The sequence below is a fragment of the Protomyctophum parallelum genome, assembly GCF_964188405.1.
Source record: "Protomyctophum parallelum genome assembly, chromosome: 14".
Lineage (NCBI taxonomy): Eukaryota > Metazoa > Chordata > Actinopteri > Myctophiformes > Myctophidae > Protomyctophum > Protomyctophum parallelum.
Genome location: NC_139709.1, coordinates 41543278 through 41603440, shown reverse-complemented (window position 1 = coordinate 41603440; position 60163 = coordinate 41543278). Strand labels below are relative to the sequence as shown.

The following is a 60163-nucleotide window of genomic DNA, read 5'->3' as shown; positions in this document are numbered from 1 at the left end:
TCCTCTCTCCCACACTTGGCTGTGCATTTCCCGTTTCCTCCCTCCCCTCCCCTCCCCTCCCTTCCCCTGCGCTCTGCTCTCCTCTGTTTCTCCACCTCTTACTCTCTTGCGTCTCTCCCTGTCTGTCTGTCTGTCTCTCTCTCTCGCTCGCACACACGCACAGGCACACACGCACACACGCACAGGCACGCGCGCGCACACACACACACACACACACACACACAGACTGTACCTGAAAATGTCTGAAAATCAAATCTTAAAATCCAAATGCCTTGTGTGTCCGCTTCGGCTCTAGTTGCCAGCTTGTGGTTTCTGTGTGTGTGTGTGTGTGTGTGTGTGTGTGTGTGTGTGTGTGTGTGTCTGCGCGCGCGTGTGAGAGAGAGAGAGAGAGAGAGGGGGAGGGAGGGAGGGAGAGAGAAAGAAAGATAGAAAAGAGAGAGAGAGTGAGTGTGAGTGAGTCTCAGCTCCAGTGCTGAGCTCATTAGACACAACTAAAGCCCTTGCACTCTACAATTAAACGCTGCCTGGGATTCCTCAGCCATAGACGTAGACGGAGAGGGGAGGGAGAGGAGGTGGGGTTTCTAACATATACAGACCAAGGAGCAGATGGCACACACAGGAAGACAGAGTTTGTACAGAGCAACACTTTTCTCAGTAGGTCTCTCTTTCTCCTTTTCTTTTTGCTCGTCCTCTTGCTCCACCGCTTCCCTTCCTCTTTTCTCCTTCCCCCATTCTCTCTGTATTCACTCTCCTTCTTGCCGTCCCGTCCCCCCCTCTCTCTCTTTCATTCTTTCTCTCTCCGTTTCATCCTTTGCAGTCAGTCATCCTCACTCTATCACTGTCTGCTGAAGTGATCGCAGTTCAACAGTTCAGTCATAACTATCCCCCTGTTGAGGCATGCACAGACAGCCACTCTGCGTAGGAAAGTATGCATTTAACTTCTCCGTACCATACGAACTCCTATCTGTTTCAGCTGCAGTCGCACAGGGAACTGATGTCTGAAGGGCAAATGTGCGGCTCCAGCTACGCAGTAGAATTCATCACATGGTATTCTCAACAGCTACCTCCTTCTCACAGAGAGTTCACCTACAGTATAGTATTATATTATACGCAGTGAATGATCAATATAGTCCATTGCAAGTATAGTTGAACTTTGAACCTGGTGTAGCCATGGACCAAGCTTCCTTTCTAGCACAATTGGTCTGCATACCTTCACAAAAAGAGAGAGAGAGAGGGAGAGGGAGAGGGAGAGAGGGAGCAGGGAGGCAATATCTGGCATCCTCTGCTAACAGAAATAGCTGAGGCAAGTCTGCACTCTGGCTCTTTGTCCACAATGGCTGCGTCCAGGCGTTTATTTTCAAAGAGAATAACTGGAGCTTTGAAGACAATGGATTGTAAAAAAGATGGCTAACAGACTGAGGCTGACAGGCTCTCGTCTGCGCCGTGGTGTTATTGTGAGTTTCATGTGATTCTTTTAGGAATCATTCCCAAGGGAACAGGAATAGACATTAAGGGAACAGGTGTGTTTCCCAACAGAGAGGAACCAAACATTTTAGACTATATTTGGAAGCCAAGGGAAAAGCTTGCGTACGCATGAGGCACAAATAAAAACAGTCCCACAACAATGCACGCACACATCGACACACATGCACATACGAGATGTTGTTTTTTATCCCTCTTACTCTCGCAAGCACACATACACACACACACGTGACACATTCACTTGTAGGATGTTTAATACATGCAGTCGCTGCCTCTCTCTTTCTCTCTCTGTCTTACACACACACACCCTCACACACACACACACACACACACACACACACACACACACACACACACACACACACACACACACACACACACACACACACACACACACACACACACACACACACATCCCATCAGAATCAGGTGTGAGGAGAAAGGATGAGATGAGGATGAAAGATTGTGTGTGTGCGTGTGTGCGTGTGTGTGTGTGTGAGAGACAGAGTGAGAATTCTGCAGTGAATGCAAAACATTGATCAAAAAACAGTCAGGCAAATGTGTTGCTAATGCTAAAGCCTTGACATAATGAGCAAAGTCATCCAATAATAAATGTATTTTATTTGTTTACATTAAAGTTCAAATGTACTGCAAATAATGCTCTGTATATATAATATATCAGATATTTGACCAACACTCCAGTATCTGTACTAAACCACATTGATTAATTATAGCAGCTGCGTAAGCACATCATAGACAATATGGCTGTGGTGCAGGTTAAAGCCTATTTGTACGGTATATGTCCATGTATGGAATTGCATGCAGTGTGTGAAAAAACATGCTTATTTTATTGTGCATGTGTGTCTAGAGGTCTGTGCTGTGTTGTTGCATCATACTGCATTGTGTCCGTCTGCAAGGACTCCCGCTTCAATGCACTGCTGAAGGCCATCGGTGAGTTGGACAATGGCAGCTCAACCACTTAAGCCCTATATTTTATACTTTTCGAAAATAGTTGATCTACAAGATAAGATAAGATCTTTATTGTCACTGTATGAGACATACAACGAAATTCTGTTTAGTGCAGCACAACATATAACAGTATCAAAAGAGGACGCAAAGACAACGGAAAAAAAAAAAAACACTGAAGGGGCTAAAACTTCATGGCATAAAACTGTTAGTCCGTCATAGTCCAGTCCAGTCAAGTCATCTCAATCCATTAATAAATATTAAATATTCTAATGCACTGTTAAAAACAAGCTCGCAATGCTCACAATGCAACACATTCCTATTGCTGAAATAGGAATGCCAGGGTTAGCTCAGAGCAATTGCACCAAGTTATATGGATAATAATAACCCTGAGAATTTCACTGTGTGGGATGACCTCATAAAAAATAAAAAAGGATGACCTCAGAAGAACATGTATACTTTAGTTAACTTTAATTAAGCTCTCAACTCTTACACTGTTTGTCCTACTTACGGCACATTACGTGCTTAGGGCCAGGCCCAGATAATTATTAGACCACATAGCCTAATAATGGCCCTAGAATTGACCTACACAGAATCACAGACTATAATACACCACATATCACCACGGTGGTGCAGCATAGCGGAGCAATACTTTTAGTCACAGATTATCTGAGAGCCATACTGTTTGGAAGCACGGGCACTTGCGCATCATATTTATAAATATCGCAGAGCAGATTCACATGGTTTTTGTTATTTGCAGTGGCATTTACAGTGGCATGTGACAAGTTGTTTTCAAGCCATTTGAAACGGCTCCATAGTGTACTCTATAATTATAACTGTACATAATGGAGCTGGATAAGAGAAAGAAGAAAAAACTTGAGTCAAGTGGGCATCAAGTGTACCCCAGTACATCATCACACTCTCAAATTACTCTCTATGGTAAATGGTGAGAATGTATCGCGGATTTCACAAAGCAGCAAAGTTAAACTTCTGTTAAACGTAAAGTTTGAATTGAGAGTGTAAAACTGACTTGCATTTACATTTATCCAAACAAAATCTGACGTTAGAGGTAGAAATGTCAGTGTTTTCCAATTCCCACCAAAAGTTATAGTAATTTTGACTCTTTGAGAGAATCTACCTGCAAAAAACTTTAAATAATGCTGTCTCTCTCTATTTCTCTATCCCTTATTTGCTTTTCTAAAGCAGTGTGTTGCGTCAGTCTCAGACCTATTTTTACTGACGAGTCGATCACCTAATACCCGATGGGGTCATTGCTCATTTCAGAGCCTATAGTACAGTACTGTATTGACTGTATTTAGGAATACAATGGATGTTTTGTTCCAAAGAGGATTCTCACTTTCAGGCCAAAGAACACTGCATCATGACTAATTTGCTCCAAACATGTTGCTTCAATAAAATCACAGTTCGAAGGCTTTCTTATGCTGTACATTAAAGAGATTTTTTTTAGGTTAAAAATGGTCACACTGTTAAAATATGTGTGTGAGAGCACAATCTGCTCTCCCAAAATAACACTTGGGAGGCTTAAAGCTTGTTTAAATGCATAACATTGAAGTGTTGAGAGAAACCAATGTTTTAGTTATAGGAAAGCCCAGTCCACAGTCCACAGTGCCTATACGGCTTGGCCAGGCGCTCCAGCGAACACAATTGGCCGTGTTCACAGGTGGGAACTTCTGGGAAGCCAGCAATGGACGGAGTTCTGTAGCTGCACTAGCGACTCTACAGGTTGGTCGGTGTGCCTGTTAAAACCCATTCTGACCTGAGATCAGATTCATATGAGGTTTCCGCTGGACACACACTGGGTCTGATGAACCCATTCTGACCTGAGATCAGATTCTAAAAAATGTCAGTCGTTCTTTGATTTTTCAAAAAATAGCAGACCTACAAGCTCGTATCGCGCCACTCGGTGGCGCGATATGAGCTTGTAGATCTGCTATTTTTAAATAGCTAAAGCATAACATGATGCTGACACCAAAATGGGTGCCCGTTCAGAATGGGTTAAGCAGGGAGTGGAACTGGGAGGGATAGTGTGTTCCTCTGCACGTTGCAAAACTTGTGTAGGTTATGTCAGGTGAGAAGAAGTGCCTGGTGACTCCATGTGTATCGGAGGACATGATTTTCTACAATAGGGGTTCGGCAGTGACCGGGACTATTCGCACTTAATTGCCACCGTGAATTTGCACATACATACTATATAGAGGTATGATATCATCCATGCAAGAGCCTATGGCAGCTGTGAAAATCACTTGGCTCTTAAATCCATATGAAAATGGAAGAGAGCACTATTGGATGACATGACGTCGGGTCATAGCGAACGTTGACTTGACAAGCTGAGCTCCGGGTGCTCGCAGGAAGCCCAGAATGGTTGACTAAGAAAATAGGTGTGAAACGGTTCATTCTCCCCTGTTGGTCTGAGATTGCACTCACAGGGGAAGGCGGGAAGATTGGTAGCATTAAGAGGAGACGTTGATTTATCAGCTCTAGACTGCGGCAGATTACACTGAATGGATGCAAGATAATATGACAACTAAAATAGGCAGTTATAATGCCGTGGCTTTTGCTTCTTCAGGGAATGGGGAATCATGCAGTAAGGCACGAGTGAACACATTGTTCTGGGACAGCATTGCCTGCCCAGCAGTCCTCTTCTCCCAGACCAGGACTATGACTGTGAGCTGACCTGCATCTGTACCAAACAATGAGCCAGTATTTTAATTAGTTCAATTATAATTTTGGCTCAGTAGTGTTAAAAGTATAATTATACCGGTATATTAAAAAAATCACACCTGTGTGAAGTGAGGGGCGCTCTTATCATCTTACAACATCGAGGAGGGAATTCATTATTAAGGGCACATTATGGTATCATTTTTCTTCGACTCAAACTTAATACATACAGGTATGTTTTACGTGTAACCTCTATTAATCTAACTCTAATATATTAAAGTCTAACTCATGCTGCTATGATTAGGTGATGTAATGATGATGTAAAACAAACTGTGTCAAAGAAAACATTAAATTATCTTTATTGTTAATGGAATTTAATGTTTACTAGTCAATCTTCCATCCAGACAGATGGATAAAGAAAATAGTTACGAGAATGAGAAATCCATTTGAATCCATTTGAAAAATGAGTCACCTAATGTGATGAAGAATTGAAGTCGCAGCTAATCTCACGAATGGCCACGGGTCCTACTGTAGGACAAGGAAGACACTCTGAGCATTACTGCAGACTTACTGATAATACTGAATATGTGATCAGTATTGCTTGCTTCATTCATCTACCTGGTGCTTGCTGTTATAATGTACTACTTACATACCGGTAAACGCAAAGTTTCGTCTGCGTTTTTAAGTAACTAGATATGAAGAAAGTATGCCTAGACTGTGCAGATTGTGAATTGACCTGGATATGAAGCATCCGTAGCGCAACAATAATATGACATTCGTTTTTAAATAGATACGAGAGACAGTCTCGCAATAAAATAATAATAATACAATTTAAAAATACTTTAAAAGTTGAAATGAAAATAACTTCAGCTGAGGTGGTCATATTTCAGCAGCAGTGCCACTGCTAAAAGCATACAGGGGACACAAGGTGAACTACAGCTGCACATGCCAGGGGTTTTACACCTCTGTCTGCAGCCTACTAAAATAGAGTGTCCTGCTATAGACGCCCATTCCAACAAGAAGTTCAAGCACTCAGTCAAGTCAGTAGCCTAAGGACACAATTTACAAGATTACATATTTCACTACCTTTGCATACAAAGTACAAACTTTTTTATATTTTTCAAGATAATTATTTCTCATCTAGTTTTTTTGGGGGAAAACCCTTAATTTCTGCTACAGTATGTTGGATATTAGGTACTGAAAGTCAGAATCTATTCAAGAGGCATCCAGTTGTTTTTCCAAACTGATCATGTAGGCATACGTTAACAGGCAATGTACATGTCCAATGAACTCAGATTTGTTCATTATTTCATGAAGTTGACGTATAAATATTGCAAAACTAAATATCAAGGAGATAACCATGTCCACGTTCTTATTTTATTACTACTTTGTAGTTTGTTCTAGCTTGATTCCAACCAGCCATGGGGGCAGAGGGAAACACCTGTTCTGCAGTAACACCCTGTGCTATGACTTGAATTCTGAGTTTGATTCCCATCGGAACGGACAGAGGTGTTTCTTTATCTTTTAACCACTAGCAACTGCTGAATCATTCATTCTGCAACATTGAATTGACCCTGGAAGTGTGCAGTGGTGGAAAAAGTATCAAAATAATCAATACTGCACTATAGAAATACTCAGTTACAAGTAAAAGTTTGGAATTATTGAGTAAAAGTACAAAGGTATTGGCATGTATTTGATGCGACGCATTGTGAGCTTGTAGGCATTGTGAGCTTGTAGGCATTGTGAGCTTGTAGATCGGCTATTTTCAAATGGTCGAAATGTAATAGGGGTTAATGTATGTTTTGTAATAATAATCAAAATCTACAAAGTAACTACTAACTAAACGTTTTCAAATACTTGTAGTGTAGTAAAAGTACAATATTTTCCTCTGAGATTTAGTGGAGTAGAAGTAAAGGTATTGAAAATTGGAAATACTCAAGTAAAGTACAAATACCTCAAAATTGTACTTAAGTACATTACTTAAGTAAATGTACTTAAGTAAAATGTTACTTTCCACCACTGGTAGTGTGATTTTGAAAGAATACAGATGGCGGAATAAGAATGGCGGAACTTAAACTTATACTCTCCGAGTTTGAGAGATAAATAGAAAAAGACGAATGGCACGGAAGTTAAACATGCACTACGAGGGGGTTGGCGAAAGGGCCTTTCTGTGTGGAGTTTGCATGTTCTCCCCGTGTCCCCTAGGGTAGGTACCCTCACAAAAACATGCAGTAATCCTGGTCACTAAACTGCCTCCCCCTGGCTAGCCGGGGCGCCTGATGGAGGGGAAAGGAACTGGTCGGAATAACGTGTCCCTTCCACGCGCTACGTCCGGCCGGGGAAATTCCCCTCTGTCAGGTGAAAAGAAGCAGCTTGGACTCCTCATGCATAGAAGGAGGCATGAGGTCAGTCCGCTGCCCCCCCAGATTGGCAGAGGAAGTGTAGCGCCCAGGATTACATTCGATAATTGGCACTGGGTGAAAAGAAAACTGGGTTACAAAATCGTGGGATAAAAAATAAAAATAAAAAACATGCACTACGAGGAGAAATCATAGCTGTATCCTTCTATCATTGTGCATGATTCTAGTGCTGTATATTCTGTATATCTTTTGTGACAGGGGACACAGTTAAAAAAATCACACCCGTGTGTGTGGGGGGGGGGGGGGGGGAACGCACCCAGGGTGCCGGCGAGCTGCCCTGCGTCCGAAACGGTTGAGAAATGACAGAGTTACCGTGTGGGGGTCCCTCCCGTACTGTAGTACTGTACTGTACTGTCACTGTACTATACTGGCACACCCAAAATCACCATATATACAGTTAATATGTGCGTGTGTGTTTGTGTGTGTGTTAGGTTGCGCACAGGTGGTGAAAAACAACCATGCTGTTTTCGTGCTCGGACGCACCCAGCCAGCCAGCCACCCAGGCAGGCAGGCACCCTGCACACACATACTCACTTAAGGAAGTGGTTGCACCACTTAAAAATAGTACAGAATCTGCCATATTACTGTCTCGTGAGTCGTGACACTCGACAGTTTTAATTGATACTGACAATGACAATGAGTAAGATTTGTGTGTATTTTCTTCCTAAAGTGCTATGTAGTGAAGTTCTCATGTGAACGCAAACACAGTTGCTTGTAAGTCATAATGCAGGCTTTCTTCTTTATCCACATGCACCCTAGCATCACTATTCTGGGGTGAATGTATGGTGATGCATTATTTTCTGTAAAGACATTTTTTGTAGAGGGACAAAAGGAAGAGGCCTAGTGTAAACCCCTGGGAGAGTCCGGTTAAATAAGTATATCAGGGTTAAGTGGTTTTTGAGCACATCACTCGGTTCACAACTGTTCCGAGGGGAGAGGAAGTGCCAAATGCTATTAAACATTACAAAAAGAGCCTCACCTGGGCCTATCAGAACTATAGGCTATTAATGCTCACATGCGGTGTTGAGTGCCCTTAGTTTTATGCTGAGTAAACAGACATTTAAAAGAAATGGGCAGCTACGGTATGCATGACCTTAGTTGCACTTCGTCCAGGAACTGCTTGAGCATGGGAGCGTGGTTTAACACTGTGCTGACACAACATCTGCAAGCCTTGGCTCCAACCATACAACCTCTCTCTTATTTTCCAAAGTGGCAGTGTTTTATATAGTACTGACATGTGTAGCAGTGTCAGCTGCTACACATGTCTTTCTTGACGTCTTCAATCTAGCAGTTTGTTTGTAAGGCTCAGGTTTCAAAGTTTATTGTGGATGATCCCGGTCAGCTCGTGGAGATACTCTATGTATATTGCGCAACTTGCGGCATCAAGCAGCCTTGTGTGTGTGCGTGCGTGCGTGCGTTGTGTGGTTACACAGTCAAACCCAGAGTGTTAATTTAGCTCTGACTGGAACCCATAAACCATAGGAACGGAAGAGAGAAAAGTACAAAACAAACATCTCCCCAGCTCTGTACTTTCAACAATAAACAAAAGCCTGGCAATGCACATGAAAAGCAGAATGAGCTATGCTCTCTTTGTTGAAAGAATCCTAAAAAGGAACGCTGATTCCACTGACACACTGTTTTTGTTATTGGGAGCCGATAAGAGGAATTACATTTTCTCCCACTCTGTTGCTAATAGAAATATTTCTAATGCTAGTCGTCACCTATCCAGTGTCATTGACCATTCTGTTCCTAAAAAGTTACTTTAGGTCAGGAACATCTTGCTTATCTGCTCAAGGCCAATGATGTATTCAGATAAAAGCAGCTATTGGTTAAAAGCAGCTGTGCTCTGCTAGTGTGAATGAACAATAGCTGAAGAATCAGAATCTTCTCTGATGAACAGATTATGACTCAGAGCTATTGGTCACAGTAAAATCCTCACCTTCGTTTTACACTGTTGGAGAATAAAATGTCCTGTTACGGTATCACATTTGCAGTCTTTTAGTACGTTTTCAGCTGTTGACACCTTACTTTAGTGCAAGAGTGGGTAAGCACCTCTTTTTAAACTATCAGGAGATCAGATTTTGAGGTCTTAGTTTATCATTACATTTTTGACTAATTATATACATGCATTATTCTAATTAGCAGCCTAATATAAGAAGATTGAAAAGCATTGGTGTTTTCACATTATGTCAGCTGGTGGACTTTTACAGTAACCTTCCAGTGTCCTTGGATTGTGAATAGGCTTTTCATTAACCTCTGAATAAAATATAGCCTCACATCACGCATCCCACAAAATGAAGCAAAATTGTATTTTTCTCTCTTTCTCTACTGTATACATACACAGCATGTGAGATAAGCAGTTAAACACTTATTTATTACACTCTTTTTTTACTATTAGTTTATTTTCTATAAAACAATTTGGAATAAAAGCTCTCTTTCCCACAGTCCCGATGCACTATAACAGATTTCACAGTTGTAGGCCTACCACAGAAGCCATGAGACTCATGAGAGTGATATACCCGACAGCTTGGAATGCACCAGTGACTCCCACTAACCACTAAGCTGGTCAAGGGTCACTGACTCATTTTCACAGTTGCCGTTTTGCTGTTCAAAAGGCAACTGGATATCTACTGGTCCCACTGGGAGAGCTGGACTTCGACTAGCTAGAACAAGACGGTGTCCCCATCTAACTTTCATGGTTGAGAGGAGACATGATAGGAGTGAATATTCTTACTGTGACCACGGGGTGGTGCTAAAGAACCTAACACGAATCAGTGACGTCTGCTAATTAGAAAGTCATTTTGACAATAACTTAACTTTACATAAATGAAATAACTAGCAAACAATGTGTCAAAGTTGTGGCCCATCAAACTGATTATTTCAACTGTCTGCAGCTTTTGTTTTTGTTTTGTAACTACTCTCAATCTCACCTACCGTATATATAGTATATTCTTCAGTAAGAAAACTGTATTTAGGATTTTGTTTGTTCCACTGTAATTGTTCTTTATATTTATTTATTTATTACCACACACTGTTCATTAGTGTATTGCTGAATTTAAGACAAGCATTGACAAATTATGTTTTTGATTTATGCAGAATAATTGTACGTGTGTACGTCTGTAATGCATGTAACTCGAGAACTGTTCGCCTCACCGACTTCAAATTTCGACACACGCATTCCACACCCACGGTTGCCCAGAACCGCCACAAAAGGCCTCTGCCCGGGCTCTGGACAGGGCCACTGCCCAGTCTCCATATATGGAGCTGGCATGTTCTGGCATCACAACACTCCATATTTGGGCATGCCTGACACAAAACTCCATATATAGTAATAAAGGGACACAGAGAGACAGATACAGAAATCTCCATATATGGGCATAAAAGATAGACGGGTGGAACGGGTACTCTGACACGGGTACAACCAACGGGTATTGCGTTCCCCGGGTGGGACATGGATCTCCAACTTCCATCGTTACCGCCTCAGTGTAGACATATTTGTCTACATTTGACCCATATGCTACTATTGCGAGGAGACTGCTACTAGACTGTTGCTGTTCTGTAACAATCTTTCTTCTTCTGCAGCAAACTAAAAGCCTTGAGCTACACATATTGCTATCGTTATTAGTTTATTTGTTCTCGTTGTTGTCGTCATTATTATGAAAGCACACTGCACTAATCAAATAATAGGTTATACGTAAGTACCTCATTCACTTCAAATGGCCCAGGGCGATCAGGGCGATCAGGCCTTTATGCGTAGAAGCCTCCCTTTAGACGGTTCCAGACGTAGCCACAGATAATGGACAGCAAGGTCTTCTGGAGCCAGCTAGCCCATTAGCTCAGGCTAATGCATCCAACACACCCCACCGGGCAGTGCCCATCACTCTAGACAGGATCCAGTTTCACACAGAAGAGTAAATGGTGCATTTATATAAATGTGAAACGATGGCCCTAAGAAACTGGACAAATCAAATGCTCATGAGATTTGATGTGTTTTCATCACTATCGGGGATGTAAGGGTTTATGATGGTTGATTAACAATACTATAAATACTGTAGTGTAAGACATGAGAAAAGGCAAAAGAAATCAGTATTTGTCAAAGGTTGTATGACCAGGAAGCACTTGTGTTGTTGATGTTATAAAACAACAACAACCACACATAGCAGCTGTGTAATACAAATGTACAGTAACCCCATATCACATTTCTGTTTCGCCTCAAAATGTAAAGTGGCTATCCAAGGGTGAAATTGTTTTTGACCATGCCTGTGATCTTGGGTTTCACAGCTCTGCCTTGCTAAATGGACCGGGTGCATTAGGGTCGAGAGAGGAGCATACAGCAGAGTGCTCTTAAAAGGCAACGGGAAAACGCACGAGACAGCCTCCCTTTTGTCAGCTCGTTGCCCTGGAATAGAGGGACAGTGACACGTACCAGCCATGTATGGAAGTGTTGGAGATCTGGTTACGGACAACAACAACCGTCCTGACTGAGAGAAGGGGCTCAGATTTGGGGGGTGCAGTGACTGACATGAAGGCACTCGGCAGATGTAGGACTAGGGAGCAAGCCGTGTCATGCTAAATCTAAACCTACCTATAGTGAAATAGTGTTTTACAAATAGCATTTTACATACATTTTGGGCTTGCTTTTCTATGAAGCACAAGAACTTAGATAAAGAGATGGAAAGAACATCTTTGCATCACTAAGTTTTGCATTGTTTCGCCTCGATGCTGTAAACCCCACCCAGCTGGATCTCGCAGCTTCAAACAAACTGGGTTATTTTCCAGAGATGATTTGATGCAGGAGTGATTACAATAATGTACACGCACACAGGTCCACACTTTCTCTCAAATCTTGCTGTGGTGGACGAGTGAGTCATCTTACCGAAGCAAAGATGTCAAGAAGAGTGTGTTACCACCAGCGGGGTGTGTAAATTCCACACCTGTCTCATCATCCTTACCCCCCCTTCCACTTCTTCCCTCAACTCTCCCCTCCCCTTTGTGGCTTCCCTTTTATTTCTTTCACACTATACTCTCACTCTCTCACCCACGGCTCACACCGAACAGCTTGCATGAGGAGCAGGGAACACTGTAATGCAAACAGCAGAACGAGGAGGCACGTGTGAAGTTTTCAGCAATGTGCGTCTTGAGCAGTAGTTCTCTACGTATGACATCGCCCACTGTCCCTTCCCTACAAGCTGGTGAGTTGTTTCTTTTCGTACGCATGTTTCCGATCCACGTCTTTCTATTTTCGTTCAGGAAATCAGTAGTTTGTAATAATGCACATTAATATCGTTGGCCTTTAATACCAAATGTATGTGCATCTTTGTGTGCAGCAGCTGTTTCAGGAGTTCTCCACAGTATATCTCGCACAACGCTGAGATGTCGTATTACTCATTACTTGTGATTCTATTGTATTATAATTTACACTTTGTTTTTTCTGTAGATTAATATGACCAGATACACCTGCATAAAGGTCAAATGTATACAGAGTGCAGTGATGGTAGTACCTTTCAGGTGTTGTAGTGCTAACATAGTACACTATGTTATAATAACAGGCTGTATAGGTGCTGATGTTGTGTTCAGGTGGGGACCTGGGGTCTTTGTCCTGTTGTTTATTCAATCCCAGGATGGATCTTCATGCTTCTTCTCCACCAGAGACGAGGCAGCGGGCTGACAAAGGGAGAAGCAGCTGCCTTTTCTTCTCCTGAAGGATGGTAAAAAATGACATAATGACAGACGGTCTCAGGTGACTACACTCCGACATTGATATCCTTGAAATAATCCAGCTCCTGGCTCATGTTTACAAAGTTTTTGCCGCTACAATTTAGGCATTTTGCATACACTCGTAACCAGAGCGACTTATAAGTGAAAGATCGGAATACATGAACCCCAAAGTAAACAAATTATTTAGTGCTTCAAAGAAAGTAGGATGCCAGGTAAAGATGAAACTATAACAACTAAATAACCTGATGCGTAAAACAACAAAATACAGCAAGCCCCGTTATCTTTGTGTCTCCATGTCTAAGCCTTGTCAGTTCTGTCAGATTTTACCTAATGACTTCAAACTGCACTAAATAAGTATACAAAAGTGGACTAAAATACACCAATGTAATGAAACTTTCCCGTGGACAGTCAAATCAAAGTTGGCATACATTTATGTGTGTATCTCGCATGCATGAGTGTGCTTGTGCATTTGTGTGAGTGCATGTGTATGCTTGTGGGCGTGTGTGCATGCATGCATGTGTGTGCCACAACCTGTATAATGCACGTGTGAACTTTCACTGGTGTGTGCGTGACAAGCTTGCCGGTACGCCTCAGACTCTAAAGGTTTCTGAACATGAGACTTTTAGTTTGTTTTCCACTGAGCAGTGATGTCATGACACCTCTGCTTGGGCGGACTATAACACTTTACGCTGAAAACTGAGCCCATGTCCTGGGGCTCATGCAAACTATCTGAGTACAAACGATGAGTCGGGAGAGACTCTTCACAGCCAGAGGGGGATATATTGACCAAGAGAAAAGCGTAAGATGAGAGCAACTAATGTGTAGAATTCATAAAACAACTTTCTAGTAAGAGGGATGCCCAAAGTGGGTCCCCGCTGCACCAAAGCGGGCGTTGTACACACAGTAAACTCCCTACGGGTCCATTTGGGTCATTGTTTACACACTGATTTACACTTGGTCGCGTGGTGAAAATAGACGATCTATGACTATAAGATCAAAAAGCTTTTTAACATTCTGGCCCTCCCTATCAAATATGTTGTGCTATGATCATATATTCTACTTGATACAGACTGCTTTGATGAGTTGCTTTGTAGATTGAAGCTTTAAAGCTACAATATGGAAATCATTTTAATGAATAAATCTGTTCAATTGTCTCCAGAGTCAAATACAACAGGATTGTCATTTGAGGTTCCCACTGAATTACAGAGTCGAGGGTGTAAGAAGATATTCAAATCATCACAGTGTATGAGTGATGTTTGGGCATGATGACTAATTAAATCCTACGCTATTTCTGTTGATATTAAGCATTTTACAGTACCAATTATCAAGAAAGGGGTATCTTTAGAGTGTACCAACATGTCACTGTGTGCAAATGTCATATTTCAGCTCGACTACAGTAGCTGGATGCTATACTGATCTAAGTGCTGCTGAAGTGACTTTTCTGAAGATGCAGGACTTAGCTCATTAGTGAGCATTGAACCAAAACATAAATTGTTCACAGTGGCTAAGTTCAGTGTCTGTTATGAAAGAATGAGTTCTTGCGTACCAGGACATCCAGCTGCTCCCAGTCAGCGGCAAGGGAAGAAGATGGAAGAGGAGGAAAAAGCCAGGCCACCTGTAAAAGTTAAACAGGAATGTTGTAAAATTCATACATGTTCAGACACACTGTACAATATTCCGCTGCTCCAAGTTCCTAAAATGTGACTGATGTTTTGTTTGGCAGTGAGAAGAAGACATGGATGGGGAAGAAGGCATTCACTTAAATGCTGAGAATTACGAATTCTGGAAAAATAATTACCATCATTTATTTTAATCTTATGCCATGACTCATCGTGCTGTCAATCATTTGTTACTTTGACAAATACCACCACTTCTTTTTTTGGTGGTGGTCGATTGTTTATACAAAAGGTAATTTTGTAAATAATGTACGGAAAAGGTGCGAGTTGATAAACTGGGGCTTAATGACGTGGAACTTGGGGTTGTTTACTCCTGTGCCTACTGAACTGGATTCAGTGTGTCTTTAAAGAACTGGCTCAGTCCAGCAGGAACAGGAGTGATACCTATTGTGAGGTCATCAACGTGTGATTACCATTATCATCGTCGACTATGCAAACATATCCATAAACCATGTTAACTTACAATAATGTGTTACGGTGATCATCAGCATCACCATGCGTTCAATAATTTCAACCCTAGTTAATGCTGAGAAAGTGTGTGTACGTGTGTGTGTGTGTGTGTGTGTGTGCGTGTGCGTGTGCGTGTGTGTGTGTGTGTGTGTGTGTGTGTGTGCTTTGTGTAATTTGACTTGATTTGTTTGCAGAATTTTAAAAGCATGCATACATTAAAATACTCAAGGATGACCCAATAAAGTCAGCGACTTGTTTCCTCATGGTGTTCAGAACTGGTTCACTAACTTGCAATCCTAGACACTTTGCATCTTTGTGTGTATATGCGGTGTGTGTGTGTGTGTGTGTGTGTGTGTGTAGGGGGGGTGTACTGTATGTATTTACTTGCATAAATGAGTGTATGTGCCCCATGAGAACCTGTATGTCTCTGTACTTGTTATAAAGTGTGCCTGGTTTCTGCTGAGTAACAGTTTACAGTGAATCCCTTCATTCTTCACAGTATAATAAGCTGTCACTGTGTCTACAGTATATAGTTTACGACTAAACTCGGACACAGCGCTCGGTCGTCACACATGCAGTCCTCATCTACCCACATGCACAGGCGCAGGTTTCACGTGTACACAATTGATATATGACTTGACACACCATTGATTCTGAATGGCCTTAGTTGTCAGGTTTCCATGATCACAATTATTTTTCACCTTGGGCCGTGTTCCCCAGGAATGATGTGCTAAGAATTCTGCAGACGTGTGCAAGAGGCAATTAGGAGTTTATGCACTCAAAGTTATTGACTTTCTTTTTTATACATATATTTAAACTGTACATACACATCTAACAAAATACACTTTGCAGTATCTTAAATTGCAACATTGGCTTTTCTTTATTCAAGAATATGGATTATTGATATTTTAGGGGTAAAAAGCATACCAGGTTATTTTTCAATGATCAATGACTCAATGATTCTATGATCAGTATCTTTGTTGAAACATTAGATATGATATGTTGCTTTTTGTTGTTGCTGACTGTATAGCTCATTTGAATGACATACCTCTTTTTTTCTCTAGTTACAGCACCTTTCAACCATTTTCATGTTGGCCTATAATTCATTCAGAAGTTACCTGGATCCAATTGTAAAAGCTATTAATTGTTAATTGATATGATATGAGGCCACATATGTGGAATATAAGATTCCCTGGGGAAAGAGTATGATGAATAAATCAACAAACAGAAACACAAATACTGAATACAGTAATTGTACTGTAAATCAGCAAAATAGGAAAATCTAAAGTAAAAAACCTATATAGGCCTATAACTTCAACTCAATCACAGTGGAGTCCGGGCTGCTGTATGGGGCTGAGACATGGAAGCTCAAAGCACAGCAGGAAAAGGTCCTGGACAGCGTCTACACAAGAATGCTATGAAATTACAAATGGCATGTGGTATCACATGGGCAGACCACATAAAAAACAGATAAGGCCAGAGAGATTAGGATGAGGCTGGCTGGGCATTGTGTCAAACGCCCGGAACTGGTGGCAAACACACTGACACTGTGGGAACCAACACAAGGCAGCTAGGAAGGGAAAGAGGCACACCACCTATGCAGACCAGACACAGTGCGACACACAACAGCAGAGCTAACGACACTGCAGAGCTCAAGCCTGATTATGAGACTGACATTTATCTGCTTGACCCAGAACATACATGTTGACACTCATATGTGTACTCATATTGTTGATAATAACATGACCATCAACTTTATTATCACTTGCAGTGATACGAGATGCATGTTCTATTCCTATTATTTCTGTTCTTTTCCTTGACTCATATCTTCTGGTCACGTCATATTTATGTCCAATAACATACATTACATTCTCTATGTGTGTAATACATCTCAGAACTTGTTGTGTGATACTGCCTGGTGTCATCTTGTTCTCTGAGCTAGTCAGTCGAGTCAAATGAACCATCACTAACCACCCTTGGTAGACGGATACCCTTAGGACCACATGGATCATGGTACAGTGATAACACTGATTTATATAAAAGTAGTAAACTATTATAGCTTAGGATAGGTAGATTTAAAAGTTTCTGCAGGCCCTGAATAGTGTAGTGTAGATAATCCTGTCTACTATAAGTTACATGAAACTTTACATTACTTCACATGTATTCAATGCATTTTCCTGGGTTTGCTGCCTGTGTCATCATTGCCATAATTTTAGAAGTGCAGTAAGTGATTTGCTTTTGTTAAAATAAGTGTTCAGTAGCTCTATATTCTGAGTGCAATCATTGTCCAAGAAATATACTACTAGAGAATAAGGTCTGGGGAGTGGGGAGTCGGGGACCCCCTGGAACCCTTTCAAGGACCCTGAAAGTTAAAAGGCCTATAGCTTCACAATCAGTTTAAGTTAACCCTATGTTATACTTAATTACTAAATGTAACCGATCTACAATCAGATCTGCTATTTTCTTCTTTTTTTGAGCTGAACAACCGCAATTCAATGTGTATAGAAGTACCACAATACGGACATTACAATGCACAGACAAAAAACAAAATACAAACTACAAACAAAAAAAACAAAACAAGACAAAACGAGTACACCACAGTCTTGACATGAGTGTACATTACAGGTCACCAGAGTCTTTGTTATTCACTACCGTTCAATAAGGTACATTGAAGCACAGTCTAGAATGGTCCATTGTATCTAAGACTGGTTCCCATACCTTCGTGAACCCTTCCATGTTTAATATCGCGGAGGAGATAAGTCCGTTTCTCCAGAGGAACCAGTCTTACCTCCTTGTACCATTCATCCAGTGTAGGAACGTCTCTATGAATCCAAAGCTTGAGTAGGCCTATAGTCTTTCTCGCTATGTATAAGAGTATTCCAACCAATTTGGCGTTGTGTCTGGTCCTTGCACTGGATACCTTAGTTGCTAGTACCCACTGGAGAGGTGACAAGTTCAAATTATATCCAATCAAGGTGTCCAGCTCATTCTTCACCTCATTCCAAAACACCTGTATCTTGTACATTTCCAAAGCATATGTGCATATGTACCAACTTCTGTGTCACATTTATTACAGTTAGGAGAGCTGAGACCAAGCTTGCTTCTCAGTAGGTGTATAATGGAGTCTGTGTAAAAATTTGAATTGTCTTTCTCTATCATTATTGCAACTCAAAATAGTAAGTGTATTTCCTTTGTTGTCCAAGTTTGTCTTAATTCTATCTGACATTCCAAGTCAATCTGCCACTGCCTTCGAATATGATCAGTGGAGTGGTTTGAACTTACATCAAAACATTCATACAGATAAGGAAATAAATCTTTCTGGCACAGGTTGTGTAAGAATATTTTCTAGGATGTCCTAGGGGCTTGCATGTTCTTTGTTACATAATGACGGATTTGTAAAAATCTAACGAAATGTGACTGTATGTGAATGAATATTTATTCCTTAGATTCTCAAATGACCCTATTATGCCTCTGTCTGTTATATAGTTTAGATCTGCTATTTTTGACAATTTCGAAATATCTTGGGGAAAAATAAAATCATAAATTAAGACACATCTTATCTTATGGGGGTCCCTGGAAAAACTATTTTCAGATGGTGTCGGCTACCAAATACATAGTTGGTAAGTTTAACCCAACCTCGCCTCACCAGGCTTTCCACCACCTCACATAGTTGGTGGTCCTTACTCTTAATTGGCAACAAACAAAAAGTGTGGTAATATCTCAAAATCCCACAAGGGGTCGGTCAAAGCTCACTAGATCCTCATTCAAATAAAGTGTCAAATAGTTCACACTCGTTGAATTAAAATCAAAACGCTAAGTATACAGACTATTTTTTATTTATTTTTTCAATTAAGCCCTGTGAAAGTGAAAGAGTTTGTTCTCCACGATAGAGAGTAATCTCCCTCCATTATAAAGTGCGTTTAGGTGTTAGCTCAGCAGTTCTAGGGCTCATCATCTGTGTGATCAGTGAAGGGTCACATTATCCACCTCGTCAGTCGACGGGTGCGTGTGGAGAGAAATCTAGGAAGTAAAACCATTCGACCAGGACCCGAGGATTGAGAAATCTCATTAAGGTTCTTCTTACTGTGATTTATAGTATAATACCGGTAACACAGGATATAGACAATCCGCTGGCGAATTGCGTTTTACATGAGGAATATAAACTTCACAGTGCTCACGCTCACCTTTTCGGGAAGCACCAGCGCACAGGTGAACTTGTTTTCCAAGTTGTATCCTACTGCATGAACACAGCGAGGAGTAGCCTACATACAAGTCTTCCTTGTTGTTGTGAAGAAAGTTTTAATGTTGTGAAGTGAAATGAATTCTCTACGTTGGAAGGTGAGTGACGTTATTACTTTGGCTGTCTTAGTGTCTTGTCCTGTTTGTTAAGTTATGTCATACGATGTCTCGTGGGAAATTATTGGGAAATAGTGGGATAATTGCGGAAAGGCAAACTACGGTATGGTATGTATGGTTATGGTTATGTATTAATGCCAATCACCCAAAATAGAAGTTAAACGTTTATTTAGCTTAATTTTGTATTTGTTCCTCCTTTAATTTTCCCTTTTTCTGGTAAATTAGCTTTTTGTTTCACTTTAACAGTACATACTTTTCATAACTCGCCCTTATTTTAAAAGTAGGCGACATCATATAGCATGTACTGTAGCCTATGCCATATGGAAATGCCATGCCCATGCAATCTATGCAATACATGCAGTCTATGGAATATCAGCCATTATGCGTCTAGTAAGGAATTAAAGTATGTCAGCTGCTTCATCTTTGATTAGGCTGTCTGTATTTTAATGAATCAATTAATTAATTCATATCAAAGTAAATATTGATTTACTTCAACCTTTTTTTCTTCTTCAGAAAGTTTAAATTATTTCTAATACAAGTCACTCTCTCCTTATTGTTGCCTAGTGGACAAATGGGCAATGAGGTATGCTGAGGCCTTTCTGTGCATGTCAGGATGAGCGCTACAGATGGGGGACAGAATGGACAGTATGTTCTACAGATCTACTTCGGGCTGTCCCAGGACTGCACCATACAGGCCACCACTGGGGATACTGCATCCAGTGTCATCCAGAATGCAGGAGCCGCCCTGGGTGTGGATATGAGCCAGACTTACAGCTTGCTGGAGCTCAGGGAGAGTGGAGGGCAGGCAGTGGTGCTGGAGGATGGGGACCTCCCCGTGGACAAAGTCCTCCTGTGGCCCCCAGAGGCCCAGAAACCACACCCGCAGGACCAGGGGTACTATTTCATCCTCCAGAGACAGGTCTGTGATGGAGGCACCCAGGTACAAAACAGCGGAGAGGAGGAATATGACGACCTCTGCACCCTCCCCACCTTGACCGATGACGGTATCGTAGAAGCCTTGCGCCAGCGTTTCTACAAACACAAGATCTACACGTACGCCGGTGGCATCCTCATCGCAGTCAACCCTTACAAGTGCCTGCCTGGCTACTACAACCCCAAATACGTCAAGATGTATGAGAAGCAACCGCTAGGCAAACTGAGTCCTCATATATTTGCCATAGCGGACGCTGCCTACCATACCATGCTACACAAGCATGTCAGCCAGTGTATTGTCATAACAGGGGAGAGTGGCTCAGGCAAGACCGAAAGCACCAGCTATCTGATCCACTGCCTGACTGCCCTCAGCCAACAGCGCTACTGTAGTGGGGTGGAGCGGACCATTCTGGGTGCAGGCCCGGTACTAGAGGTAGGTTACTGACACAGAACTGGCTACTTGTAACTGTTAAATGATTTTCTGTACTAGGACAGCAGTGGCTCCAAAGGAGCCGAAGTGGCCAATTGGGAGCTGGAAAGTTCCTGTTTGGATCCCCGGTTCTTCCTGGCTTTATGTCAAAGTGTCGTTGAGCAAGCCACTTAACCCCTACCTAACTGCTCCCGATGAGGGTGGTTCCTTGCATAGTTGCCTCAGCCATTGGTGGTTTGTGTCAGTGAATGTACGCACTTTGGATAAAGATGCTATAGATAGAGATGGGTTACTATACTTTGGTCCGATCGACTACCTACCCCAAACCCTCACCATAACCGCGAGCACGGGGCAGCACACCTAACCCCCAACCCTATCCTGAGTCGGACCAATGCTCATTCGAACCAATGATATGGCGGACCAAAGTATACTCCCCATAGAGATGTAGGCCATTTTTTGCCATGCTGATATTTGGTGGTGAAATGTTGTCTTCTTGCCTACAGGCAAGCATTCGTATTTGCAACATAGTCTACCTATGGCCTTTAGGTAAGGTCTTTAGTGAAATAAGAGGGTCTGAAGCTAAGTTGACTTTACTGTACATACTGTATACTCCAGCCACCACATGGCACAAATTGTTTTCCTTAAACATAGCTCATGGGTGGCTGTGCATAGCAGTGTCTGCTAACAATAATGAAAAGGTCATGTCTGCAAACTTGGTTTTTGACTGGGTGGTCTTAACCACAGACAAAAAACAGGAAGGGAGAGGGACTACAAGTACATGCTAAAACACTGAACCATTGTGTGTCAGACCAACCAAGTCAGTTTATAGCAGTCCCATATCTGTGACTGTGCAGCGATGATAAGAAATTGAAGGTCGCATCTCTTATTTGTGGGCTTTTCTTAGTTTAGAGATTGGTTAAATGTTTGCTGTTCATGTGTCTGTCAGACACGTGAGTTTTACAAAATGTGCGGGCTACATTTATGTCTCAAGGAAATGCTTATTATTCTAAATCTTTATCAACATCTTCCATTCGTGTCTGAAGAACAGTACGTATCAACAAGGGATCATAACTCACAAGAATTCCCCGGTTCAATATGTTTTATGGAAAGAACAGCGTTGTTGTTTTGTGCTCTCAGTGTAGTGAACAAAGCCGGTCATCTATGTGATATTACAGTATTTAAGTATGTACATTATAGGCCTACTGTACGGTAGGCTCAGGCTGTAGGAGTTTTCAGAGTCACTCAAATTAAAAAAGCTGACATCCAATACACAAATTCTGTGTTTTGGCACTAGCTGGCTTGGCTAGTATGATCTACACCTATTCAAGGCTCATGGGGGAGAATGTGATGTCTAACGGTGGGGTAGGCTGGTTGGGGGTAGGCTGCATTACTGAAATCCCTTCATATTCTGATGATATTGTTTTTTTTTCAGATGTTTGTGTTTGTTATGTAGAACAACACATGACATGACTGATGCAGTGGCAACCGCCCACAGCCCCACACATCAGCATTACTGTCCACACATCAGCAAAAAAAATCCATAATCCATAAAGACTGCACAGTCAGAGCCAAGTACAGCAAACAATGCATGTGTTTCCACTTCCAGTGTATTTGGGGGTTTAAATAAATAAATATATATATATTCCGGTATATAAGAAATTATTTTATAAGGTCTCTATTTTTTCAAATTGAATGGACAATAAATCAGGCAAGCGAAGCAACAAAGTACGGAAGCGGAATGCACCTTGCATCTGTTCAGTATGCTGAGCACTAGAATATCAGCCAATAGTAGTGAATGATTGATGAGAAAGTGGGAGGGGGGGGGGGGGCTGCAGTGCAGTGGCTCAGGAGGTAGAGCTGCCGCTGAATGGGAATCAGAAGGTTCATGGTTTGATCCCCTCACCCTATGTTGGTGTCGAAGTGTCCTTGATGAGCAAGTTGGCACAGTGTAAAGCACTTTGGATAATGCAAGGCGCTAATATGCTGCGTAATATGCGTTGTGTTTGTACTGACACTTAACAGTTTCACACAGTCTGTCAGCAGACTGTCTTGTTATCACATCAGTTTTGTGTTAAAACTGTCAATGACTAACTGGGTTAACCACACGCCTACTACAGAAGGTCTTTTCTGCGTTTTGTATTCAGGAATCTGATTAAAATATCATTGTGTTTGAATGTTATGGACAATAATATAGGCCAACACATTTCTCAGAAAAATGCCAGCACGCTCTGTTCTTGAGAAAATTACAGTGTTTTTGGTTACACACCCCCTCTGCCATAGTGCCTTGTTGTTGCTGGGGCCACTTTTTAGGTCAAAGGATCTGATAAAGACCTAGTAAAGGGTATGTACATATAGGGCTGGACAATTAATTGAATATACACCGAAACTGACATTTCGAACGAATAACTGACTTAATCTTGTTCATGTACTTCAATTGAAAAACGGAGTGTGTGTGTGTGTGTGTGTGTGTGTGTGTGTGTGTGTGTGTGTGATACATTCGTATAGATTTATTTTGTATAATTGCCTAAATCGACGAGTCTGATTAACCACTTAACACTGTATTATACTTCATTGTACTTTGTGTACAAAATATCCTATCTACAATGTGATGTGACATGTGTGGAGGTGTTGTGCATGGTTTAGCATCAACCAAACTACACAGTAAAATACGGACTGTGTGTGAACTTAACTCTTGGGGTGTAAAAACTCACCAGAGTGAAAGTAACACTACAGATTTGCTGTGAGCATGAATCATTAGGCTGGTATTCAAATGTACACAGCATACCACTACGTATATTTCATGGAACAGGGCAGGATTCCGACAGCCTATCTGTCTTTCTAACCTTTTACACAAAGTACTTTGTGGGCCCCACTGATCACACGCCCCTTTCTGATGGTCTCGCCTCCTTCAGAGAGAGAGAGAGACGTGCTTTGGACGCTTTCTATCGGCGTGAACAAGTCTGACTGGTTTGTCTGAATAACCATCAGCTATTGCACGGTCGCACCTCCGACCGGTCTCTCTGGCTCCTTGTTTTAGCTCCTCCCCAGTCAGCGTGGAAAGGATTCAAGATTGGCATAGCTGGAGGAGATGGATGGGCTTATTGTCTTGGGTTATTTATTAAATGAATAGGAAATGGGGAGCATTGAAGATGATAAGTGGTCCGTGTGGCATGGCAATTAGCCTCAAGTGTAGCCAGCAGGACCGTTCAATAATGGAAACTCTGCCGAAGAGGCAGCAGGATGTCGATATTGGATGGGGGTGAAGGACTGTTGTCAGGCAAAGGATCTGTTGATGCCCCTTTTGTGTGTTTTAGCTATTTTAGTGTACTTCTGCCGTCCTCATTTCTCGCCATGAGTCATATCAGAACATGAGCCCTTTAAAAAAAATCTTAAATATCAATGGTGAGGCATTTTCCTTAATTGGGAATTCAAGTGATATCTCATCAGGAACCCACAACCCAGGATTTGTAATTTGGTATGGTATGCAACTGACTTCATCATAAAGGTTGTGGGGTTTACAAAAGCATCTAAACCCCAAAATGAATGGGAAATAAACCAAAAAACATTGTCAATTTGTATAACAGAGTTTAAGCAAGTTTTGTAATGTGACTAGTAATGGAAATGAAAGAAATAAATGTGTGAATGATGCATGGTGTGAAATTACATGCACTGAAAAATGGCCACTGGAAAATCCTAACTGGAACCATTTGAGTCCAAGACAGACATGTGACTGTTGCCACATGTCTAAACTCGGAGCACGGTGTAATGAATCAGTACTCTAATTTAAGACATGTGGCAATCACTGCAGCAAGTGTCTTGTTTATGCTGTCATTGGAAAAACCAGGAAAAGAAGACAATAGCTGGGCGTCATCTTAGTCCGGTGGCTATGGACTCTGGTTGGCTGGTTACTGTGCGAGGGGACGAGTTAGGCTGGGGGAAGCAAAACGCAGAGCTCCACAGGCGGGAATGTGGCAGCAGGGCGTTGGCTAGGAGGGAACCACCACCTCCACACAAGAGTAGAGAAACAGTAGATTGCAGAGAAACGGCAACATGTCAGAACAGGTTCAATACAGTCACTTCCAATCCTACAGAATCACCTGCAAATCAAGTCCTTTCTACAATCTGTCTTTCTTTCAATTTTCTTCTCATGTTTTGTCTCTCTTTGCCTCTAACTACCGCCCTCTCCATCAAGTTCTCGCTACTTCTGCTTGGCTTCCTGTGTCCCTCTCTCACAAACTGACACTTTCTGTTCCCCCTTTTCTATTTCTCTAGTCCTTCTCCTTCCTCCCCCGTTATCCTCACTGTGCCCGGTTCTGCTTCACCTCTCACAAGTTTTGATGCATATGGTGGAAAATGGAAACCAGGCTTGCTTACGACAGTGGCCCAGTGGGAGGAACATTCCAATACCTGCCAGACAGTGATAGGATCAGCATGCTGACGGGCTGTCTTGACTGTGTAACATGCGTATGCATAGTCTTGGCCTGTTAGGACAGGACCCCGAGAGCACAGCCCACACTGCATGGAATGGTAGAAAACAGATGCTGCTGACGTGGGCTTATTTTGTGGAAGATGTACATTTCTCTCAGCAGGAATGTCCAAATCCCCCTGCCCCCTCCACCCCAAGGAGTGAATCCTAAAATATGCTCCACCCTGCTCAAAAAAAGGGATTGTGGGTGGAGTGTTTTGTTGTCAGGTTGCCATTGTTTACAACTCAAACTATCACTAGCGCACAACACTGCATGTTTGAATTGAATTTCTGGGTTTCACCTTTCTCTCTCAGCGGCTGGTGTTGATTTCCCGTATTCACAATGAATGCCAACAATTTCAGTACATGGCCAGTGGAACAATAATGTGCATACCTGTTAAATATATCTCCTGGCTTGATGTCATTGCCAATGCCTATCTCACTGTGTAGTGTGTAATCATCCAAATGATACGATTCGGTTTTACTGGCATAAAATTAGTAAGCACTCACTCCATTGTGGGTTATCCAATAGATATTGACAGTAATGATTGCTTGGAGCAATCATTAGTGTCTTTTACTATTTTTTTCATAATATGCTTTTTGGTTGCCCAAGTGTGTGTTAGGGTTTTCCCCTCTTTTCTTCCTGTTTTTAGAGACTGGGATGCAACCATCTTTTGTTTACTATTCACACAACATGAACATATCTGTCCATAAACACATCCTCCTGCTTTGCTTAAATCTGCTGCATTCAGCTCTCCTTACTTGCCTGTCTCACACTAGACAATAGCTATCACAGTGTTGTGCAGACTTAGGGCCCTATCTTGCTCGGAGCCTAAACTTGCCTAAACTTATTAGACTTTTATTTATTTTTCCTATTTTGAAAAACAATTTAAAATACCGTAACCTTTGTTCGGAAAAGCCAGAAAACACCACATGGGCATTTTGGAATTGGAAATGCATCACATTTGATGCTTTTTTTAAATGTTTTTTTTAATCTCCCCTGAAATGTACACAATTTCAACCCATCACTAAGTTGAAAAATCCTTTTAGATCACACAAGGCAGAGCACATGAAATATGTGGCTAATCCAATCGCATGTGATTTGAATAATGCAAGTCTTTCCTTAAAAAAACAGCCATTTAAGTAATGATGTTAACATGAACAGTGGCTGAGTTCTCTCAATCTCTCTGCTTGGTTGGTCATTCAGAATGGGGAAAAAAATAAACCCACTGTCCTGGTTTGCCTCTGACTCACTGACTAAGAGCGCATACCACATAAATAAGGCTATGATTCTTTTGCAGCTGACCTTGGTTCAAATTTGACCTGGTGTGCAATAAGTCACAATACTTTGCAACCACTACATGCAATTGCTAGTTGACAATTTGTCAATTGTCATTTTTGAGTGGTTCAACCACTCCTACAACCAGGAATGTCCGTGTGTATCCGTCATGAGCACGAGTGGTGTGCGCATGCGTGAAACCAACAATGGCCAGCAATGTCCGCGCGCGTGTGTGTACCAATGCGCGTGCCATGCTGCGTGCGTGCGGTATCGCACGTGTTTGTGTGTGTAGTCGCACGTGTGTGTGTGTAGTGTTTTATTAACGGTTCCCCAAACGGTTCTCATCAGTCGTCATTTAGCTCCGCTGTGTCTGTGCAATGTGCATGCATGCAAGCAGAGCCTGAGGTGACGTCACCCCACCTAAAGAGTGTGTGGGCTCGGGGAGGATACGCCCACTGTTCTGTGCATTCAGCGACTGCTCACCGCCGCGGAGCGAGTGATGTCGAGAGATCTCCAAAGTGTGGTCAACAGAGAGGGAAATGACTCTGAGGCTGAGCACGCAAAGTGGAATAAATGTTATGCTATAGTTCCCTGCAAAGGTTGTTGCAACTTGTACCAGTTGCACCACGTCCACATTGATGAAACAACTCAAAATCAATACGCCTACACGAGTCCACAACTCAGGAGAATAATCTAGGCAAATCGCGTTTGAGAGCCATGCGGAAAGCCCGCACTCCCCGCAGCTCCACCACAGCCGGCGGGGGATGAGGATGATGCAAGGCTGGTTCACTTTCCACAGACTAGTAACGTAATAGAAAATCAAAACTACTTATGTCTACAGAGCTTTTCATTAGGTGTATTGTACAACTGTTGTTAATGGTGTTAATTCAGAACGCCAATGTCTCGACGTCTTTCTGTCTGATATTTTATGAATCACGCCAAATCAATTTGTCTGCACTTATTTTTTACAACTTATAAGCAACTCAACTGCTTTTGATTTGGCTCTAAATTAATCGCGTGACTGTTGAGAGCCCAGCGTTTAGGTGCATATACCTCCATAGATTGATTAGCCTACTTTATAAACGGTTTGCAGAAAAAAGCACAGGAACATAGCCTACAGTTCAATACAAGGTCTGCTAAAAGGATTTTATAATCCATCCAATTTGTTTCCATTAGGGTAAGGGGTCCTTCATATTAAATTAATCTGAACATTAAAGACATTTGTCACCACAACAATATCATTATTGCAATGTGTACTGTATTTAATATACAGCAAATTGAAATATACAGTACAAATTGCAACAATGATATTGTTGTGGTGGCTAGCTGGTGGTGGTGGTGGTGAAGTTTAATATATATATAATATATATAATATAAGCATAATATTTATCAGAAAAAAGGGGGAAAATAATATTAGGATCCGTTAAGGGAACCGTTAGGAACCGGAACCGTTAAGAGGGATCCGGGAAGGATCCGGAACCGTTAAAATCCTAACGAATCCCAACCCTAGGCAGGCAGGGTGTTTGGGGTACTGGAGCTCCATTGGCAGACCACTTCTGTCTTGGTGGTGTTGACAGACAGCCCCATCCTGCTGTAGGCCTTGACAACCACAGCAAGGATGGACTGGAGGTCCTGTGGGGAGTGTGCCACAAGAGTCATCTGCATACTGCAACTCAATGACCTGCTCTGTGGACAGTTTGGTCTTTGCCTGTAGCCTCCTGATATTAAAAAGGTTTCCATCCAGTCTGAAATCCACTAAAACACCACTGCTGGACTCAAGCTCCTTATGGAGAAGATGGGTAACACACATGTCCTCGGGTGGGACAGTACAGTACAGTACAGTACAGTACAGTACAGTACAGTACAGTACAGTACAGTACAGTACAGTACAGTACAGTACAGTACAGTACAGTGAACCCCTGGGGACCCCCACACGGTAACTCTGTTTCTCAACTGTTTCGGACGCGGGCGGCCCGCCGGAACCGGGCCATCGCCCTGGGCTCGTTCCTGTGGGTCTGGAAGTTCCGGGGACCCCCTGGGGACCCACACACGGAGTTGCACCACTCACTTCACACGGGTGTGATTTTTTTTAGTACACTTTAGGTTGGCCTGCCAGTATGATCATTTGTATTTGGAGAAGTGAGTATGTCTCCAGACAGATTACGGACATTCTGCATGTTTGCGTGTGTGAAATGTTTTGGTATAGACTCTGGCTTCTGGCTTCTATAGGAAGAAACTTAAATGCGGTGGCATTAATGTTTTCCTGCCACATGGATCGCTATTCAAATCAAGGTCATTCATTGCTTACCTTTTCTCACATTATGTTCCAGCCAGGTATTCAATCATTAGTGATAATGAAACATCTTTTGATTACTATTCTTGTTGTAAAACAAAAGCGAGACCGCGAGAGCAGCTGCTCATGCTATAAATAAAGTTTCAGACTCTGTAAAGTAACATTAAATAATTGCTAGAGATCAATTGATAGGTGTACACTGTAGTAGTTTCACTAGTTTGCGATATTAGCAGCAGGCAGGCAGACAGGCAACAGTGACACAGAATATTCACTGTGATCAGATTCACTGTGATTACCTTTGATCTGGCAAGGTCAAAGGTAATCACAGTGAATCACATGCCCTCTGGGCAAACCAAGTGCTTTTGCGATCAATAAGCAGTGATATGTGTCTACAGTGTACAAGGCTGTCCTCTTCCAACACCTGGCCCGTTATGATTATGGCTGGTTATGGCAGCATCATCCATATCATATGAATGTAACTTTGCAAATGCAAATTGGTTCACAGTTTGACTAACTGATCCTCACAGCACGTCACCCGTCTCAGATTTCTCTGGCATGCAAAGCCCATAACCATCCACCACTAGAAATAGTTTATTTAATCATCTCTAAAGCAGATATTTTACGATGTTTAGTTCACAGTCTGCCAGGAATTTAAGGAACCTGCTTATGTGACTGCTTATTCTGCTGTGAAATAACGTTCCTTGTGTTATAAACAGGCCTTTGGCAATGCCAGGACTGCAAAGAACGACAACTCAAGCCGCTTTGGGAAGTTCATCCAAATCAACTATCTTGAGAGTGGTGTTGTCAGAGGGTGAGGCACTGTTTATTACTTTTCTTTCCAAAGCAAACCCATAGAGACGCATGCCTTTGTACCTACCCATCAGGAAGCATTGAAAATAACAACAATTGCTCTCCCCCTAAATTTACATTTGTATTTTTGTTGATTCTGTTGAATCTCACTTTACCAAAAGAAAAACAGATCAGGGTTTTTAAAATGATTGACATTGTTTATCTTGTCTTCCTCCTGTTTGTGTTCTTTCACAGGGCAGTGATTGAGAAGTATCTGCTAGAAAAGTGTCGCCTGGTCTGCAGAATTCAGAATAAGAGGTATGAACAAAGACAACTAACCCATAAACCTATCTGCTGTTAACAAAATAAAACATAATAATTACACAAACTTTCCAGAATCAAAGCACTCACTGTGGCAATTAATTATTTCCATGCTTCCTTCACTCTTATGAACTAGTATAATGAGCTTGTCCTGCATGGAAAGCAGTGGTTCCACAGTCAATTTCATATCGCGATTATCACGCTATCCAGAAATATAAGTTGATCACATGATCTCCTCATCTCAGTAAGATTATTGGATGACATTTCTGACATCTAAGCCCTGATTGATGACCCCCTCTGTCCCCCTCTGTGACATGTGTAGCAACTTCCATGTGTTCTACTATATGCTGGCGGGTGCATCCAAAGAGGAGCGCAAGGAGCTTCAGCTTCTACAGCCACAAGACTACTTCTACCTCAAGGAGGTACACTTGATCCTCACAAGTTACTGTAATCATCCCTTCTAATGGTTTCTGTCATCCCAGGATAGACCCCCTTCTGTACCATCGCTGAACGTAGAGTGCTAACCTTTTAACAAAATGTTTTGTTTTAACCGAAAAATATCACTTACCCTACCTTTTTTTTTTAAATAAAGAATATCACTTACCCTACCTTTAAAAAAAAATATATATATATCACTTACCCTACCTTTTTTTTTTTAATAAATATCATTTGCCATACCTTTTTTTTTTAATAAAAAATATCACTTACCCTACCTTTTTTTTAAAAATAAGAAATATCACTTGCCATACCTTTGTTTTTTAAAATAAAAAATATCCCTTACCCTACCTTTTTTTTTAAATAAAAAATATCACTTGCCATACCTTTTTTTTTTTTAAATAAAAAATATCACTTGCCATACCTTTTTTTTTGTTTTGTTTATAAAGCATCAAAATCAGGTTAACCACTAACCCTTTTTTATACTTTGACTACGCATTGTGATCTGATATTTTCGAAACATTTAGAAAAATCTTGAATGATTTGAACACAAATCTTCTCTTCTGGAGGCTCTACAAAACCTTTTCAGATGGGGGTCTGTAGCCAAATCTATTTAAATGTATGGGTGCTTAACTTGAACCAGTGATCCATCCAGGGGTTCTCAACGTTTTTGGCTGGGGACCCCCGGAAATGCTTCGGCAATGTCTTTGAAAACGATTCTATGCTGTTGCTTTCAGTGAAATGCACCAAGCTCACAGACACATTCCTTGTATGTGCACATACAACATTCCTGCCAATAATTCTTTTCCTGATATGTCTCCACCCTCTTCAACTCTTGTCTGCTATGTCCTCATCTCACAGGAGAACTTTCACTTGGAAAATGAGGAGAAACTAAGACATGCCTACAAGAAGCTCCACCAAGCTATGGAGATGGTTGGCTTCCTGGCCTCCACCAAGAAACAGTGCGTACAGGTTTTTATGTGAAAAGGAATTGATGCGATGCATGTCTGGATGAAACCTCCTTGTAGTGCCCAAAGCCCTATACTTCTGGCACTACTGGTTACTGACGGTTAGGAGGTTGTTCAGACGTGGGTAGAAGAACTGAAGTCCAAAACGTTCCCATTCAGTTGGTATTAAATCATATTTATTCAAAGTCCAAAGCCCTATACTTCAGTCTAGAAATTAAATACAATGAAATAAACATAAACTGCCATTAACGCATACAGAGACCATCAGCCTAACAAACACCGTTTAAAATGGTGTGCCTCTGCCTGTCAGCAACACCTGTGCTCAATCAGGGACTAGGCTTAAATACCCTGGGTAACCATGGCAACTTTGGCCTCGCCCATGCCCTGCTGTGATGTCATCAATATATATACCATTTAAAATCAGTAGACATCGTATGGCTCTTACACTCCTTATTGCCTTTAGAAACAAGGTTACAAGAGATTGTGTGAAATGTTCATGAACTGTATACATTGTATCAGATAAATAATATCTGTAAATACGTGTTATAACCACTTAATACCTCTATACTTATTTGGTTATATTCTTTCTTTCCAAATCTCTCTTTTGGAGGAGAAATTAATTTGTATTCATATTTTCAAGTTGTTTTTATAACATACAACCACACAAAACTACAAAAAATAACAATGCAAAAAACACACCAAATGTTTTTTAGCGTCGTAGTTCAGCTATTGTGACTGGCCATGTTTGGCTGATGTTCCCCCCCGAGTAACATCATTATGTCACAGTTAAAATGTTTACAAGTCCGTTTAATTCAATGTTTGTTGAGTGACAGCTGCTTGACAATACTCAAACTGCCATGATGCAGTAAACGCCCTCCTTATCTGGTTGTCCAAAAATGTTAAAACAATGTAATGAATCGTTTGCATGTCCCGCTTGTTGCAGTTCTAATACAATGCACATGAACCCCAAACGATCCTTGCGGTTCATCTGTCGGACATTGTTTACGAGCATGTTGCACAGGGGTGACAATTCCTACGAGCTGTGCTTAATCACCTGTGCAAAACGTATCGGAACGATGTACTGTATTAAAATGTAACTCCTGTCTCCCTGAAGTGCTCTTCCTACCTTCTCTGTTCGTGACAGCAGCAGGTCAGGGCTTGTCAAGTCAAACAGGAGAAATATGCACAGTGAGCCTGTGACTGCCTCAGGCGAATACCGGAAGACTCGACCCGGTGCTTGCCCGTTTTTCCTCCCGGAATTGTCACTTTGTAATATGCTATTGGCTGTTTGTATTCTTTTTGGAAAAATATAAAAAGATACTCCTGTAGAAAGGCTATATTATTTTACTTATATTGACCCTATAAACAATTTAGTATTATTTAGTATATGTAAGGTTTTGCACACTCAAATGGTACCTCGTCAGATAATCCCCACATATCCTACAACAACTTCTGTGAACAGACTTCAATGTAGTAGATTTTCATGAATTATATTTGTACTTAGGCTGTCTGCTGTCATGAAAGTTTATAGTTAGAGAAATTCAAAGTCCAGCCGTCTGCTGTCCAGCCTCTCCCACCCCTCACATTGGGGAAAATTCTGGGAGGAAAACAGAAACGGGGCGAGTCTTCTTGTTACCCCTCAGGCCATGGTGTATGTATTAGGGAATGCAGCGCATTGTTCCCTACTGTAGTTCTCACCCCTAATTGAGGAGCGGCGCTGAAGCCATTAGAATATTTTACACCTTGGAAGTGTGTGTGTGTGTGTGTGTGTGTGTGTGTGTGTTGCAGGATATTCTCTGTCCTAGCTGCCATTCTGTACATCGGTAATGTAACGTACACATCCGCAGAGGATGGTCACGTCCTGGCGGTTGGACCTGATGACGTTCTGTCCAAGCTCTCGGACCTGCTGCAGGTACTTTCACGAAAAGAAAATCGCCTATGTTACTGATACAAAAGTATACTAATTAAACTATTGCATATTGCATGATCTTGTATCATCTAGTTCAGGGATTCCCAACCCTTCTATTACCACGGACCGGCTGACGGTTCATAAAATGTTTGCGGACCGGCATGGCTGGGGGGTGGGGGTGGGGGTGGGGGGCGGCGGTGTGTCACGGTCGCGCATCATCGTACCAAAACACGGAAGACGGTTGTCTGACCTCAAGTAACCTACCCGCTGCTATATTATTATATCACAACATAATGTTATGTCATTGTCATTGATCATTGATCCTGGCGACGCACGGTTATAGAAAACTTGGGATTCCCTTCCCGCGCACCAGTGGGACATGTCCCGCGTACCAGCACCACAGGTACACGTACCAGTGGTTGGGAACCTCTGATCTAGTTGGTCTACAGATTCATATGCTGTGCAGTTGTGCACAGTACTGTGTGTATGTGTACTATTCAATGATGGGAAGCACTTTCACAGCTTGTAGTTAACCCAGGGGTTTCAGTAGCAGGTTGCTGGTAGTTCTTCAAAATCCCAATTTGTCATCGGTTCCTTTAATTAATTACAGGAACTTCATTGAACTCCATTTTCTCACATCATCAAACTATGGTTTATTCCCCTCTAGGGTAGCTTTGCTTTTGGTGAACCTCTTTTTTTTTTAAATGTGTGAAGAAAATGGTACTGTAGCATATGGAACTATGCTTTCCCCAACACTATATTTTTCTCTACTGTAGGATTCTTTAGACTGTCTCTCTGTATTGTAGGTCAAAAAGGAGATGCTGGTGGAAGCTTTGACCAAGACGAGAGTGAGCTTTTTTGATGAAAAGCTAGCTATGCCGTACACACAAAACCAGGTACAAATTCTTAGTTAACCTGAATTGAATTGAAACTTGGGCAGTGCGGGATCAAAACAGAGTTTATATTCATAGCATTTCGAAATGTGATTTGTTGTTACCCACAGATCACTGCAGCGCGAGACTCCTTGGCCAAGTCTTTGTACAGCGCTCTGTTTGATTGGATCGTCCTGCACATTAATCACGCCCTGCTTAATAGACGAGACATGGAGGAGTCTGTCTCTGTAAGTAACAATTCTAAAGCATAAGAATGTTCACTATCAACTGCTGCCATTTCCACCTTTGAAGATCTTGCGTTTTCTTTTCTAAGGAAGATGGCCTCTTAAATTAACTTTTTGAAATGAGTGGCTGTGCGCAATTGCTGGCTGGCTTACAAATTAAGCTGCAATCATTTGCAGGATTTTCTCAAATCCTAAATCATTAGCACCCTAACGCTTCAAAGTACCAGTATTGGCATTTTCACTTGTTTTACCTGCCAACTGTGTGATATTATGTGATGTTTTGTGTCCTGAGAGAGACAATCAGACATTGAAATGAAATCATCATTTCCTTAACCACAAACGGTTATTATGGAATTTGCTTCCAAAACGTAATAAGTACATTTACATTGACATGAATATCTTCATCTTTCAGCCATACTGCCCTGATTTATAGAGAACGATTAACACATGGCCATCAAATAATTGACTATGGTAGAAAAGTGTATGGAATAGAAATGTTACCCTACACAAGCATTGCCGCTTTTCCCATCAACTAAGGCCACATATCTTCCAACAACTGATCATGTATCATTGCCATAGCACGGCAGTGATAGTCTAATTTGTCGGGGAGCGTTGGTGGTCACTAATATGGTTGGTGATAGGATTTAATTCTGTTTTGTTCCAGTGTTTGACAGTGGGCATCCTGGATATCTTTGGATTCGAGAACTTTGAGGAAAACATCTTTGAGCAGTTCTGCATCAACTATGCCAACGATAAACTACAGTATTACTTTAACCAGCATGTCTTCAGACTTGAGCAGGTGAGTTGACTTTCTGACCTATCTCATTAAAAGGACTTTCCACTCTAGTGTGCAAAGCCCTCGGCAACTATTTAGCCCCAGCACGTTGGATAGCTAAATCATTCAGACCTTTTTCTGAAAGGCTAAGTTTGAAGATGAAACGAGTAGCTGTCCATTGTAGAGATGGGGTGGTGTTATAAACTGAAAGTAGTCATTGCTACCCCATAGATGGGTTGGTGGAGGTCTGGCAACCCACAGCGATAATGTACCATTTCTTTGTTTGCCAATAGCCAAGGACGAGAGAGTTTCGAGACATCTATAATGTACCGTATGCACCAGTGTCAGCTAAAGAAACTCCTCTATTACAGTTTATCTGATGAATACATTTTAGCTGATGAATAAAGTGAATTCTGATGAAGAGTCTGTCTGCGTTCTTTATCGTAGGAGGAGTACCAGGCAGAGGGCCTCGCCTGGCATAATGTAAACTACACTGACAACCTGGGCTGTATTGAACTGATCAGCAAGACACCGACTGGACTGTTCCACCTGCTGGATGAGGAGAGCAAGTATGTGTAGTTGAGGCTGGCTGCAGTGAATCTCTTCTGCCCCCTTCCTTTACTTAATCCATTCTGACCTGAGATCAGATTCATACGAGGTTTCCGCCGGACACACACTGGTCTGATGAACCCATTCTGACCTGAGATCAGATTCTAAAAATGTCAGTCGTTCTTCGATTTTTTTCAAAAATAGCAGACCTACAAGCTCGTATCGCGCCACTCGGTGGCGCGATATGAGCTTGTAGATCTGCTATTTTTCAATAGCTAAAGCATAACATGATGCCGACACCAAAATGGGTGCCCGGTCAGAATGGGTTAACATTTATGTAACCTGTGGAAGGACTACACCCACATAAGACGCTTTGTAGATCACCCAGTCTTCCCTGCAGTCGTGAATATTTAAATGGAATAGAATGATTTGCATGCATAGTGTTGTACCTTTTGTAGCTGCGACCAAGCTGCTAGTAATAAGCCACTCTTGGTCGGTCCAAAACCTTCAAGCGCTGCCACAATACAAAAGTATTGACGGATATTTCAGTAACTTCTGATTGGTGAAGACGGCATGGAACATGTCATGTTTTAAACCCTAGATCTAAATGTATATTAAAACACTTTTATTTATTACATATTGCAGTGATGTTAGTGGTGGATATTGCTTGCAATCTCACGATAGATATGTATCACGATACAGAGGCCACAATACAATATATCGAATCGATATATCTCGATTAAACGTTAATTCAAAATAATGACCATGTTGCACAAATGCAATGAAGCACTTTCAGGCCCACAGAGATATTTAAATTAAAATAAATGTCTAAACATGTTAACAAACAGTCTGGGGAGGGGAGTGCATTGCAACTTGCAACGGGGGGTTTGAGAACGTTAAACAGAGGTACGTTTGGCAACACTGCGACACCCAGAGAATTCATGCCGTTAATTGCTGTATCGATACAGCAGATCGATTCACCTATCGTCTGGATTTTCGATCGATATATTGCCATATAAATTAATTGAATGCACCACTAAGTGATGTAAATGTGTTTTCAATGTAATGGGTCCCAGGACCCAACAGGAGTCTTTTAGACATTTTATGAGTCCTACTTCAACGACAGTATAGTACAGTATTGCATCCCAGGACCCCCGGAGGATGACATGATTGCATCCTTTCTCAATTTATTGAGTCTTAAGGATGCAGGCTATTTGCATCGCTGCATTGCATGTTATACAGTCTGTACATCCTATCTCCCACATGCATTCCCTAGGCAAAACTATTATACTGTAGCTGCTGGTTTCAGCTTATCACAAATTGTTCCAAAAGCACTTTACCCTTTATGTGTTACTTAAAGACACACACCTATGCGGTGATCGAACCAGGAACCTTCCAATTCCCAGACCACCAGCAACCACTCTACCTCCTGAGCCTCCCATTATGTAGCATAATCCTCCCTCTCTCTGCGTTCTATTATGATATTCATTAAACTGTTGAGTGAGAGCAATCAGTGGAAACACAATTTCTGTTGTTATTCCAAAAGGAAATTGAATAAACAGGATATTTAAATAAGTGGTTGTCAGAAAATTATACATTAAGCTCTGAGGAGGCCTACAGCAACAATCAGCATCTATATTGTATGAGACGCATTTCTCAACCTGTTGCACTGTCTATATAGTGTATATACTTAAGACTCTAGAAGTGTAATATTGATCCAAGCTACAGAAGACTTTGTATACTATACTAAATATGGTGAAAGTGATATTGTGGTTCTCTTCTCATTTCCTTAGCCGTCCTCAGGCTGAAGATGGCACCCTGTTGGACAGGTTTAAACAGCAGCATCAAGACTCCCCCTTCTTTGTGTCAACCACAAAGATGGATCCTGCCTTTGTCATCCAGCACTTTGCCGGGAAGGTCAAATATCAGATCAAGGTGGGGCTATTGGTGAACACTGGAGACATTTCTTGCCTAATGAAGGACGTGGTGGCAGATTAATCTGCTATAATTATGTTGCATACCAGCCTTCAGCTATGCTCTCTGGACGACAACCAGAATCTACAGAATACAGATTGCTATAAACTGTATAATAATGATACAATTACAGCTTGTACAGAATTTGAAAGGTTGCAGCTTTGAACACCCAAGACAGACATGTCAAAGTATGTGTGGCAGTTGGACCCCCAATTGCTCTAGTGGTGCGTGCTGCCTATTGACCAACATTACCCAGTTCCATCACCCAATTGTGAATACTGTATGTGTAATTGACTGAATTAAGCATGACTTGACACTATTTGACCTCTTACCCTGTTGGTGGCTGGCTATACTTCATCTCATGCTGCTTACTCTGCCGATCTCACACCTTTGTAAGTGTCATAGCCGACTTGGCCAGCCCCGGTCTGTGGCTCTGACACATTTTGGCTTTCAATATATTGGTGAACAGTTAAGACAAACTCAAAACTAATTTTAATAAACCTGCTTTGTTATGACCATAGCACAACCTGGTCTGTCCACTACTAGGCTCTACTGTGTTTCACTATTCTCTTTGCTAAATCATCTGTGAATGCAGTCAAGTGGAATACAGAGTTGACACCACTATAACAAGTTCAATGGTGAACTATATAGTTATCGTTATAGTTCTCAGTGTGAACCCTAACCCTAACTCATGACATCACACAGGTAGCCCACATGACCCCCTCGACAATCCAGCGAAATGGAAATTTGATTCACCCGTTGCATAATTTTCAATAGTGATCAGTCAACATAGAATCACATTCAGCTTTATTGTCGAATCACAGGTTCACAGGTGTAAATAAAAGGGTGAATTAAAAATAATTGTGTGCATTTTGTAATTTCCATAAGAACATAGAGGGTAGGAAAAAAACAAGAATGACCTGGCAGTTTCACCTGTGTAACTGCCAGGTGAAACAAGCGCTCTCCATTGTGCATCTGCCCCCCCCCCCCCCCCCCCTATTATTATTGCGGCTGTTTGCGTTCATTTCTGACGTGCTTCTGTTGGTTCAATCACTGTTTTGTTTTGTAGCTCCAGTTAATTAGCTCATAACATTAACCACTGTAGAGTTATACTGCACACCGTTGCCATAGTCGATTACACTTTCAGGGCTTAGGAGGCACTCCCATTGGCTCAGGCGGCATTTCAGAGTATGGGTTCAGACTCAGGACAGCCAATCATGACTATGTCCTCAAAGCCAACCCGAGCGAAAATAGGCCAGGCTTCACCTGGCAAAGAAAGTGAACAGTGAGTTCAGATCTGCTGGTAACAAATCACTCTGGATAAGCATGTCTACTTTGTGGCAAAATAGAGCATTATCTAAGCAAGCTTTCCCTGGATAATGTATGCTTTAAAAACAATACATATACATAGAACATGTTATGCAAAGTCAAGTCTTCTGTCTTATAGGATTTCCGTGAGAAGAACACAGACCACATGCGTCCTGACATGGTGGTGCTGTTGCGAAGCAGCAAGCGGGCGTTCATCCGTCAGCTGGTTGGCTCCAGTCCGGTAGCGGCATTCCGCTGGGGCATCCTCAGAGCCACCATCCACATCATAGCGATCTTCAAGGAGATTGGTCGTCAAAGGGCAGAGTCAAGTAGGAGCCTCATGTTCAGGATTCTTCCTCCTTGTCTATTTACATGGAATTCTGCTTTGTATTGTTCTTGGATGCTCACTAGACTAGGAGACTAAAATTAACAACGTGAATGTGTTTACTTTGTGTGCTTCCCTTCATCATTACTCGTTTTTCCTTTCTCGTACTCCTCGCTTGTGTTCTTGAATTCTTAGGCATGCTTTGATGTCCAATTTCTCAACAGATGCAAGCAAACGCCGCAGCCGAAAGCTGGGTTCCCTAAGGAAGAGCAGCATTGCAGTGGACAGGTTATCAAGGTACAATCAATACAACTTTTGCCTAAGGCTAAGCTGAGCCACCCAATATAATAGTTCAATTATACAATCATGCACATTAACAACTCCTTGCCTTTCGTCCCATTCATGATCTTAAAGGAGTAGTTAATACATACAATTTATATAGCGCTTTCCAAGGTACTCAAAGTCGCTTTTCAGAACAGAGAAATACAAACTATTTTATTAGAAAAATAAACTAGTTAAAAGGTTAAAGTTCGGCCCAGGCCGTAGCGTAACGGTCTGGGCACCGGACTGGTGATCCAGTCGCGGTGTGCCGCGGGTTCGACTCCCGGACCCGACACGGCCTTTACCGCATGTCATCCCCCCATCTCTCTCCCGTTTCCTGTCAGCCTACTTTCTATCCCTTAAAAAATCAATAAAGGCGTAAGCCACAAAAAAATATCTTTGAAAAAAAAAAAAAAGTTAAAGTTCAACTAGAACCCAAAAGGTAGACAAACAAGGTGTGTGGGGAGGGAGGGGGATTTATGTAAGTCTGAAAAGGTGGGTTTTGAGTGCTTTTGAACGTTTCGAAGGTGGGGGCAGCTCTGATGTGAGTTGGTCGTGAGTTCCACAGTGAAGGGGTGGCTACCGCAAAGGACCTGTCCCCAAGTTCAATTACACGCCCCATGAAGCGTTGAATTTATGGAGATTATTTTAGTTCTTGACGCATTCCTAAGCCAATAATTTGATGACCGGCGGAGACTCAATGTAGACCCTGCATGTCTCAGCCGGATGCACCACAGTGGATTCGAACCCACAACCTCTTGTGGTGTTTGGCAGGGACGTACCACTGTGGCACCCGAGTGCAATTTATTTTAAATTTGTTTGTTTTGCTCTACAAAGGTGAAATAGTGTTTCAAAGAAACCATAATCAGCTCATCAAGGTGTCTCTCTGATATCCACAGCACCAGCCTCCACCTGGATTTCTCCTTTGATCGCTCTGATGAACATCCTCTTGATGTTTTTGAAGACATCTTTGCCAGCTATGAGAAGAAGAAGTATGTTGAACATATGCTCCTGATATTCAGCTGTTGAAAACAATCATTTAGTGAATTTGATTGAGATGATATGCCACATCTGTCTTTAGCCGCATCATTCCATCATTTCCACTCATTTTGCATTTGTTCCCCCATAGGAAGAACAGAGGCAGCCGACCGAAACAGCTCATCCCAAAGGTATGATATTTTGATAATATGCCCTGGAAGTATACGACAGGCTGTCGCCAACAGCTGTTGGCTATGTTTATTGCCTAAATATACAGACTTGTCCCAAAGTGCCATCAGCGTGAAAGAGACCTTGTTTATTTAATGCATACATTTAATGTATGCAAGATGAATAAACAAGGTCTCTTTCACGCTGATAAATTTTTTATGACATTGGAAGTCAATGTTTATGACCTTTTGGAGTCATAAAGCTTAGAACTGCTATCATGTTGTTTCTCCACAGAATCTCATGGACGTGCGCTCTGTCAAATATGTCATGGGTCTCACACAGCACAGCCAAACTGCCATGAACCTCCTCTGTCCCCGCCAGTGCAAGAAGCCCCCAAGTATTAGTGCACAGTTTGAGGTTTGTCTTCCTCTCTACATTGACAGTGGAAATGTATATGCGGAAATATAATGTTGCATAAGAAAAGGATTTGAGTCAGTACACCATTCAGTTCACCTAATTAAGACTATAAATTGAAAGAAAAGATTGCACTAAGCCACTATGAGCTGTAATATGTGTCTTTCAGGCTTCACTCAAAGTGCTGCTATTGACTGTTGGTAAAGCTGAGCCGTTCTTCATCGTCTGTATACGCTCCAATGCACAAAAGGTAAACTGTTACTACCCTGAGCTACTTACAAACTTGTTACATTTTAGTGGATTTAACGTACTGTAGTGTAATGTGTTTCATCATATTCAGGAGTTGACTAAATGGACAAGTAGTGTTTTGGAATGGAACCTTTCAGAGTCAGACTATGTTTTCTTGCAGAAGGACATGCATTTTGATGATGAGTTGGTGTTGAAGCAAGTGAAGTACACGGGCATGCTGGAAACCATTCGCATCCGCAAGTCTGGCTACAGTGCCAAGTACACGTTTAAGGTGGGCGATGACTAATGTATTGTAATGGTAAAAATAACACTAAATTGGGCTTAACCGCCTACTCCATATGTGATTGTATCCGGGTTTCTTTTCTGACAAAGGAATTTGTTGCGAGGTTCCGAATGTTGCTACCAAGAGGTGCTGCTGCAACACAAGAGGAAATAAGTAACTTGCTTCTGAAAATGGAACTGGATCCGACCACCTACCAAATCGGGAAAACCAAGGTAATGAACTGTGGCCAAACCAGTTGTAATTATGTAGAGTAAAAAGTGCTGTTTTCCTGTATAGCTCTATGGGCAGAGCATAGTAATAACACTGAAAGATGGGGCTCACCTACGCTGAAAGTCTATTGTTCATCTTTGCAGGTTTTCCTCAAGGAAAGGGAGAGACAGCGACTCCAAGAAATGCACACTAAGGAAGTGATGCGTAACATCATCATCCTGCAGCGCTGGTTCAGAGAATGTTTGATTAAGATGCACTTCATGCAAAAGAAAGATGCCGCCATGCTCATCCAGGTGACTGAGATAAGCTCACAACATGCTAATCCTAATTGATTATAGATACAATCATATTCAAATAAGTTTTGCTAGATAGAGGCAAGGAAGCAACCAAGGTGCTCAGGAGGTGTGCATTGAACCGACATGTTTCGACCTATACAGTCTTGAAGACCGTATAGGTCGAAACATGTCGCTTCAATAAAGTTTTCCTCCTTTTACATCAAGTGTGCCCGGATCTCCACTTTGTTCTATATCGAGGTTTTGCTAGATATTGTCAGCCCAAGGTTAATCATGAATATTATCATCAATCATGACCCCATGACCAATATGCATTTGCTACAAAAAGTGACACATGAATAATATCACGATATAAGAGGAACAACAGCCCTGCAAAGGCCCAGAGTTGACAGGTAAACGTTGTGAGTTTCAGAGATGCTGGCGTCAGTTCGCTGTAGAGAATAAGAGCCGAGCTGCCACAGTGATCCAGTCTGCGTGGCGGACTTCACTGAAGAGGAAAGAGTATATTGGTCAGCTGGATGATGTCAAGGGGATGTCTACAAATCGCCCTGGGCGACAGAGGTACATCATAAGCTTCTGTCACCAGAAGAGTAGTCTCGCTTAGCCAGACAACAATTCCACAATCTCCGAATGCTATATAGAGTCTGGAACTACACCTAACAAATATATATTGAAATATCTTTAGAGCTTATTTTTTATTTCCATTTCTGCTAAGCAGCAAGCTATATACAGTATGCTTAGATGATAATTATTAGGATAAATTGCACCACTTTAAAACCTTGAGCCCCATTGCCCCTGCCGGCGGGGGCAACGGCTCAGAACCTCCGAACAGCGCTCGGCGGGTCAATGGAGACCCAATTGGTCTCCGGTTCCAACTCCGATGTTGCGGATTTTCCCCCTGGGGTTTAAGAGGTAAAGACAAAACTGAAGTGGGGAGGAGTCTCCACTTCCACTTTATATTTTACTTAGCTTCCATTGCTCCAGACAGTATGACAGAAGCATTTGAAAATTGTGAGAGGCAACAGTCTGGCAACACGAGACTACCAGAACAGCCAATTAAATATGTGACACAATATGTGAAGAACTGGAATGTATAGAATTATGAACTAGTGATTCCCACACCTGGAAAAGTATGGGCATTTTGTAAAATCATGGAGAAAGTATGGAATACCGAAAAGGTTTATGAAGCCCAATAAAATAAACTCTGAGATGAGTTTTGTTTTCATTTCGAACAGACTTCTGGGAATCTCAGTACAGATAACTATCACTGGTCAGAATGTATTGAGATGATAGCCCCTTGAGATGCAGAATCTGTCTGGGTGCTCCATGTTGACCCTCTGCCAAATCAATCAGCTAACATTCTGATTTGATCTGATCACAGACACGGAGGTTGTGTAGAAAACAAACTGACCATCTTTTCAAAGGGTAAACCGTACTGTAGTGAGCCAAGTCATTTATTAGATTTGCTTGGTTACAGATTAGCTATACTAATGGTTGAAAATGGGGCAGCCTACTATGTTAAAACACTCTGATTTGTCGACAAAAAGGTAGACGAATCAGAATTGTTCTACTTATCAGAAAAGTCTGGAATTTTGAAGTGTGAATAGACTAGACCAGGCAAGAACACTAGGCATACAAGTGCATACAAGCGTGTTTCAAAAACTGTTTGCTTAAACTTGGTAGTCTCTGCCCTATATTAGGGCAGAGACTATTATATAAAACACAGGTGACTAAAAGTAAAATATGTTTGTAGTTATTGTTATACTGTATATATGCTGTATATTATTTAATTAATGATGTGCATCAGAACACATGAACTAGGCCTACCCAACCTGAATCTAAAGTGTGAATCTAAATTTGAACCCTGGTCATTTACATTGGGGCCTGATTTATTCTTAGTTGTGCACGGATAATGGCAAAATGAAGTAAATGAAGTATAAATCCACCCTAGAAGGTTAGGAGGGATGATGTAGCAGCTGAGTGGTACAGTAGATGTTTAGTTTACCACTTTACCCATGCTGGAGATCCACAATCTAATCCAAGTACACATGGCAATGATATTCTTATTGAAAGTCATAGGTGACATCCCATGTGGTTTGTATGCATGGTTACAGTCTGTTTAGCTTGATCACACACATTGCATAATGTTTTTCTTAAGGTATTGCTCAAGTTCTCTTATCGGCCTTAACACCCCCAAAACATTTTTTTGCCATTGTTAGGCAACTGGATGTCCAGATGACATGGTCTTGGCCAGGACTATTACAGTTTTACAATTCCTTCATTTTAGTGCAAAGCATTTCTCATGTCTAGTTTCTTCACCCCACAGGTCTTCCCTTCCAACTGACAAACTCTAGATATTTAAGTCTGTAATGTTCTCATAAATAAAACATAATTAAAAAGGACAAAAAATTATGAATCTAATGCAAAGAAACATACCCAGGTGTCCTCATATATGGGCATGTGATGTTAGGTACTGTAGGTGATGGTAGGTAGGTGATGGTAGGTAGGTGATGGTAGGTAGGTGGTAGGTGTCCACATTTGGGCTGATCAGCTTGCCCGTCGTTGCTGAGGTTATTGCGTTGACCACGCATTGTGCGCCCGCCACAGATGTGCAAACGTGGCACAAATTGCCCCATTATCTGTGTGGCGTGAGCCCGCACAGATAATGGCCAAAAAGTGTAACTCTACATATTGTGTCTGTGTATTTATACCCTTACCCTATGTGTGTACAGTTTCCAATTGAATATTTATTTTAGGCAGTCCTACACAGTAGACACTGTTACTGCAATCTCCATAACTGGTTCTGTGACCTCACACAGCGTGGAGAGGAAAGAGCTGAAGAGACAGACGGGAGTAGAGCAGCACAGCCCCAGCAGGAGGGGGTCCCGGCAGGCCAGTGGATCCCCCATTCCGCTCCACAGACCTATGTCTGTGCCACTGGACTGCCTAGCTGGCTCCACCAGCCCCACTTCGCCCCAAAGCGGCTCCATCCAGCAGAGGAGGAGCGAGGGAGATCACTCTGATGACCCAAGTCCAGAGAGACGGCCTCGGAGGGATAAGTAAGTTGTATTACTCACTGATTCTGCCCCCGTCTCTGCTTCATCAAGTGTCACACTTTTCTGATCTGAGCTTATCTTGATGAAGAAAAAGGAACGGTCCCTCGTCCTTGTCTCATATCACTGTTATTTATTTGTCGGGGACTTTTATCTCTACGATTGGCAATAATTGTTATTTTATTTCACTTTGTGACACAGGTACAAGGGGAAGTCGATGTCTGTTGACGAACTGTCCAAGATCAGCTCTTCAAGCTCTGATAGCGCCCCGTCTGCATCGGAGGTACCCTCGATATCTAGTTATCGTTTATATGGTGTATCAGCAGAGAAACATTTACTTTAGCTTACGCTAGGGCTTTCACTTCTAGTGATTTTTACTACTTGACTAGTTGCCTAGTTTACTAGACGACTAGTTGTTTAACTAGGCCTACCGATTATGTAAAAAATTAAATAATAAAACATTTGTATTTATTTTTAATAATAGTTGTACATTTAATAAACTGTACATTGGTGACTATAACTAATCCAGCGAATCTTGAGGCCTACAAAAACCTTCTCATCAACTAGTCAACTAGTACCAAGAAGGTCGACTAGTGGATTGATTTACTAGTCGACTAGCTGCTTAAATACTGTGATAAGAATTATGTTACAACTTTTGTGTTTTGTCATTGGAATGGAACTTCTCAGTGTTGTCTGATATATGAAGTATTATTTGTTATAAACTGTAAGCTTACATCCTGCCATTGACGAGTATGAATAGAGCATCCACAGAGCTCAAACAATGAAGGTCTTCCAATCTGTGGCTTATGCCCTCTCCTGGCCCAAATAGGACGCGGTGCGCCTCCGCACGAAGCCCAGACGCAGGCGGCGATTAGCTTATGCCCGCAGCGGGCTGATGGTTAACTTTAGTAAATCCAAGGAACTCCAAGGATACTGGAGTTTTCCTCTGCCTCCCATCAGCCCTGATGGCGATGGGACTTGCATGAAGACCTCGGCCAGTGCTGTGGACATCCGAGTCCTCAAGCCTCGGGTCAAGGTACTCGACCTGAGGCACGAACTCTTGAATAACTGAAGCTGTGCTCTCTGCATGCACGCCTCGCATGTGCATTGGCCTTGTACCGTGTGGCCCAAATGGATAACTCTGTGATGTGCTGCTGGGTATTCCAGCTTCTGCTGTGCAACCCAGGATTCTGAGAAATGTTGCTGCTTTTTGCTGACATGCAAAAAATGAAACAAGAATGCAAGGACGCGAGCGGTCTTTTCCACAGCTTGTTTCAGACCTTTTTTGACAACTGATAACAAAGATCGTAGGTTTTATAAATGTACCTTTGGTCACCTCAAACCAAACGAGAAGGGTGTTTGTTCCTTGTGGCTAAAATAATTTTAGACTATTACTAATACATCCTGTACAAGGAGCCAATCTCAGTTTTGAAATGGGCAAAACAGTGTCGTGGCGTGATTAAAACGACTTGCCTAACAAAATTACTAACACGAGCATCCTTATTTTGGATAATGCTAGCCCATAATCAGAGCAGGACATAGTTAATGTGAAGAAAAAAAAGTAAACAAAGTCTAAATGTAAGTGGTGGTGGGATAAAGTACTGTGTGCAAGATTCAGTATCTGGTACAAATGGTGAAGTGGCTTACATCTATTCATCTAATCATTCTAATGCCTGTTACTGGTTTAACATGGTGGTGGGAGAGACTGGGATTCATGGGTGTGTGGCCATTGCAAGGGACTCTGGTGCAGTATGTGGACACCATATATGGAACCATATAGTATCAACAGTGTGCTTTGCTTCATCTGTAACTTCACTCACTGGATAAGAAATATTGATATTTTGTCTTGACGTGAATTTTGCATCACACAGTTTCACATACCGGATGAAACGGAGGGAAATAGGATCAGTCTACCAGCCTATCGGTCTAAGCCCATTAATGAGCCAGGCTCTTCTCCTTCAACACCTGAGAGGTAAACCCCCCTCTAGCCAATGTCTTATAACAAACATTGTCTTTTTATTAAAATAATGTTATACATTTTTTTTGCATGGGATTCATCAAGGTCATTTCTTTGTTCTCTACAGGGCTTGGTTTAATAAAATTCTGAAGAAAAGAACGCCCAGATTCTCTCCAACTGAGGAAAGAGGAGGTAGACCCCAAACATTTCCTAAACTTGGTGTTTTAAAAAAGGAAAAGCATCCACACTACTGCCATCTAGTGGCTAAGAGCTTATCAAACCTTTGAGAGGCTTTCATAGTGTTTTTTTTGTGTGATTCTAAGTGCTTTAGAGTCTCTGCTCATTAATAATAATAAATAATACACCAAACATCTAGAGTTATATAAACATATTGAATAACAACTTAATTAAAGCGATAGATATATTAAAATCATAATCAGAGCTGGTAGCTGACCAACTCGGATGATATCATTGCAATGTGCCTGGTTTGAATCAGGCTGTGCTGTAGAGCTGTGTTTCCTGTCCTTCGCCTCTCTCTGCCCTCAGTTTCCTATCTCTCTCTACTATCTACATGCGAGGGCAGGGTAGAGAGGCTGCTTGGGGAACAGAAGGTCTCAGGTTCCATTCCCCGCCTGGCTATGTATCAATTAGACCACCTGAGCAGCCATCAGCTGAGTGAAGATGAAATCCCCCCACAGGATTAATAATAGTAACACGCCTAAAAATGTTAAAAGGGAAAAAGGGCAATCATTTCAGACCCACCTGTTGTGAGTGCAATTAATCCTGACCATGTTCAAACTAATACTCTCTCACATGGTTGCATGCAGGCACATTACCCAATTATAAACCACATCCCTACCGCAAGTCAACGGCACAGGACAACGGACGGCGTCGGAACCCCACCATTCGAATCAGTCGGGCCACTCGCGTTGAGCTGTGGAACTCCTCTCTGGAGCGGGAGATCACGGACACCAAGGAGCTCCGCGACCTAGATGAGTTCCTGGGCGTTCAAGTGAGCTCTTTACCTCAGGTCAAATGGAGCGGTGCTTCCCAAACTTTTTAGCCCGTGACCCAAAAGAGAAATGAGACGTTTGCCCGGGACCCAAGCTATTGAAAATAGCCAATCTACAAGCTCACAACGCGGCGCGGCGTGAGCTTGTAGATCGGCTATTTTCACTACTTCCTAAACATGCGTTTTCTAATTTATGGAATTTATTAGATTATTTTTTTTGGTTTCTTCATGAAATTACTGGGATTTCTTTTTTTTAAATAATAATAATTTTAAACAAAATGTAGGAAACAAAAAATAAAGGGACCCATAAAAATGTGTCCACGACCCACAAATGGGTCCCTGACCCAGTGTTTGGGAAACGGTGAAATAGACCAGACATGTAGTACAGATGAGCTCATTTACTATTTACAGTTAGTTTAAAGCACTGAACATTGAAATGCAAATTACCTACGTACCTACGTACGCCCATTTTGGGCGGGAACCCCTTTTGGTGTTAGCATTATGTTATGCTTAAGCTATTGAAAAATAGCAGATCTACAAGCTCGTAGCGCGCCACTCGGTGGCGCGCTACGAGCTTGTAGATCTGCTTTTTTTTTTTTATCGAAAACTGTCAGGATGTAGAAGACATTTTTAGAATCTGATCTCAGTTCAGAATGGGTTAATTAACACCTTCTAAAGACATGATCCTCTGTATTTTTGAGTGATCATCCACACAACCCTCCTAGTTATAATTTGGAAGTAAGCTCTTCAGGCACTTAAGACACATAGATTTCTGTTTTATCGGGTCATTGTGTTCCTCATCATGTCTTCATCTGTGCTCCTTATCATGTCTTCATCTGTGCTCATCATGTCTTCATATCTGTGCTCCAAGGTGATTGAGCTTCGTAGCAGAACCAACGAGCTGTCGGCCACGGAGAGCATCTTCCTTACTGCCACCATGCAGTTCAGGGATACCATTAAAAGCATGTACTCTCTCTCGGTTAGTTCAGCCTTTCTCTCTCTCTCCATATTAGCATGTTTTCTTTCATTATATTAGTAAGAACTTCATGAATCAGGAGCTACAATGTCTTCAATGTCTTATTTCTCTTTATTGGGATACTTGCATTTAGTGGATGTACAGTACCTACAGTCCTAAATTAATGGTAAATCAGTCGGCACCACATTGACCACTTTAAAAACCTTGTCTATGAATATTTCTCCCTACATTTACAGTACCAACTAGTACAAAAGGACCAACTTATTAGACATGGATGATATTAATTATTTCTGTGCCTTACCAGGAGAAAGGAAATGACAAAGTAATGAAGGTGAAGAGTGGAGGCAAGGTGGGGCAGCTAATAAGAGGATGACTGCTCCTGGCTTCTAAGTTTTCCGCAAAGCAAAGTGTTACACCAAACTGACATATTTCTCTGCTCATGCGAACTGGCACACAGAAGCCCCAAATTGCCTACAAGGACCTGATGAAGGGATACCAGAACAAAGTGAGCAGTCTGTCTGGGGCCAAGCAGAAGACGGATGATGTCCAGCTGGTGGTCAACCTGTTCCAGTCTGTGCTGGATGGCTTCATCAGGGGGCAGCTCAAATTAGCTGAGGCTGACCCAGTCAAGGTAGGGAGAACATTAAATTTTTTTGTAGGAAATGCAACAAGCAACACAAGTCTAATATATTGTATATTCACTGATGGATGGAAGGCCATGGTCTCCAAAGTTTTATATTCGAGATATCTTGTGTGCAAAGTTGACAAGTTTGGCCTGATGATGGCAGTAGAGACTACATCATGCGTCCCCCCAAAGTGCAATGGTTAGGATTCAAGTTTCATCCCAATCGTCTCATACATTTTGAGATATCTTGTATAGAAGTGGAAAATGTGGCTTTATTACAGAGTTACTAAAATGTAAAAGAATTATGCGTGAAACCATGCTTAATTATTTAAAGACCCTCTCAGTGTTATAGTGTTTGTAATACATAGAGGCATTTTTGGAGGTGGTTTCACTTTGCTCCGAAAGGTGTGTGCGCCTTGGATATATAATAGCATTTGGAAATATTACAAAACATTTGTAAAAGTTTATTATTCTTTCTTCTTGAAACTCCATATTGCAACTGCATTGTAATCACTTAACTTAACTTTTTTTTTTTTTATGAAAAAAAGTGTTTAAATTGAGATTCTCCTCTCCAACTTTGTTTTAGTCCACCAAGAAAACAAAGAAGAGGAGGAAAACAGAAAAATGTGTAAGTTGAGATTAACCCATTTTGGATCTGCTATTTAAAAATAGCAGATCTACAAGCTCATAGCGCGCCACCGAGTGGCGCGCTACGAGCTTGTAGGTCTGCTATTTTTGAAAACGAAGAACGACTGACATAGAAACACAGCTTTTTCAGAAAACTGTCAGGATGTAGAAGACATTTTTAGAATCTGATCTCAGGTCAGAATGGGTTTTAATCATTTCCCCTATGTGACCATTAGTTCTCTTAGAATGGTGGCAGGTAAATGATACATTCTGTCTGATCCCTGTTGCCCCTACAGCCAGACAACCCTCTGGACCACATGTTCAGCACGTACCAGGTGAACATCATGCAGTCCTGTGACTTGTGTGGCTCCTACATCTGGGGCATGGAGAAGGCCTACATGTGTAGCGGTGAGTTCAAGTCCCGCACAGCCCCACACTCCCCACTAATCTGTACGATCTACAAGCTCTTAGCGTGTGACTCGTTATGATCTTGTGTAGACCCTAGAATGGCTTTTTTTTTTTTTTTCATCATGCCGTTATCTTTGTTTATGTGCTTCTTTGCAGCGTGCAAGTTAATATGCCACAAGAAATGCCTCTCCAAAATCATCACCGATTGCTCAACACGTTGTGCCAGGAAGGTAGGAATTAACATTCATCAGTGACTCCTATGATTATTACTGTTCAGTGTTTATGTATTTTAATAACTTCATCTAGAAATGGTGGATATGGCTCAAATAGGCCTTTACCTCCCAATGTGTTTGATGATACCTGATGGTGATTTCACTGACCAACATCATTACCTTCATCTTCAACAAAACAATACCTACCTCCAAAACAACTGTTAAAAAGTTAAAGCTCTATATTCTTAGTAATCTTTGCTATCTTTACTCGGTAGTGTTTGTTCAGTGACTCTGCTATACAGTAGAGTCTACTGTGTATATAGCGGAGAAACTATGGAATGAACTTCCCATTGCAATCAGAACTGCAGACTCACTCCCAATCGTAGTCTGAAAACCCACCTCTTCAGACTCCATCTTAGCCCCTGGCACTTGCCGTGGCACTTGCCCTAGCCTCGGCGACCTTACAGTTGTATGCAAAACTTTGGGAATTTAGACTCGTACTGTAGTTTCATTGTACAGATATTCTAATGTTAGACAGATGTTAGGTTCTTAGCTTACTTATGATTCCTGACTATTTCTTATGTATTTGATGTATTACCATGTGTCGTTCTTGCTTACTGTAATTTTCTCTGGATTAAGAGCGGCTGCTAAATGCCTAAATTGTAACTGTAAATATTGATGACAACGGTGTACTCAATATATGGGGATTTTCTGTTTAAAGAGCTGGAAAGACGTGGAGACCCCTGTTACTGAACAAACACTGTATAGCAATGACTACTACAGTATAAGAACATAGAGCTATTTATTGAATGCTTTGCAAAATATTGCTTACATGACCGTTAAAACATGCATAAATCATGTTCTAAATACGAGAGTAATCTGCAGTAGAGGAAATTAAGAATAATGGCTTCTTCTTGCATTGTGTCTCTGTTTGTGCGTCTCACGTCTGATACAGGATGACAGCGTGCCCGGCTCTCTTCACTTCGGGGTGCACGTGTGTGTCCTCACCAGCAGTATCAACCCTGTGCCCATGGTGGTGGAGATGATGCTCATGCACGTGGAGATGAATGGCCTCTATATGGAGGGCATCTATCGCAAGTCTGGCTCCGCCTCTCGGGCCAGGGAACTGCACCAGATCCTGGAGACGGGTAAGACCAGCCTTTACTATCAGAATATTGAGCTATTTAAAGCCCTAACCACACGCGCATCATCCCTAGTGATTCTACGCATGGAATCCAATGGCCCAAACCCCACCAAAGGGTCGAGGCGGTTTTAGCGTTAACTCCTTGCAACCGTTTGGACCCAAGGAGTTGCACGGTGACCCTTTGGTGTGGTTAGGACTAACACTTATTTGAACCAAAAGCCTACTTTTCATTGCCATCATGACAGGTTATGTATGAGATGAAGCAGGTGTCCATGTTGTGATATGTCTCAACTGCAATGGGAGTTTTTCTAAATAGATTTTGGAGAGATTGTGTCTCTCTCATTAACATGATATAACGAGAATTCAACAAATGATAACCTACTACCTACAAAATGTGTAGTAGTAGTTCAGCAGTAACAACAATGTGACTTCTCCTGATGTGACCCACCGAGTGTTTGTTTGATTCATTGATTGATTTATTAACAGTTTGCAGAATTACAGTACATTTCAAGTACAACTCAATACAAAAACTGTTAACTGTGAGTGGACGACACCATAAAGCATTACACTTGTTTACAATAGGGCCCACCATTTTCAATTCATCAAAACATTTAGAGACGTACGAATATACACGACTATATAGTCACAACAAGAAATCATCATAGGAGGTAAAAAGGTCAAAGAAACGTATACAGTGAGGGGGAACAGGGGTGGGTGGGGGATTCAGAATTTACGGGAGTGAGTTTCGAATTGCAGACGGCCGTAGGTGCCCTTTGAGAGCAGTTTTGAAGGAGTCATGTCTTAATGACTGTTGGTAGGGCGTTCCACATTTTGGTGGCATAGGAGTGAAATTAATTTAGTCCCTTTGTGCCGAATCTGGGTTGCACAGGGTTTGTTGAACTCCCTCTGGTGTTGTGGGTGGGTGCTGCACTACAGCTTATAGAATTGGTACATAATAGTTATAATGAGTCTGATTTATTGTGCTCAGATCCTGAGGAAATAAATCTAGAGAACTACCCGATCCACACCATTGCAGGCCTGGTTAAACGTTGGCTTCGAGAGCTGCCAGACCCCCTTATGACCTTCAACCTCTACAATGACTTCCTGCATGCTGTGGGCAAGTAATTTCTTCTTTTTTTTAATGGGGCTGGTTTGCTGACAATGCACACGTTTTTCACCAGCTATGTCACATTAATACAATTACAAGTTAGTTATTTATCTTGAAGTGCCCTGTTTAATGGCATTAGCCATTGAGGAAAAGTGCTGCTTATTCACTTTCCTGACCCAGACACTCCTACTGTACCCATCAAAGAGTTAAAGCTACAGACATCTTGTACCCTACTCACTTCTTCAAGCTTAAATGTAACATTCTAAGTACTGAATTAGCCATTTTGACTGTCTGACAAGTTGTTGCTTATATTTATATGCTTATTTGTTTGTACACAGAGCTGCCAGAGAAGCGTGAGCAAATGCGAGCCATCTATCAAAAGCTTGATGAACTTCCCTCTGCTAACTTCAATACATTGGAACGGCTCATTTTTCACCTTGTCAAGTACGGAATGATTACTCTCACATGTGCACATTGGCCCAGTTTGCAATGAATGACCCGTCTGAAAATGTATTGTGTCAGGGACCACCGGAAGAGATGCTTCGTGTAAATAATTACAATTATTATATTGAACTCATTGCTGAATTTTTTTAAATTAAATTTTTTGTTTTGCTGGTGAAAGTAGACTAACTGACACTCTTAAAGAGACAGACAGGCAGAATGGCTCTGCGAGTACAAAGCCATTGGCGGTCACATTATTATTGCGCCATCAATATGATATGAGAGTAAATATTTTAATGGATTAAATGTCCTGCTATAACATGTTTCTTTTGCTTAATGTTTTATGTAAAGCACATTGAATTGCCTTGTTGAAATGTGCTCTAAAGATAAACATGCATGTCTTTGCCTATAAGGACTCCTTATTTATTATTATTTATTACTTAGTTTATTGTGGCTTCTGCTAAAGTTATTCTAATCATGAGAGATCCTCACTGGAGTCTTTCTTCCCAGAGTGGCCAAGGAAGAGGAGCACAACAGGATGTCTTCAAATTCTCTTGCTATTGTGTTTGCCCCCTGCATCCTGCGCTCCCCTGACACCGACGACCCCTTTCTCGGCATGAAGGATGTGGGCAAGACCACAAAGTGAGTCCTATTTCACCCACCTTTATCTCCAGTATTCTTTATGGCGAGGCCCTATGCCATCTAGAACAGTGCTTCACTTCACCCACCTTTATCTCCAGTATTCTTTAAGGTGAGGCCCTATGCCATCTAGAACAGTGCTTCTCAACCTGTGGGCTTTTTATGACCTGGGGAAAAAAGAAAGAAAATAAAAAGATTACTGCATCAAATGTAATTAACAAACTATACAATAAAAATTGGCCAAATTATCAAATAATATAAGAAAGAGACGCCTCACGGGTCAAACAAAATGTAATGCCTCAACTCCTACATTACAAGTGTTTGTCAGGGTGGGGGGTGCCCAAAACAAATATGATTATTGTGGGGGCGGGGGATCAACAGTTCAAACATGATTATTCTGGGGGGGTCACTGATCAAATCGGAAACATCTCTGACCATGAAAGCCTGAAATTCCTGGTGAAGTGAAAGTGAAACTTATGCTAAGCATCAAATTGGGTAGTAGCTTGGTTGACATCGTAGTTATGTGCACAGTATTTAGAAACAAGCCTTGCCCCTTGTTGTCTACAGGTGTGTGGAAATCCTAATCACTGAGCAGTTCAGACGCTACACAGAAAAGATGCAGAATATTCAGCAACTGGAATATGCAGAGGCCCTGGCTATCAATCAGCTCAAATTGAGGAGACAGAACACGGTGAGAACACACAAGTCCCCGCAGTAGTAGTATGTCAAAACACTATGCAACATATATTATGTTTAAATATTAGTTTGTATCGGAACAATTCAGATACTGGGCAGGCAGCTTTCGTCACAGTGAATAAACAAAATGTACTTTTAAATACTTTTAACATTACAGTTCATGGCACACATTTAATTGTTTCTGTCATGAAACCGATTAATCTGACGCTATGAGACATTTAAAACAAATGCTAAGAGTTATTTACAAATGCACTTGATGAGAGACCTGTATTACAAAGCATGATTTGGGGTTCAGATTTAACCCTGGGTTTTCAACGTTAACGGTTGTCCACATCAACTCGTGCCATAATGGGACACCAATATTATATTAAGCAGCTTGCAGAAGAGCAATGCTTGATCAAAGCGTACATTACATTACTGCTCTAAATGGGAGCTATTTGGGGTGCAGATCTTTAGGGTATTTTCAGTGTTCTCGCACCTTTTTGTGATTGGGCATTATGCTGCACTGCAGTGCAAACACTTTCACGTGAATGCAGTAGATTAGGAAATCCTGGGTTGAAATATTGAATTGATAACCATTGTTGTGTGAATGGTTAGTGTGTTTGCGGATGTTGGGGTTAGTTAAGCCAGAAAAGATATCCCGGGTGTGTTGAACATTTCATATCATAGCAAACGTCAGATTGATTTAGTAATAACGGTTAACACAGCTGGCACTGACAAGTCTGTTCTGTGTAGATCGTTGAGAAACCTTCCAGGAAGCTGGATGTTCTGGATGTTCCCCGGCACATGGACTCTGATAATGAGACGGAGACTCTCATCATGAGGATCAAGTCCATCAAGCAGGAGAAGTGAGTTGAATTATAAAACATTTTGGTACTGTCCAAATATTTACAGTTGATCAAAGAAAATATATAATGTGTTTTTGAGAATAAAGAGCTAAAACATTGTTTGATCTATCATTCCAATTACATTTTATTGTTATTTACGTTTATTGCATCGTGCAAGCTTTTCTGCTGAATACTAGAATGTTAACTTGTGCGTCTTACTTCTAGGGAGGACTTGGCGTTCCGGTTGCCTGAGCTGGAACAGGATCAGTCTGATAACGACAACTTGGACCTGGACTCTGCTTCATCCATGAGCTCAGAGAGCCTCCTAGACGACCGCCTGGGGAGCCTCGATTCGGAAGGTCAGTAGAGGTATGATACTTTCACCTTGCTCTCGCTTTGACGAAAGTTCTACATTTGTTTGTACATGATGTTTAAAAGAAACCAGATGGACAAAGGCATAATGACCAAAGATGTGGTGGAAGTGGTAGAGGAGTTGAGTTTCATACAGAGGATCAGTACGAAGATATCTTCAATGACGTTGCGTTTCAGTATTCTGTGCCCACCCCACAGTCAGAGGTCAAGGTTATTGTTACTTTAACTCCATCTTTTAACTTTTGTTTTTACATTTTTATCCTACAAATTGTATGACTCATTTTCACCCGGTGCTAATGCCTAAACTGTAATCCTGGGTGCTATTCTCCCTCTGCCAACCTAGGGAGAGACCCGAACTGAGCTCATGCTTCCTTCAATGCATGAGGAGTGGCCGCTTCTTATCACCGCTTTTTTTGTGAGGGTATGGGCGCTGATAGCGGATGCGAATGTTATCACCCATAATCACCAGTATGTTCTTATCAAGACCAGTATGGACATTTCCTACATATTGACGTTGTTGTTGTTGTCAGCCATTGTCCGACGGCGCGTTTTCCGACTACTAACCCTAACCTCAGTCTTAACCAGCCACATAAGTAAACTTATGCGAAGTTGTTGTATAGCGCACTAGTACAATGTTTTCGCTTCGTTGGCAGTCATTTCACTTCCGCATTTCCTAGTCACCTAGCGGTAAGTAGTATGTAGGAAATGTCCATACTGGCTCCATCGCATGGTCTTGATAAGAACATACTGGTGATTATGGGTTGATAACATTCGAATCGGGTAGTTCTGATTACGCTGAGGAGAGAACACACCCCCAGCACCCACAGCGTCCCCAGCGGGAATTGAACCCTTTTAGCTGTGAGGTGACAGCACTACCGACTGCGCCACCATGCCCCACCCCCCTTGTTAACATTTCATCGTCACTTTACCGCCTTCATTTGGGTTCTAATTTGAATGAACATCATACAGAGGTGAGGGGTTCTACGCCGAAGGTCGAGGTCATTCTTTGATTGTAAGAATGGCAATGTACATAAATGAGGTACATGTGTTGTGGCCGGGGCATATGTATGTACTTAATTCCTTCTTCTTTTTTTAACACCAGGAAGGGTCAATGTTCGATTGAAAACAAAGAAGCCTGACTGCCCCACTAAACCCCCTGACTTGGCAGAGAGAGTTACAAATCGCATAAGCCAGCTTGATGCGGAGAGGGCATGGACAACCAGCGAGATGTCATTAGATGTGACCCAATCACCAAGGATCAACACTGACCAAGACAGTCCCTCAAGTGCCTTCACCCATTCCTCCCCCACGCCACAGCTTACTAGCAAGAGCTTTGTTGGAAGTTTTGATGACCTAGACATTCCTTTCATTGACGATGATGTCTAATGTGAGGGCAGAACACCACAGAGTGTATAAAATAGCAATTGCCAAAACTGGAATGGTGATTAGACGAACTGTGTTATGGCGACAGGAACTGTGCACTTTCACTTCTCCAATGTCATGATCAAAGCTGCTGTGGAAAAAACGTGTCTGTAGGAGTTATAGTAATTTGATTAAATAGACTGTAACTCTTCCTTCAGTGTTTATCTATACATACAGTAATGTGGTGAAACACAAATAGCCAAGACTTCTCTGTCCCTTACACACAACACGAGTATAGTGTATACATACACCCCAGATATACATAAATTATAAAGGTAAGTATTCCTGGATAACGTTTTTGTCTCATGATCAGTCATTTATGTTTTATGTAACATTTGAACAGACTTGTTTTTGATTCCTTTCTAATGGACAGGTTTAACACCACTATTGCTACTAATGGAAGGGGTGAGGATTTGGTCATGTCTGTCATGTCCAAGCTTTGCACAGAAACAGTTCTCCATTTTGTCTTCTGTATATTTTGTCCTATCATAGGGTGTGTCTTAGGGATTTATATTGTATATTTGCCTCCATCTATTGTCCTGTGATATACAGTATATGATGATTATGTTGATGATGAATGGACTATTGCTTTAGTAGACCTATAAAGGAAGTGATGGTCTTTTTGACTGAAAAGATGTTTCCCATCATCACATGACTAGTTTTAGCAAGTAAACTTGTCTATGCATGCATCTTTGGATTTTTAAGCATGCACATTTTATAAGGGGTAAGACTTTTGTATAATTGTGTTTAACATTGTCAGAGTTTGACATTTTGTGTCGAACTTAAATAAATATATTATAATCACTTCTTGCTCATGCAATAGTAATGTTATACAATGAGTTGAACCATTCAAAAATGGGACCAGACTACCAACGAGAGCGGACGTAGAATACACACATCGACAGGCTGGGTGCTGGGCTAAAGAAACTTCAGTAGATATTGGATGGAGCCCGCACACCACGGGTACAAGAAAGACCTTCTTTATTGAAGATTCTGACAACGTTTCCATCTATTTGATCTTCATCAGGTCATGACCTTTTATATAAAGACTGTGCCGTTTGGGATGCTTTGAGGATGGCCTAGTTCCCGGCATCAGAGGGCCAAACCCCTGTGACATAAGCTCCCATGCCCTTGTGTTTATTTATTGAGGGGCACTAGCTCCTCCTACATTCAGCTATTAGTGTCCATCTTTGTCATACACAAACATTAAATTCCCACTGATAATGAATGGAGAATTTTACGTCAGTGTCAAAGCAAATGGGCATAGTGTCTGTTTTACGTCATGTTGATGTACAATAAGAGCACCCATTATTTTTAAAAGGCATATCTGCAACATCATGACAACAGATTGTTGTCTCCACCAGGCCGAAGGCATGTGGGGAGAGTATGTTTTGCACTCCGTCCGTCCGCGTGTCCGTCCGTCCGTGTGTGTGTCCGTGTGTCCGTGAACAGCTAATCTCGGCCACCGTTAACCCGGTCGATGCCATATTTTGCACACACACTCCCTGGATGCCAACGATGAACCTCTGCCCCAAACTTTCCAGAACAGCCTGTTATAGCGCCACCAGGAGGCCGCTTTGTGCAAAGTTTTGCACAGTACACCTACAGATTTGGTCCAAACATCACGCAAATTGGTACACAGTCTCTCTAGAGCCATTCAACGAAACGGGTCTTTCAGATTTATCAGACTCCATCCTGATTGGTTAAGATTGGCTTCCAAAGTTCACAGGAGTGCTCAGTTTCAAACAAAATGCTGCAAATCATGAACACATCGCGTGATTTCCTTGAAATTGTGCACCCACATTCCCACTAGGCCGAGGACGAAATGCCCCATGAACAATTTCAACTCAGCCTCAAGGTGGCGCTATAACTGGCCGAAAAGTGTTTTCACCTCTAACTGCACGGATCTGTGGATAACCTGGTGGAGACCTGTGCCCAGAAGGGCACTTTTTCTAGTTATATGCTGGCATAGCCTGTATATATATACAGTACCTAATGCAGGGATGTAAGGCTGGTAAGCCATTTGACTACCTGTGTGCATTAAGATACTATATAAAGTATATATGTAGCCACAATCTGCAACACCATTTTTTATGTTAAATATACAGTTG

General features: G+C 41.7%; 1 protein-coding gene across 1 annotated transcript; it reads left to right on the top strand.

Annotated features, from left to right (window-relative positions):
* The first annotated feature begins 19381 nt into the window (after positions 1-19381).
* Positions 19382-58858, top strand: LOC310871322 (myosin IXb). Its single transcript, XM_083782808.1, has 41 exons — positions 19382-19729; positions 20312-21113; positions 29864-29958; positions 30192-30254; positions 30580-30679; positions 31554-31654; positions 33449-33572; positions 34376-34465; positions 34573-34689; positions 35351-35485; positions 35909-36030; positions 37804-37945; positions 39432-39621; positions 39842-39914; positions 40838-40930; positions 41068-41107; positions 41379-41501; positions 41668-41748; positions 41908-42018; positions 42120-42242; positions 42384-42533; positions 42946-43094; positions 45353-45592; positions 45788-45869; positions 46416-46622; positions 47458-47558; positions 47671-47735; positions 48371-48555; positions 49427-49534; positions 49989-50162; positions 50743-50784; positions 51080-51191; positions 51348-51421; positions 52359-52551; positions 53536-53664; positions 53994-54099; positions 54607-54738; positions 55303-55426; positions 56167-56279; positions 56484-56617; positions 57733-58858. Exons 2-41 carry the CDS (start codon positions 20361-20363, stop codon positions 58014-58016), a joined length of 5580 nt encoding a protein of 1859 aa, XP_083638934.1. The 5' UTR covers positions 19382-19729; positions 20312-20360; the 3' UTR covers positions 58017-58858.
* The last annotated feature ends 1305 nt before the right edge of the window (positions 58859-60163 follow it).

What these genes read in the sequence shown, in the direction of transcription:
- LOC310871322 (XM_083782808.1), top strand. Translation starts at nt 20,361, where the DNA reads ATGAGCGCTACAGATGGGGGACAGAATGGACAGTATGTTCTACAGATC. An exon ending in AGCTCTCGGACCTGCTGCAG is followed by an intron (nt 33,573 to 34,375) that starts GTACTTTCACGA and finishes TCTGTATTGTAG; the next exon opens with GTCAAAAAGGAGATGCTGGT. An exon ending in AGACGGCCTCGGAGGGATAA is followed by an intron (nt 45,593 to 45,787) that starts GTAAGTTGTATT and finishes TTTGTGACACAG; the next exon opens with GTACAAGGGGAAGTCGATGT.